Here is a 61485-nt window from a genome sequence, read left to right on the forward strand (position 1 = left end):
TAGAATGAGTCCTCATTTACCATTTCTTGAAGAAAAAAAATACTAGTTTTATTTTTTTATTTTGATTGAAAACCCGTGCCTGGCATTATTCTTTCTTCCCAACAGAGTGAATTGCAATCCCCAAACAGAACAATACTGAAGCAAAAATTGATAGTTATTAAAAACCACCTGGAATATTGCTTCTATTTTAATATATAATTCATTTTAAAATTTTATTACTTTTTTAGTTGTAGATGGACACAATACCTTTACTTTATTCATTATTATGTGGTGCTGGGGATTGAAAGTGGTGTCTCACACATACTAGGCAAGTGTTGTAGTACCACTGAGACACAATCCAAGCTCTATATTTCATTTTCATTAAAAGTACTTTCAAAAAGGTATGGGTCTGGGATTGATTGGTAGAGCACTCGCCTAGCATGCGTGAGGCACTGGGTTCTATCCTCAGCATCACATAAAAATAAATAAATAAAATAAAGGTATAAAAAAATCAAAATATCAAAAAAATTTAAAAAAGATATTGGTGCAATATACAGGCTGGTATGGGAATAACAACAGAGAAGAAGGAGTAGGTATTTGTTTTCTTCTAAATTCATATTCAATAAGATGACATTCCAGGAACATTGGTTAGATCATATCTTTGCAAATACTAAGACACAATCTAAAGTCAAAACTCTAGGTGCCTTTGTGAGATAAAGGTGAATCTACCTTCATGACATGGGTTTGGAGGGAACGGGTCACTCTTATCAATTCAACCATACTGACCTGAGGAAGACATCTGAGGCAAAGCTGTGGGTAGGAATAGGGCTTGTTTCAGGTGCCATTCCTGGTAAAGTTAGGGGCAGTACAGGGGTGGGTGTTGCACCGAATCTGGATAATTCTCTTCCTCTGTTCCTTCAAAACAAGCTATTCTTAAATTGAACACTGAATTTCAGTTTTTCTGTGATTACTATCACCATCCCCATCTTTACATTCACTCCCTCCTGTAAAGCACATGTTTTCCAAATGGATTAGGAAATTCACATATTTCATGGGAAGATGATTTCTAAACAACGGAAGGCTTTCAGATAAGACACTTTGACCACTGGATGTCCCAATTTTTTTCAAAAGTCAGATTCATTTTTGTAGTTTGTTATACAGTTACAGAATTGTTAGCTTTCCTGTACTCATATAAAGTCTCTTTAAAAATTGATTTCAACATTAATAAATGTTACCCATTACATAATACCTAAATTTCAAGTTCAAGTTCTCACTTTATAGGTAAATAAACCATAATAAAAACAAAGAAAACTGATTTGTCCATGCTCAGTCAGGAGAAAGTGTCTCTTAGCTCCTAAATTAGGGTTTATATGATAAATTACACAGCCCCTACAGCTCCCCAGGAACATAATCCTGGAAATTTGTATAAGCAAATGGACCCCAAAGTATGTTCTCACCAGAGAAATTAATTGGATAATTTATCAAGTGTGAAAAGAACATTAGAATAGTCTGCACAAATACCCCTTCAGGCCAAATAAATAAGATTAAAATTCAGCATAATAGTCATACAGAAGTATAAAATTAGCTTAAAGTAAGGACTACAATTCCAGTTACAACACACATATCACAAGTTTTCCCAAAGAATTTAACTTGATTAAAGTTGTTCAATTATTTTAGGACTGAGAATTTTTAAGAGAAACCAAACTTGAAGTCTCATTAAAAGCAATGTTTATTAAATGATAAAGCAAATGTAACAAAATGTCATCGTAGAGTCTAGGTGGTTGATGTTCACTAAGTTTTAAACATTTCTGCATGTTTAAAAAATTTCATAATCGAGTACTGGGAGGAAAAAACTGAAAAAGTAACATCTGTGCTTTACCACCTACGGCTTTCATGACAAACAGGCTACCAAACTGGTTATCTGATCTTCCACCCTTGCTTTCACTGAATGCTATTACATATTTGAGTGTGTGTTAAGTGCCAGGCACTGTGCTAAGTACAGGGGACTCAGCACTGACCAGAACGATGTCCATGTCCTATATATATATATATATATATATATATATATATATATATATATATATATACTTTACCTTCTTCTGGGTACCAGGACAGTGAACTGTGGTTACTGTTGCTTTGGTAATTTTCCTGGGAGGACGGAACTATTTGCAGAGCTGCAAATCTCCAGAGCAGAGAAGCATGCCTGACCTCCTTCCCTGTCTTAAAAGGCAGGCCTAGTGTCCTGCTGAGAAAGCATTTTGATGGGAAAAGGAGCACCACATCTCATTCCACAGAACATCTTCCCCATCAAGAATTATTTTTCAGTTTTATTTTATAATAATCTGAATTTTCAGCAAGTGAAGCCTTAAAACATAAAGAAACAGGTGAAATTTTGTGAAACTAGACATCTTCTTCCAAGTGTCTGTCCTTGACTCAAAGTGAAGGCTGTAAAAGAGTGTTAGAACCTGTTGACATCTAGTCAGTTTGGTTTCAAATGATCACCTTTCTGAATATTAGGAATCTGGAAATGCCAACCCATTCTACACACATGATAGCAACTGTGAAACTAACTGTAGCTTATCATGTGAATCTAAACCTAGGAATTTAAAAAGAATATTTCAAAGGAAATGAGTATTTGTTGTTCCTTTTTTCATTTCTTTAAGGCTTTTAGGGAACTAGGTGTGTGTGTGTGTGTGTGTGTGTGTGTGCGCGCACACACACACACACACACACACACACTCAAATCCAAAAAATACCTGATGGTATAATTAGGAGAATTTAGTTGAGGTAAAGAGCTATATTAGTAACCAAATCAAAGAAAAGTACTTCAAAGTCTTAAGTTAGAAAAATCTCTCAAATAATTAAAAACGTTTTTTGGTCCACTCCTTGGATAAAAGAATGGCAAGCATTTGCTCTGCTCTAAGAATTTTAACTGCATTCATAATTCATGGGAATGTTCTTAGTTTACCTGAAACTTACTGGTAAAAAAACAGTAATGGAAAACATAGTATTATACTAGTCACAAAAAATTAATTGCTAGAGATCATCCTATATCTACTTGTCCAACATTCGGGTAAAAACTACTATTTCACTTTCTTCTATTATTCATCCCCCAAATAAAAGTTGAAGCATATTGTAGGAGAGCCAGAAGCTGTCATTGCTACAATAGCCAAAGGATAGTAATAAACTACTAAACTATCAGTCAGCATCCAGACTTATTTTCTAATAGTAAAATGTTTGACTTGGAGCTAATTTCATCCAACATTGGGCTGGACATCTCTGAACAAAGAGGAAATGACTTTAAAAAAAAATTTAGCAATGACCCAGAATAATGCCAAAAAAATGAATATGTTAAAAGACAATTCACAAAAATATAAATGCACAGCCCAAATGCTTGTAGACCAACTGGATGAAACCAGTGTTTGAGTGGGGTAGGAGATTCATAAATTATAAAGATGAACCCAGTTTTTAAAAATATTATTTTAGTTGTCAATGGACCTTTATTTTATTTATTCATATGTGGTGCTTCGAATTGAACCCAGTGCCTCACACATGCTAGGCAAATGCTGTACCACTGAGCCACAACCCCAGCCCCTGAACCCAGTTTTTTAGGTAAAAGCTGTCATTGATTTGATTCTGAGTTGAGACTTGAGAATTCTAGTTGAATGACAAATTGATGATTATTTCTACTCTGCATTTACAATGAATTACTAGCATAAGTTAACTCGTTTGATATAAAATGCCAAAATGTTCATTTTAATTAAGATATGACTTAGTCGACAGACACTAAATTGAAATACAATATTAATCTCAGCAAAGAAAAAAATTAAAGCAATTTTCTACTGGTATAATCCTTACTTAAGTATTATCAATATTCTGTTGTTTAGAACTTAATTTCTTAAAGACAGAATTTTATGATTGGACCTTAGAAGCATCTAGTTCAACTAATTTTATAGATGGGAAACTTGAAGCTAAGAAAAGTTTAAGTTAGCAAAAAACTTGTTTTTAAGACTCCTGAGAGAAAAAAAAAAAAAAAAAACCATAACCAAGCAGGAAATGACTCTTCTTAGTATTTAATGCACAGACTTGCTTTTAATAGAAATTTGACCAGGAAGCTTTTAAATATCATTTCCTTTTTTAAAAGCGGCGGGGCGGGGGGGTGTGATGCTTTGTGGCAACTTAATTTTCTTCTCTGATAAAAGTACATTCATTTAGAAAATGTAAAAAAAAAAAAAAAAATCTAAGAATGCAGAAAGAAAATAAGCCATCAAAAATGTTTACTTCTTTCAGGTTTTTTCTAAGCAAATACAAAAAATGATTGCTGCTTACTTTAAAAATGGAACTTGATAATTATTTATTCACTGAAAAACAATCACAGGAACACCAGTAGCACTTGTTTTTCAACCTAGAGGTGGTGCTACAAATATTCTCAGAAACTGGTTGGAAAGAGATACAAACCACTTAGGCAATAAACTGGTCACTAGCTATGAGCTTGTGGTACTCACATCATACCGAACAAGGTCTTTACTTGACCTTTATTTTCACTCTATAACAAACTCCACAGAGCAAAAGCTCAAAGATGGGGTGGGGCAGGGAGAGAGGGTTGACAAAAACAAAGGGAAAGATCATAGTGACACTTGCTGTTTTTCTGTGAACTGAAAACCAGACTCCTCTCCACAGACAAGCATTCTGCTTCCTCTTGAAATTAAGGCAGATCTTGAATGCCGGCTGGGGGGGCCTCTGATCTGACCTCTTAGAGACCAATACCCTCTCTCTTTACCAGAAACTTCAATCTTGTATAAAACAAGAGTGGATGAATCTTCTTAGATTCTTATAAGCACTCATTTCAGTTTTAGGATTCCCTGAGAACTAGATTCCACTTCTTATACGTATAATTTTATAACAAATATATAATAGTATAAACATCACCTCTCCCTATTAGTCACTTCAATACATACCATAGGATGCCCCCTCAGAACCTGCAGTGGGCTGTTGGACTTAAGTTAACTTGTGATACTACCATTATGACTTCCAACCTTGGTTTAGTGACTATTCACATACCTCCTATGATCTCGTTTAAAAAAATGTTGCTTTTTTGTAGGAAGTTAATTTCATTCCATTTAATTAAACTAAATCAGAGGGTACTGAAAAGGGCTGAAAATTTCTGGCTCATACAGCTTCTATCACCACCAATCTGAACTGTCATAATGGTTGACTAATTGAATCACTTTTACTTATGCTGGGATTTTGTGTATATAAACCACAGAAGCCTTGTGCAGGGCTTTGCATTCACTCCGCACTAAACAGACTAAAAGAGGTATACAGCTTAATGCTGAGCAGTTGGTGTCCATATGGTTCTCAGCATAAACTCTGGAGAAGCTACCACTTTGTGGTAATAGGAAATATATAAGCAATGCAGAATTAAACACTTCAACAGGTTTTATTCACAGATGACATGTTTATACTAAAAAAGTAAGGTTATATTCAGGGTTAAACTAGTCCCTGAATATTCTTAGTTAACATGAGAACTTAAGCTTTCCAGGGATTATGCTTCAAATCCTCTGAAATCTATAAGAAGTCAAATAAAATGAGAACTTCACTCTAGTGCAACAACTCTTCATACTGGCACTAGCACAAGGTAGTAGTGATTCTCACATTTAATATATTATGTACAATAATATAAAAATAAGCTGAAGTTTTAAAGTAAAGTTCATTATTATTAAAAGGTTTGAACTTCCACACTCAACTCTGGGCTTGGTGACAATAAGACACTGGAGTAAATGCCCATGAAAGTACAACAAAGAGGTATACTCATTGATAAAACAGCTGCTGCATGCCACAGGCACTTTAGATATAACATTTCTGAAAAAGCATGGAAGGTGTAGATCCCTAAAAAAAACTGCCTCCGATATTTGTAACAGGAAAAAGTGAGAAGCAACCTCTCTAACAACATTCACTGGTGGGTATTACATCTTTCCTGCTGCGTTTTTGTTTGCATATTATTGAGAACAAGGCAAGGGAAGGCACTGTTTTTTCCATACAGTTTGCTGTTTTAAACAAATGAGGGGGATGCTACACCCCTGCATCTGTACTTCGTGGCTGAAAACCCTCCTTCCGAAGCCCACCCATGTCAAAGCGGGTAGAGACTTCACAACGCACTAATAACGTATCATCCTTAATGAAGGTTCTCTGTCTTAGGGCTTCCAGGTGCATAAAAGTTACATAGCCAAAACCTTTCGGGTTCCTGGCGATTGTGGGCCGCTGGAAGGCAAGCAGCTCTGGTTTGGCATCCATTATTTCTTCATGGTTTTGCCTTATAGGTGCTTCAGACTGATCCAGAATCGTAAGGCGTATTGTACCTTGGAAGGGCCAAGGCAGGTGGCTATCATACTCTCCTTGCATTGTGTGGACAAAGAGTGAGATGTAGTTTGCACAACGCTGAGCAGTTGGTAATTGAAGATGCAGACGCATACACAATTTATATCCAGGTTTGCCTGTGTAGAATCCAGGACTATGAATGACCACAGGTTTCTCCTCTTCTTGCGATTTCAAGTGCATCCCAAAGTTACCAATCTTCCAAATATAAATCCCATTGCATTGTTGTGCTTCAATTTCAGCAACTTTGTCTTCAAGGGTTCTAATAGTCCGTTTGAGATCGCTTACATACATACTCTGAGTTTCCATTTTAGCAGTCAGCTCCCGGATTTGATGGTCCTGTCTTACAAGGCGACCCTCTAACTGTTGAATGATTTCCTGGAAATTTTCAATTTCTGGGCGATACCCAGAAGGCATCTGGGATGGAGAGGCAGCATCGAAAGCAAGATTTAAACTATGAACAGCCTGGGCCAACATTCTCATGTGTAACTGGGTATTCTCTTGCAGGTGGCGAGCCAAGTGATTCCTTTGCATCTAAAAACCAAACACAAGCCTTAGGTGGGAACAGACACTGTTAAAGACTAGGAAAGGACCTGGCCAAGACAAATAAGAGGCTTTTACATAGTGTCAATATTTCCCTGCATCCTCTACAAAGTTGTAGAGGGAAGTAGAGGATCCTTTGCCTTCACCAGATTCTTAATGAGATGAACGCTGCTCTGAGTGCACTAAAAAACTGAGACTACCTGATGAACACACTTGGCTAAATCTTCATCCCAACTACAAAAATGTCAGTATCCATACCTACCCTCCTCTACTGACTCAAGAGATGACTCTCCTCTTATCCAAGATGAATGTTCCACCTGTGCTCTAATGGACACCCAGCCCTTTTTAACACCTCAGAGATTTTACTAAGTCATCCCCTTTCTCCTTTATCTCCAAATGTTCTCTTCCTCTAACCCCTTCCCTCAGAATATAATTATTAAAATCTTTCCCATTAGGAAAACTAGATGAACCTCGCTATTGATTTTATGTCTTCTTCTAGTTCACAGCATTTTCTCCTCTTTCCTTTAAAATTTAATCATGGCAGTCTACTGTAATGTCCCCAATTCCTTATTTGTAATACGAATCTACTGCCAACTGGAATCTTTGCTGTCTCCATACTATTATTCTAAGATCATTAAAAACATCCTGTTGTATGAAAAACATTTATGATACAAAAATTGTTATTATAAGAAACTGTGTATACCATAGAAAATATAGATTAGAAAGAAAATGTTATATATATCTCCCTAACTTAATATTTTGATGTATTTTCAAGTCCTTTTCTTCATGTACATGAATACAGAACTTTTCCACAAAATATAATCATACCAAATACCATTTTACTTTATCTTTTCAATTATTAAATGTATGTTTATTATAAATAAATAAATAAATAAATAAACAAACATACAGAAAAGCCAAAGTATAATTGCACTCTCCAAAGAATGGCTTTTCATAAACTGTGATTTATGTTAGAAATCCAATATTCCTGATCAATAGTCTCAAAGCTACTCTGGGAGACCATAACAATACTTTCTTCTTGTCTGGTTCACCTATTTCTAGTACTGTTCACTACACTCACTTTTGTTTCTCTTGTCTTCTTGAACAAATTTTTTTTTTTTTAATTCTGTCAAGATTTAGCCCAAACATCACGTTTTTTTCATGTCTGTCTAAATGCTTTAAGCATTGGTAAGTGTGCTTTTGCTTCTGTTCACAGCATCAGTACTTAGCTTTATTATATAATTTATCATGCTGTTTTATAAACATGTACATTCCTGTTGAGACTGTCCACTAGACTACATAACTGAATATTTCTGATTTATATTTAAGAATTCAAAGGAAAAAGAAAACTTACTTTTTCATGGCAACCGAAAGTACTGAAAGAACATGGGATTGGGGCCGTTGGACAGTCTAGATCATAATGATTAGGCATCTGAAAATCAAAACAAAGGCTGAAAACTGTTTTTCCCTGCAGAGGATGTTCTAGCTGAATGAGATTACATTTAAAAAGAAATTTGTTTCACCTAAACAAAACTATGTATTGCCTTTGGGTCATAATGGAAGAGTTAAAATGTTATAGAACCCTGTAGTCCACAAAGATTAAAACAAAAATACTTCAAAAAGTCAGAGAGAAATAAAATATCAACATCTCATAATACAACACACCCTACAAATTCACTAAAATTCACTTCATAAAAGGCATTTTATTCCTATTGTTGGGAATTGGCACCCTCTAGTGGCACTTCCAAGAAAAAACCACCTTCTGACAACTACAACTGCAAACTAAGACTCTATGTGGTCTAGGCCATACTAAGGACCAAGGAACTGCACACATTAAAGTCACTGACTAGACCCGTTAATTCCCTCATGATCACCTTTCATACATTTCTTACATTTTGTTAACCTGGGCATATCCTAGCTATACTGAAGGACTCAGATGTTAGAAAGTAAAAGCACACTGTTAAAAGCTCTAAAGAAAGTCTTAAATTTGGGGACTCAAAAGACATATTCTTTAGAACATGATCCATTACAGAATAATATTTTTAAAAGTAGTGTCAAATTTTCTTTAGAAATTTCAGTTTTGCTATAGTTTAGATAAAAGGGCTAATTAATGACACAGCCAGGATCAAATCCTAGGTTTTCTGATGCTTCTTACTATAAAATATTTTCTTACATTTAATTTTATTTTTGCTGAGTTTTAAATGTGCTACACGGTTTCTTTCAATATTAAAAGAGAGCAAAGAGGAAAACCAGGGAGGTGGGACTTCAAAAGCAAAATGATGTTTAACACCTTTGAACTAGTTTTCTTAAAAAGAAACTAAGGGACTCAATTAACAGACAAATGGAAAAATTTAATCAAGGTCTTGCCTGCTTCTACTTTGTAAGTTAATCAACAATGATCTCTGGGTACACAGATTTCATGGGCAAATATGTTTAGTGACTAATATTAATATTTTGTGGGTAAACTCTCCGAATGTCAGAAAATAGCAATCAGATGGAATTTTCTTTATTAATAATCAAAATATATACTTTTCTATTATAACTGCTAAATCTGATGATACTCCATTAGTGGCCTCATGAACAACTGAACAGAGGGGCCATAAATTCTGAAAATTTAAAAATCTTCCTATATGCTTCGGGGGCTATGAATAAATGTTCTGCTACCAAACAGGATTTGCTTTCTTTTGTTTCATTATTCTCACTTATTCTTTCAGCCAGTCCCTGGATAACTATGATCCTCATTTCAGTGTGTATATATGCATTTCTTTCTTTAAATGTGGACCCTTGCTATTATGTTAACGACCTAGGAATTTTTGGCACTTTAGAAGTACTGAATGTTTTACTCTTTTGGAAGTGTTTATTAATTTGGGGGTGGTGCTAGGGATTGAATCCATCAACTTGCATGTTAGGCAAGCACTCTGTCATTAAGCCATACCCCCTGGCCCAATTACATTAATTCATGTGAAAAATGAAAAATTTCTGCACAATTCTAATACTTCTACAATGCATACTGATTTTGCCTTACTGATTTAAATTATCAATTAAAAAAATAACACTTCTTTAAGCTATTATGGAAATACTAGTTTATGAAACAGAATTATTATACCTGTTCTCTGATGAGCATGGTATTGCAGTATTCACAGATGACATTTGCCAAAGGACAGTTCTGGTCATGTATCTGAATGTTATCAGAGAAATACAAGAAAAGCATGAGAAAATTTGAAAAAATTTTTGTAAAAAGTGATTTTTTTTCCACTATGCACAAATTAAGGACATTAATTTGTATAAAGCAAAAATGTGCAAAACATATATAAAGGATACTTATCCCTTTTACTAGTATAATGAGTTTCATTCATCATTCCAGCTCTTTCAAAGAATATGGTAGTACTTCCTTTTAACCCAAGGCAGACTATCTATAACTAGTTGGATATCATCTACCAATGCTATAAAAGGCAATCTTTCAAGTTTTTAGCAGCAGCATGACCATTTAATTAAAATTCTTGTCAGTGCCGTTAAAGAACAAATGCATTATCAGGGCATGAGGCTCTAGTACCTCAGAAGGGTGAGCCTTGTTTTCTAGAATACAATGATTTTAATTTAGGTGATGTGTTGAAGAATAATTAAAACTTTCAGGTTAACTTCATCTAATTTACTCAGGTTTTGGAAGGAAATGTCAATTCGCTCAAAATATGACTGAGACTTCTACATTTTTAGCAAATTAGCTGACTTTTTTGGGAATATTTCAACTAAGTATAATATACTTGATCTGCTAAGGGAAGTAAGAAAAATTATAACACAAATTTATAAGAACTGAAGTTTAAGGAACTAAGTATTAGTTATAAAAGAACATAAAAGTTATAAGTAGGTTATTTCAATAATATAAAGGATAGGGATCAAGAATTAGGATTTCAGTGTTGATTTTGATATTGACAACATAATATAAAACTATTTAATCTAGTTTCCAAAAGAAAAAAAAAAAAAAACTGCCCTGTTATCATGATGTTGTCAGGCGCAGTGAAATTTCTTTTTAAAAGTGAACTTTTTAATTGAAATAACACACATACTGAAAGTGAATAAAATAACACACTGGGTTATCAGCTATGGAACACACTTGTGAAATTTAATTTATTCTTCATAATAGTTGTAGAATAACTTCTTTTTCTTTTGTAAAATAATTTATATAGTCTTATATAGTAGCCATTCTACTTGTTTGTCTACAATCAGAATGGTCATCAAAATACATAAAAATGAACAGTCAAATAGCATAAGCCTTTTCTAGTGACTTGTCACTTGCAGATCTACAATAGTAGTAACTAGCATAAATAATGTTTTCTAAGAAAGACATGTAAATATAAACTCCATACATATTAATAATGATTTATCTAACTTTCATTTCTTCCTTAAAAATCAATTTTCTAAAAATTGATAGAATAGACCGAGTTGTAATTGTATCCTAGTCTATTGCTACCTCCCTCAGACATACACTTAAAAAATTGTTTTAAGAAGTAGTGGAGTTAATATGTGCAATAGGAACTACCGGTTTGTGTAAATGGATGCTCTGACTATTGGCAACATTCAACAAAATTATTGCTTATTCTCCAAAGAATATTGGGAGTTCTCAATCCTCAAAAACAGGGGGAAGACAACTAAGTACTTGCTCTGTGACTGAGTTTTCTATAAGAATTTAATTAATTAAAGACTGTTTAATTTTGTGATCCTTTTTAATGTTCTTGGTCAAATATACGGATAATCTAGTTTTGGCTATTAAAAACAAAACAAAACAAAAAAAGAAAAAAAGAAGTAGTGGAATTAACAAATCCAAATTAGTACATGCCTCTTTGTCTTCAAATGCCATGGATACAGCACAGTTTACACAAGAAACCTGTCTCCTCGGACAATCCTTAAGGATGTGAATATTAAATTGGCATTTTTGGAAGGCACGCTGGCATTGTGGACAATTCATAAGAGCAAACTCACAATGTGCTTGATGATCCTGTAATATAGGAAAAAAAATAATTGATTACTATTTGCTATTCCTGAAGAATTTTTTTAAAGATAATTTCTTCTAAGAATATACCATTCTCTTTTATATAGCTGGCTACTGAACCTATATAATCCAACATAAACCACAGAAACATTCACAATATGAAGGACTTAATGAGTTTTTTTCAAATGATGGTGTGGGCTGAATGTTTATAAAGGGAATGTGAATTCTCAAGTTCATACATTCAATTAGGGAAAAGAGGATTTCTAGATTAGCAATTTAGTAATTTTAAAAGGGCTACTCCTTCAAAAAGTGCTAAGTAAAAGGGGGCAGGATGCAAATCTGTTTTAAACATTTAACTTCAAACAGAACATTAAGAATAATTTTTGATAAAAATCTGCAAGCTAAGAATTTATTTATTTTATATGAGAAAGATCAGTAAAGCAGAGGTAAGAAACAGAAAGAGGGAAGAAAAAGGGGAAGTACTGAATTAGAACAAATTATATTCCATGCTTGTATAATTATGTCAAAATGAATCCTAATATTATGTGTAGGGCTAGGGTTGTGGCTCAGAGGTAGAGCGCTCGCCTACCATGCGGAAGGAACCAGGTCCGTTCCTCAGCACCACATAAAAATTAAATAAAAAGATATCGAGTCCACCTATAAATAAAAAATAAATATTAAAAAAAATTATGTGTAACTAAATTGAACTAATTTAAAAATAATTGATTTATTTGAATTTAAAAGTAAATTCTTTTATTATCTGATTGCTTCAGTTAATCTGAAACTATAGAAGCATTTCATTTGGTGCAAAATTTAACCAAAAAACTTGCAGTTTTTTTTTTTTTTTTTTAATTACAGAATAAAAAATTTCTGGTTTCTGCTTCAAAGGATTAGTAAGAACTTGGCAAGAATTTAACCAATTATTATATGGTAGGTACTGGCAATACAGATAAACACAACAAAGTTCCTACTCTAGAAACTGACTTGCATACATGCTAACAGCTAGAAAATAAGTTTAATACCTCGAGATGCCTCAGTTCCATTTTGTGCAAACAACCTTCATTTGGACACTTTACCGTAAGAGAAAGAATCTCTCGTTTTGCAAAATTGTCAGGAAAGAGTTGATTTTCCAGCAGTATTTCATTGTCAACTGGACATTTGTGACCTGCATCCCTAAAAGAAACAAGATACATACAACTAGTAGATTTAAACATTCACATTAGAAAAACTAACTTTAATTCCTTTAATTCACTTTTGGCTGTACTGGGGGATTGAACCTAGGGCTTCATGAATGTTAGGCAAGCACTCTACCACTGAGCTATATCCTCAGACTCCTTTACCTAGAGAGAAGGTCTCACTAAACTGCCCAGGCTGGCCTTGAACTTCTGATTTTTCTGTCTCAGGCTTCCACTCAGCTGGGATTACAGGCATAAACTCCCATGCCTGGATTTGAAAAGTTCTCTTATGGACAGCTTATTAACTATTATTTTATAAAATAAGTATTATTATTTTGCAGTACTAGAGATCAAATCCAGGGCCTTGTACATGCTAAGCAAGCACTCTACCATTGACAAACTAGCTATTGATAGGTAATCAAAAGCCAAACTAGCTTCCAAAGTACAGGTAGACTGTGGGACAAATTCCAGCTAAATAATCAGAATAATTAATTGAATAAAAATATTTTAATGGCATAAAATGAAGTCAAGTTAAGAATGCAAATTTTGACAGTTTGGCTGGCCTCTGTTCTGTCAACACCTATAGAGTATACTTGTAAAATGGAATATGCTGTTCACAATACTTAAAACATGTCTTCGGTATACTGCTCAAGTCATAAGCAAAAATATAACCAATTAGCAATATCCTCATGAAGCCTCACTTTAAGGTTTAATCCAAATCAGTCACTATGACATTTGAGCTGAAGGGAACAAAAGATTTCCTTTATTTGTACATACATGGTGCAGTGCAGTAGAGAGTTAAAGAACCTCTATATCCTGCTTCCCAATGTTTTTGTGTTTTGTTTAAGTGTCATTCCCCTTTAACTTTTTGGAATATCTCAATCCTCAATCACAAAATGTGATGGGTCAAGTAGGCCACAGAAGCCTTATCAATCACTCAAACATTTGGTGAATTCCTTTATATGCTCAACAGTGCTAGTTGCTGTACTAGGAAAAAAGTTCTGTTGTCAAGAGACTTTGAATAAAGGTGAAAGACAGCTGAATTTTTGGAGCCTCTCTTGGATTTTACAATGTTATTATTGTACCATTGAATATACTCTGAGAGCATAAGAGGCCACGAATAAATTTACTGAAACACATGCGTCAAACCTAAAGCAACTTATCTAATAAAAAATTAAGATGAACCTTACAAAATAAATTGAAAACCTTTATCCACTATATTAGCAAGGATTCCAAAAGAAAATGAAATTAGACTGAAATGCATTATGATTCCTTCAATGACTATACCCCATGAGGAATTTCAGAGCAGTTCCTTTAAGAATATTGGAGCCAAGTGGCCACTTCTAGTTTAGAGGGAAACAGGGGAGGAGAAAACCTCACATTTCCTTCTGTGGGTTTTACCTTCTTTTAGACCACTGTCTCACTACTTTCATAAATATTCTGCTATTAAAAATCTGCTTAAGATTAGCTACCTTCTTGGGCATGAGTTGCACCTGATAAAATACTGCACATTTCTACCTACAGGAAAATCAACAATTCAAAATATGGTAACATTTTTACCTAAGTACAGTATAAATTTAAAAATCTTAATAAATAGAATAATGGTTGAGTGTTTTTTTTTTTTTTTTTTTTTAATGGTTGAAAGATCTTTATTTTTATTTATTTATTTATTTATTTGTATGTGGCACTGAGAATTGAACCCAGTGCCTCACACATGCCAGGAAAGTACACTACCGCTGAGCCCCAGCCCCAGCCCCTGGTTGGGCCGTTTTAAAGCTGTTATCCTATATACCCCAAGCCAGTGGTCTCAACCAGGGGCTATTTTGCCCACAAGAGACAGTGCATCTCACAGCTGGATAAGAGGGGACACTACTATCCAGTGGATACAGATCAGGCATATAGCTAAATATCCCACATCAAACAGGACCTTCTTCCACAGCAAAAATTGTCTGGCCCAAAATGTCAACAGTGTCAAGACTGAGAAAACCTACTCTAAATAGATTTTATAAATTCAACATTGGACAATACACCACCCTCTAAAATTGAGAAAAGAGACACACTCCCATGTAACTTAAATTGAGCTAAGTACTGAGAATGGATATAGTTACCTTAATTTCAAATTTTATAGAAAAGCTGGTATAGAACTTGAGAAATAAAAATTTATGAGTCTAATAGCCAGAGATGGACTAACCTACTTAGGAAATATAACTAGATGGCTATCTATTGAAGAACACAAATCTCCTCTTCCACCTTTTTTGTCCTGCATTAAAATCCTTAGTCACCTAAAGATATTCTCATTTACCTGTCAACTTTTACTCTCAAGGAGGTTACCTTCAATTGGGCAAGCAGATAACAAATGCTTAAATTATCTGATGTCTTAGATGGTAAAAGTGCTTAGGTAAAAAGAATGAGAAGTATGGCCAAGAAGGAAGACCAGGATTGTTGGAGACAAGTAGGTAGAGGCATGATGTGGCATAAACAGTGTGTCCAGCAAACCTATGAGAGAATGGTATTTCAGGCAAATGGACAGAGTTAAAGAGTTAGCCATAGCAAGAAAGTTCTAAGCAAAGAGAACAGCTAAAGCAACTCACTAAGGAAGAAGCATGCTTGACATGTTCAATGAATGGCAAAGGAGAAATAAATGGAAGGAAAGTGAGCACAGTAAAGAGGAGAAAGAAAATGAATCATGGGCCTATCATACATGGTCTTCTAAGGACTTTGACTTTTACCCTGTATCTGCCGCAATGTTCTGAGCAGAGGTGACATCATCTAACTTATTTTACTAGGTTCATTATGGGTGCTATAATGAGACAGGGAAAAGACAAGAGTAGAAGCAGGAAGACCTGTTAAAGCTGATGGTGATTCAGAAAGGTAGTGTCAGTAAGGCAGTAAGAAGGGATTAGATTATGGACATATTATGAAGGCATAGCCTTCAGTTAATACTTGCTTTAAAAATACTGGTTATGGGCTGGGGATGTGGCTCAAGCAGTAGTGCGCTCACCTGGCTTACATGGGGCACTGGGTTCAATACTCAGCACCATATTAAAAAATAAAATAAAGATGTTGTGTCCACCGAAAACTAAAAAATGAATATTAAAAAATTCTCTCTCTCTCAAAAAAAAATACTGGCTACTTCACAGTTGCTGAGAGAAATCAGGTAAACAAAAATTTAACATGGCTAAAACCAGAATAACCAATCACTTACAGAATCAGCATTCTTTATATGGTTTAGATTATCATACTTAAGCATAATTTACAGTACATCTTAAAAGCATCCAGTCATCCCCTAGTCTACATTAGAATAGTTTTAAGCTATTTACTTTCTTATTTATCTGAAGGTCAGGGGAATGGAAGAAACAGAAATTAACTTTTTGCATCACTGTAGGAGGTGGGATACGAATCTCTCAATTTTCTGTTCATTGCTTTTTTTTTTCCTAAGTAGCCTTTTATGTGTAAGAAGATTCCTAAGTAGCCTTTTATGTGTAAGAAGATTCTTGGGATGGCCTGTGTTCTATGTAATACTGTTCTTTGCTTTTGGTTCTGATATAGGGTACCATTCTTTCTTATGTTCACATACCTTATGGATTTGATGATGCAGGCTTTGCAGAACCTATGGCCACATGGTGTTTGCACTGCTTCCCGTAAGGCCATCAGGCAGATAGGGCATTCATACTTGCTTTCCAGAGGTGGGTCAAACTCTACGTCATATCCCTGGATCTCTTCCATAAAGGAGCTGGAGAGATTTCCTGTGCTGGCACTTCCACTCACACTGTCATCTTTGATTGCAGTGCTACAGGAGTTGGCCATGGCAGCACAACAGTTACTTTCAGACTGGCTGGATCCACAGCTGTTTTCACAATTTAACAGACTCATAGTAACTTGTTAATTGTCCTGCAAAAATAGCAAGGAAAAAAATGCCTTAACATGCATACACACACATCTCATAGCTTCTCTATGCAAGTTCATATACATCAGCTATGTTAATGTTATTTACAAAATAACTCCTAAGGTGCTTTGAGCTTTGCTTCATGACTACTATTTCTAAGTTATCGGATTCTCTCCTTCAAAAAATATATATCATCATCTGTGTAAAGCACTTGTAGTACACAAAGCCTGGGTCCTTTAAGGAGTTCACAACATAGTTGAATGAAAATATCAGGTTAAAAAAAGAAAATCACTTCAATTGTAATACCCCTATATCATATTATCAGCACATGTCTATTTCCTGTGACTAAGAAGTTTAATTTTCATTAGCACAAGCCAATTCATATTAATAGGTGTTCATTAAGCATCTGTTAAAGGCCTTAATCATGTTGAAGTTCCTTCAAGTATCTTAAATTGAAGAGAATAGTGTGGTTAGCAGGACAGTGATTGAACAGCAGTATACAAAGATCAACTATTCATGCACCCCTACTGGATGTGTAATTTAGGGCACGTTTAAACTTATTTAATGTTTGGATCTGGATTTCTTCTTCTAAATCCAAAATTCTATGAAATTTTAAAACTCTATTTCCAAATGCTCGAGTGAGGGGTTTTCTACTATGTAGAAAGAATGGAATTTTTTAGAAAAGTATGTCTATGTCCTCTTACCTTCAGTCAGATCAAGTGACTATGCTTCATTATTAATGACTGGAAAAACAAGTGAGGTTTCTTTGCCAATGGAAAACTTACCACTTTCATGAGCAGCTTTCAAGTTTTAAACTGCTATGGTACTTACATAAGAAGCTAATATCCAAAAGTAATTCACAGCTCATGTAACCAGGTCTATTTTAGGTAGTTACCCTTGAGGGTAATATATGCCAGATAAGCTCTAGAAGCAGAATGCAAGCTCTAGTCAACATAGTAGACAAATATCCCCACGAATATCTCACTTTTATACAAAAATTGTGCCTATCATTTTGCTACACAGAGAGTTAGGACACTAGTCCTCAATCTTTTTACCAGTACCAACACCTTATTTGCCTCTAAGATTTCAAGTACCATATGATGAGAACCTACAAAGGATAAGGCACAATTCTGGCTGAAGAGGAACTCTTTTCTTCCAATCACTTGGTGTACAACTTGGGCAAGTTATATAACTTTTCCATGCTTCAATTTCCTCATTTGTAAAATAGAATTAACAATAGGAACCACCTGAAAGTTATTGCTAAGATTAAACGTGTTATGTGTAAACCACTTAGAACTGTGCCTAGAAATGCATGTGTTATTATTTCATACGGTTTTATGAAGTATTTTATTGCCTCCACTTATCAAGGCGGAAACTATGAAGCTTTAAAACGTTAAGTAATTTGCCCAACATTACCAAATTAGCAAGTAACAGAGTTGGATCATACCCCAAGCCTACCTGACCCTGGAAACTGTGCACTTCGCACTACATCATGTTTATCTGCGTTTTGACAATGAAATAGCATTTAAGATTTATTGCCCTTTTCTTTAATTACACTGAACTGAGGTGTTGACCATAACTATCACACACAAGCTCTCCAGCATTATTACACTGAGTTGATAGTTTCAAAGAACTATCAAAGAAACTTAGCATTTTGTTTTACTTACTTTTGAAATATTTTTTGAAAAATTAAAAATAGTTCTCAAAGCCTTATTATTTCTAATATGTACTCCTAGGGAAGGCTCAGAGTGAAAGAAAGGTAGGACTGCAAGATGCTGGCAAAAGGCAGAACTAATCATGTATGAGTCCTAAGATGGAGTCGAAGGCCGCCTTTGTGCCCATTCGGATTTGAGGACAAATGACAGTTATGCCACACTAGGAGTATATTCTTTGTTATTTCCCTTCTCATATATCTATTGTGTCTAATTACTTTCTTAGGTAAATTTCCTAGAAATTGGGTCAAACGGTATTTAACTTTTGAAGTTTTCTGATAGGTAATGTTGGTTATCTGAAAGATATTGAAGACTCTCTAATTTTTCACTCTTACAAAGTATATATGAGAGCCCATTTTCTATATCTTTTACCCCTCTACCCAAAGGAACTCTGTTCTTCCCTAGCCCCCTTATTGTGAATCAGCATTTGTATATCAGTAAAATTCAGTTTATTGATAAGTCTATATACTACCTTCTTCTTATCCAATTTAAAAGACTCAAAGATCATTAGATTTGAAGAGACCTTTTATATTTTATAGCTAATGCATTCCTTTTATAGCTAATGCAAACCTGTCTAATCAGTCACAATTCCTTAAAAGGAATGCCACTGTGGAAATGCAGACATTAAAGTGCACATTCTTAAAACCTCTGGATGACACCCAATTACTTTCACATTATGTTCCATGCTTTAATAAGCAACAGATTTAAAAGCTTTATATCTTACAAATAAGCTTTTGCCGATAGTTGCCAGCTTAATCTACAGTATATAGTCTCATGTAACTACACTGCAAAGTAAAAATTAGGCTAAAAATGGTATTTTCAGTGCCTTTTGATATTTTTATGTTTATTTCCTCTTTGGCAAGTTAAAATATTTTTTCCTTTAGTTTTTATATTTTGCAATGACCTAAATGAAAACCACTTTTCTAATTTAACTACAATGAATAGCTATTTTTAATTAAAACTATAAAAGTGACTTGAGTCTGCTGTAGAAATGAAGATAATATGCCATATATACAGAAAATATCACACTCCATTAAGATTCCTTTAAATCTCATTCTGTACCACAAGGATCCACTTCTTGAGCTATTATGAAAACAGGCTTGAGATACGCTAACATAAGCATGAATTAACATGCCTTTGTAAAATAAGTATTTTACAGCTCCTTTTCTACTTATTATGTGGTTTTTATGTAAATGATTAGAGGAGGATGAAACAAAGTTTCAAATGTTCCTTAACTTGTATGATAAGAGCTTCCTGACTGCCATTCTCTTTTTGCAGTTGGGAATCTAGTTTGGTTAAGTACTGCTTAATTAAATGCTGTGGAATGTTAACCTTTGCCAACTTATTTCAACTGCAAAATGAATACATATTGAAATTACCCTTTTCATAAATCATGGTTTAAATTCACCTATTAGTATTTGGGCATATACAATCTAAAAAGAATACTATTACATGTTTTGGGGTAAAGGGACAGGGGTGATCCACCAAAACCTGTTCCTCTGAGATGAACAGATGCTAATGGGAGAAATGTGTGTATCTAAATAAATCAACAAGTTATGACCTGAATGAGTCAATTACAAGTCAAATGAAATTCATACATGGCTATGTATTCATAAAGTAAAAACCATGTAAAAGAAAATACTAACAAATTACCTTCAATTTGTTCCTAACTTTAGACACAGGAAATATTTACCAGCTCCTTAAAATTTATTTCTAAAATACAGAGTTGAAATGTGCTGCAATGACCAAAATATGATACAAAAACAATTGCTCTTAAATTTTTAATCCCAATTCAACTTGCATCTCTCCTCTTGGACACTATTTTCCAAGAGGCAAGGATTTGGACAATTTCATTCACAGTCCAAGTTGCCAGAAATTTACCAAGTACCCATGTTACTCTGCTGAAATATTGTCATGAACACAGTCCACTGAGATTGAAAGTCCGATCCTTGTAATCATCACATGGGCAACCAATGCCTTAAACACATTCTTTCCTTGAGTCACAGGCCACAATGTCCTTAACCCATTTGAGATTCTAACTTTTCTAACCTCAAAATTAGAAAAGCCCCCTATCTTCTCTGGTATCAAAGGAGAATGGATAAAATGCCAGCAGTCAAGTTCACAAGGCCACCAGAATTTCTTTATAAGGTTTTTTTTTTTTTTTTTTTTTTTTAGATCTGTGTAGCAAGACAGACAGTAATCTGCTCTTGGAGAAACAAACACTATACATTCAAGCTGCTAGTACTTTAGGTGCTTTCTGTTCACATTCAAGATAGTCCTAACTCTCGCTGGAGTTCCCCTAAAGCCAAATACTAGGAACAGCTTTATCAACCCAGAGCCTGGAACAATCGTACAACTAAGGAGTGCAGGGGCGGGGAGGAAATATTCGTGTCATCTGAATCTTTTTTTTTTTTAACTTGCTTCCTGGGACCTTAATAGAGTTTAACAGGGAATCCAAGACTAGATTTCCCATGATGGTGACACAGGAAGTCGCCGGGAATTTAAAAAAAAAAAAACAAAAAAAACAAAAAAAAAAAACTTTAATATTTTAAGCTGGTAACATCTCTGAAGGACGGGAAAATCCAAGAGGCAATTTCCTTTTCTGGGAAGGGAAAAACGCGAGGTGAGGGGAAGCAGGGCAGAGGAAGTTGGCTTGGGGTTCCCTCCTGGGAGTGGAGCGAGGGCGAGGAGGTGGGGAGGCGCGGGGACGGGAGGCGTCCCGGACCCGTGGGGAGTGAGGGACAGGAGACTGGCGGCCCGGGGGAGGGTTCCCAGAAGGGGACTGGGGACTAGGGGGGCCTGGAGAGAGGCGTCTGCGACCGGTGGGGAGCAAGAGGACGGGAGATTGGGAGAAGAGTCCCCCAAGGGGATGGGGAGCTGGGGGAGAGGCCCCCTGCCCGTGAGGAGCCAGGGGACAGGGGACTGGAGTTAGGCGTCTCCGATCCGTGAGGAACTAGGGGTGTGGGGGGTTTGAGAGATGCGTCCCCGAGCCGTGAGGAGCAAGGGGCCGGGGGCGTCTCCCCGATCTGCGAGAAGTGAGGCCCCGACCGTCAGGAGCGGACATCGGAAACAGACTCACCGCTCGAGCTCTCTGGGCCGTCGAACAGGGAGGGCAGGGCTCCAGCCCCGCCGCCCAACTCCGCTCTGCCTAGGTGCGGAGAGAGGACAGATGCAGCGCTCCGAGGCGGGACGGCCCGCAGGCCAATCTCCAGGGCCGAAGGCCGCCGCGTCCGCGGGCCGCCGGGAGCCCCAGCCCCAGCCTCTGACGCCGCTTTCTTCCGCCTTCTCCGCCGGCTAAGGGCTAAGAGAGTCGTGGAACGCGCGGGTAGACAGAGCGTCGGAGTATCGCGAGCGCGCCCCCTGGCGCCAGTCCTCCACGGCGCGAGCTGCTGCGCAGGCGCGGGGCAACTCCAGCTGTCAATCCGCAGCACTCAGGTTTCGCTTTCCTCTTGCTTGGTTGTCCCTTCTGGAAATTCCTTACATCATATTTCGGAACTGGTGTGTGTGTGTGTGCGCGCGGTGGTTGTGGTGGTGGTGGTGTAAATTATCAGTCTCGGAGTAACTGATTTGTTGAGCAGCACTGAAAGCAATATATCCCAAACTATATTTTCGTAGCCTTCTATCAAAGTCCTTCTCTGGGGCGGGGGGTGGTTTCCAACTCCCAACTGGGTTAGTTCACTTGGCCTTCGGAAATTATTTGATCCCTCCCCAACTCCACCTTCCTTGCCCAGGTAGTATTCCAAATAGGTAGAGCACTCTATTAATCACATGACCTTTCCCCTTGATGTAGTCTAGGGGAGTCAACCCAAGCATGGAACTTTTCTTTGAAATTGCTGCCAACTACACTAGCCTGTTCTCTGTCAAGTCATGGGAAAGCTATTTTGAACTCCCTGTTTAACTGGACGCAAACGACTGTGGAATGTGACTGGAACGTTGCAAGAGGTACGCAAAAGATTTTCAACCATCACTGTAAATTTGGCTCATCCTTCTTCCACCTCTTAGGGGAGGTATTACAGGGTAGTGGTCATGTGTCCATACCCTGAAACTAGAATGCTTGCTCAAATTCAGTTTCTTTTTCCCTTTATAAACTGATTTTAGATTAAGTAACAATTTGCATTTGCTTCAATTTTCTCATCTCATATTAACCCATTTTGTCCCAAATATGGAATGCATATAAAAGCTTATATAATGTAATATATATGTACAACATAATTCTCAATATGTAATATACCTATAAAATAAGAATACAATTATGATAATATTAATATAATATTTATAAGAGCTAGATTATGATCTCCAGCCTATTTCAATGTCCCTGTGTCAATTTCACTGAAATCTTTGTGGAATTGAAAACACAGGATTTAATAGGTTATCCTAAGGATAATATTAAGGCTGTTGTATGGAATAAGTAAATATATGTCAATAAATGATTTCAAATTATCTAGGAAATCCTATGTGCTCAGTAACTATTAGCAATATTGTATTTCCTGGTTTTTGACTGCCAATATTCATTAGAAATTCATATCTTTTCAAGACAACAATCTGTGATTATTTCTCAGACTCAGTTGCCCCCTTTTTTAAAAGAATGTATTTTAAAATATTTGTTATAAAAAATACGAGTTACACAAATTATGTGTTCATCACCCAGTTTGAGAAATGAAACATTGCCAGTAGAATTGCCAGCCCCTGTATGTTTGTCTCCAGTAACTTCCCTTATAAAAATAAATCCCTTAAGGGATATAGAAGAGATCGTTATATGAAATTGGGACATAGAGAAAAGGAAGAGCAAGGGAGTCAAACTTCCCTCTGCTTTTTAGTGTGAGCTCTAGAGCAAATTAAGTAGCCTTCTGAGCTTCAGTTTCCGAAATCATAAAAAGGATGATTATGTCTACAGGATCAACCAAGAAAAATGTATATGAAACAACCCAGTATGAGGCTTTCAAAAAGATGAAATGTTCTGTGTGTATTTCTTTACACTGTTTTCACAAGTGTCCTTGAGGGGCCTTTTCCTACTTCTACAAATCCTATTTATTTTTTCACCATCTTACATGTAAAAAAAAAGTATCTTAGGATTCAGGCATGGCCTGGGCAACAGGAAACTTCAGTTCTCTGTCTGCTTTCAATCAGGCAGGGTCATGAGACAAGTTCTTGCTCTATGAGCAGGCAGTGGAATGAATGTTTGTCATTTATAGGTCAAAACATTTGATTTTCATTGCAATACTCTGTTCCTTGTGTTCAACCACAGAAACCATGGGACAGCAATAATAAGGAAGCAGAAGGGCACTAAATTGCTGCATCGAGGGAGATAGCCTTGGAAGGTCAACCAGTCTGCCTTGAACTAATATGATCAGAAACAAATCTGTGTTGCTTTAAGCCTTGGAGATATTTGGGTTTTCTTTTCTGCAGCATAACCCAACTTATTATGCAGAGTTCCCTCTTGAAGTCTTTTCTCATACTAGGAATCAGAATACCAAAATTGTACTTCTGGTTCTGCTTCTTATTAAAATTGTAATCGGGTCAAGTGTCCTCATCTATAAGGTTGGAATAAAATCTACCTTGCTTTCTTTTCAGAGCTCAAATGAGACCATATGGGAAGATGCTTTCCAAAATAGGAAGTACTGTACGGATGGGAGGAATTGCATATTTTAACTAGGAGAGTTACCTGATATTGGTTTAACAACCACAATGCTCCGGTTTCCTGGAGTGCTGCTAATTTTTAAATATTGGGTTCAAGTGTTCTATGAGTAAATAAAGTAAGTACAAAACACAGCCACAATTTATCATGCTTGGATTGCTGTTTTTCACATTCTGCTTGAAAAATGAAACAGGTCACACATTAAAAGATTTGTGGGGGTAGGGTTGGGAGGGTGAGAGATTTTTTTTCCCATTTGGATAAATGAGATGGCTTTCTAAGAGTTGAATTATAAAATTGACACAGTTCATTAGTTCAAGAGATATTTATAGACCAACCATTATATGTGTGTGGTAGCCAGCCTTGAAGATCATATTTATGCCCACTTATAATCCCCCCTCCACAATGAATAGAGCTGATACATTAATCAACCGACTGTTGTGGAAATGTCATAATGTGACTTCCTAGGTTAAGTTGTAGAAGAGATTGGCTTGTTCTCTCTAAATTATTCACTCTGAGGGTAGCCCTGTGCTGTCCTGAGGATACCTAAATATCCCTTTGGATGAGGAACTGAGCCCTCCTGCCAACAGCCAGAGGATTGCTAAAGCCCTATAAGTGTGCCCTCTTGGAAGGCGATCTTCCAATCAAGCCTTCAAATGACTGCAGCAGCTGCTGATATGGTAACTGCTACCTCATGAGAGATCCTCAGCTAGAATCACCAGCTAAGCTGCTTCTGAATTCCTGACCTACAAAAGGTGCGAGGTACTAATTATTTGTTGTCTTATGCTTTTAAATTCTGGATGATTTATTCTTCTGTCACAGATAATGAATAGAACATATTGCCACACACAGAATGTGTACAGCCCAAGAGATATAGTGCTGGATAAAATAAACCAGACTTGTTCCTCCTGGGACATGGAGAGACAGAACATATGATAAACAAATGAGATAATGTCAAATAGTGAACAAATGCCGTGGAAAGGTCTGGAAGTTCAGAAATCCTGAGACAAAAGTGTGCCTTTTAGAGTATTTAGAGATAGCCTCTTTGGGAAGGAAAGATTTGAACTCAATGATGGTTTCTTCATGCCAACACCCTTAAGCAGAGTGATCAAGGCAGAGGGAACAGCGATTGTGAAGTCCATAAAGCTGAAATGAGCTTACTTTGTCAGGATCTATCAAGTTGGTGCAGCTGAAGTGGAAAGAAGGCGCCAAGGAGACATAGATGCTTTCCAGAAGGAGCTTGTGCCCATTTAGTCTTGAGGAGGTGGTAACACCCAGGGAGACTGTGGGTTCTGAGAAAAGATACAATCAGTTGTACATATCAAAAGCACTTCAGAGCCAGAATCTTACCCATGCCAGAAGCAGGAAGAACAAAGATGTAGTAAATAGGTTAATCTTTGGTAAAATTGCAGACCAAGGAAGAATGCATTCATCAGAAGAGGAATTAGATATGAGGGAACCTATAAAAAGGTCAGAGATCCAGTGAGGCATTTCCCAAGTCCTTTCTGTTTGGAGGAAGAGGTACCCTGGATCAAAATTTCCCCTCTAGCCATCTGTTTTCAAAAGCAGGCGTTTGGGAGTCATCCTGGTGTCATTAATCTTTGAATTGTAAAAGTAATTACATATTGAATGGTTTCATAATTGACAACAGTGGTTAAATGAAGCCAAAGGAGTACATGGAAGGGGAGCTACCCGATAGGATACTATGGTTTTGGAAAACTCCAAGAACAGTAAGTTTCAGGGCAGCTCCTACTATCCTCTCGCTTCTCCACGCCCTCCTCCCTCTCCTCCTCCTCCACCAAAATGAGGCGAAATGCTCAGAGCAGAGGAGGGTGGAAGTGATGAGAATTGAAGGGGTGGGGGGACAAAGAGGGTAGGTAAGAGGCGTGGACACATGGGTGTGTACAGGAAGGCTTCTGGGGAAACTTCAGATAGTAATAACAGGTTTTAGAGCTATGCGTTTGTATCACTCAACCATCCAGACTGAGAGCAGAGTTTTAGCCAAAAGGAGGCAGAAGTTTAGTTTTGGAATGGCCTTGTGCATTAGTCTTTTGTTACTATAACAAAATACCAGAGGTTGGATAACTTTATAAAGGGAAGGGGTTTATTTAGCTCAAAATTCTGATGGTTTTTTTGCTGGTGGAATTCTAAGACAGCACATGGTACTGAATGGCAAAAGACAGGGTGTGTGTTGGGGGGGCGGGAATATTCTGGTCTCCCTCCCTTTTCTTATAAAACCATCAGGATTAAATCATGGGGACTCCATCAGGATCTAGAGAAATCTCCAAGTTGTTCATGGCAATGAGTTGTCTTAGAGTGTACCTTCCTACTCTCATGCCCAAATCCCAAACAAGAACAGGCTTTTTGTGGCCATACTAATTTTCCCTGTTCTTGGATCAAGGAGGGAATTTCTTTGTTTTTCACTTGGGACAGACGGGAAGGTAGGCACATTTCCATTACATTGGGACCAATTTTTTTCCTAGTTTCATCTCTGCTCACCAAGCAATGTTAAGATAATAAATTGACCCAATTAACTCCTTTCTTTGAGGAAAAGAATGTGCCCATCAGAGGAGGTGGGTATGTGATCTACTTGTGAATTATAGTTCTAATGCACATGGATTGCTTTCCTCTGGTTTGCTTATGTGTTTCCTATGAGCTGAGATAGTGTACAGGTACACAGTGTAGATAAAATCAATGTTAGAATCCACAGAGCTAAGGGCCATGTTAATTCACTGTAGAGAACAATGCCTATGAATTTGGTTATATTCCTTTCTAAACACATTTTCAGGAAATCACTGTTAAGAAAAATCAGCCAAAACTTAAAAAATAAAGCAAAAGGGTGTCTACTTGTCCTTTCAATAGCCTCGTTTGTCATGCTTACCTCATTGTTAGTTTATTTTCTATATTGGAGTACGTGCTTATGTAAGTCTCTGCTCTTTATGAACTTTTTAGAGACCAGACATTGAAGATACATGGCAACTTATAAGATTTCTATCTGGGAAAAATATACCCACAGAAGTTAATGGACTGCAAGATACTAACCAGTTTGGTACCTGTTGAGCAGGTGAATTCATTTCAGCATTTCTTTGACATTGAATAAAATCTCCATTTCTTAAATTCTCCTTTGAGCCAGTTTGATCATTTTATTAATTTCTTTGTTCATTGATGAATTGATAAAACCTTCAGATTTGCGTTCACTCTGCATTTGTATCAGTCTTGTGTTTAACTTTTTGAAAATTATGCTTTCCCATCGCAACACTCCTGTTTTACCTTGCATTTGCATATTGAATAAATAGTGCTCCCTCTGATTGTGGCATGTTTGATGTTTGTGACGTGCTGAATCCGAGAATGATGAATCTTTCAAGGCACTGGGATCTTCATAATAAATCTTAATTATATGCTGTAACACAACACTGAAAAACGTGTATTTAAGCTTCTGGTATACCCATGTTTTGAAACAACTGGAGGAGGTTTATCCATGTCTGAGATTACAGCCTGAATTATGGATGTTCCTGGTGACTGCTTAGTATGGAGACTCTCAAAGCAGCAGCAAGAGCTGAGGGAGTCTGAGACAGGGCAGCAGGAAGTTCTTGACCTGGTGGCTTGAACTTGGCCGGAAGAATGAGATGTGTTTCCTGTGTTCCTGTTTAGAATTTATAGAATAATTTCCCCCCAAACACAACAATGATTCATTTCCATGAATTACCCACAACCTACTTGAAATACTTTTGATGCAATAGTATTATTTTCAGTATCTGTTCACTGCAAATGCTATTTCGGATGCAATATGAAAAACATAATTTTTTGGTGGGGTGGACCTGGAAACTAATCCCAAACTTATAACATTGATTTTATAGGAAGTGCCATCTTTTTAAAAGTATTTTTTAGTTGTGGATAGACTTTTATTTTGTTTACTTATTTATATGTAGTGCTGAGAATCAAACCCAGTGCCTTACAGATGCTAGGCAAGCACTCTACTGCTGAGCTATAATTCCAGCCCCATAGGAAGTGCTATTTTGTTTTAAACAACTAAATAGAAATGCTTCTGGGTGGAGGGGATATTCAGTTCTTTTAGAGATTGGGAATGGCCTAAGGTGAAGTTTCTTGCAACGACAAAACTAGGTAAATTACAAACTGCTTCCTTATGTGTGTGTGTGTGTGTGTGTGTGTGTGTGTGTGTGTGTGTTTTGTTGATGCTATCACACCTTTTAGTCTATCACGTAAAGTAGGACACACATTCCAGGTTCTCACCGTCTCTGTGCACACCTGCCTTTTTTACCTGGTGCTGCAGGTAATACCTACGATTGTTATGAACAAAATAAATTCAAACCCAAAGTTAACTTTCACCTTTCATCCACCAAAAATATCATGTTCGTCCCAGCTCCTGCCAGAACAGATTTTTTTTTTCCTGGATTTTTGAGGGAGGACATTGCTTCAATGGACATGGAAGTGTTCACTTCCTTGTAACAAGGTCCTGATCATGTTCTGAGTGATAGGACTGCTGCTATCTTCAAGGAGATTCTGAGGGGATACGAATCATGTTAATTTATAATGTTCTCTGAATATTCGACATGTTCATATTGGAAAATTTCTAAGATGGTTCTTTGAGCACAGTGGTGGTGGTAATGTCTTCTTCTGGCTTTTATTAAGGGTTGTTGACATTTTTGGGGTTTCTGTTCCAGGGAACTAGGGTTATAAAGGGCCAAATTAGAAATCCATGACCAATGGCTAATGTTTAGCCATAACCAGGGAGGTATGTTTTCTGGTAGGACTAGAACTAAAGTGGTGAAGGGACAAAAATCATATTGCAGAGAGGAAACAAATTATTAGAAATTGGATCACAAGAAGTAGAACAGTTCAAGAGCTTTAGCTCCATTGCTCTTAAAAATAGTTTTTACTTGTTCCTTTTAACTCCTTTGTAACTAAAGTGTCACCAAATAACCTTAAAGAGTATATAGTTTCCTATCTGTAAGACTGTACCTCACCTAAAGTAAGTGAGCTATTCCTGTAAGGTTGAACAACAGGTTATTTCTACTAGATTTGATTTTATAATGTGCCAATGAACTTTGGTGCATAAATTTTTCTCCCATGATGTCTTTAAGATGGATTCCTTCAAGGCAAATTGGTAGGTCAAAGGCTATGAATATTTATGACTCCTCTTACAAATGACTTCCCAGAAAGATTGTATCAATTTGTAAGTTACCCAGCTCTTAGTGTGTATCTTTTTTTTTTTAATTAGTTGCTCGTGACAATACAATGATCTTGACATGTCATACATTTGAATCAAATGGGGTATAATTTCTCATTTTTCCAAGTATACAGGTTGCAGAGTCACATTGGTTATAGAGCCACGTATATACATACAGCAATACTAGTGTCTATTTTTTTCTCTGCCCTTCCTATCCTCCCTTCCCCTCCCCTCTCTTAGTGTGTATCTTACTCATTCTCTCTAGGATGCTAATTGAGGATTGCATTAAAACACACACACACACACACACACACACACACACACTCACACACACTCACACACAAACTTTAAAAATAAAATTCACATACAAGATAAGAGAGTCATGTTACCTGAAGTTAAAAAATGAAGACTAATAATTTCCCCTTTACATTTTTGAAAACAGCTTTTCTTTCTGAGAGCAGCCACTAAAGTCACCTCTTCAGCATTGCCTGGAGTGTCCTGCTGATATTCCAGTATGGAAGATGAGATCCAAGGACATTTAGTTGGGACGGGGGGCAGTGGAGGGTTGGACTTTGGAGTCATACATTGATGCACTTGGAAAAGGCTGAAGGTAATGACATTATGCATTTCAAAAAGGCTCCAGTGTCTATCCAGTAAAGCATTAGGCAGATAAAAGAGGTATGACATTTACCTGGGTGAATGAAACATCAATGTAGAGAAGGGATGGCTGTATCTGTCCAGTCAAGTAAGACATTAAAGATCCCTTAATTGAGGTTATTTTTTGTTTTTGTATCTGTGCTAGGATCAAACCCAAGGCCTTGCACATACTAGACAAGGCTCTAGCCCAAGAGATTTTAACTCTTAAAATATGGGACAAAATTCATGCATATTGACTTGTGGAGGATGATTTCCTATCACATCTCTTAAGTATCTTGCTTATTTGCTGGGCACAATGGTGTGTGACTGTAATCCCAGTGGCTCAGGAGGCCGAGGCAGGAGAATTGAGAGGATGGTTCAAAACCATCCTCAGCAATTTAGTGATGCCCTAAGCAACTTAGTGAGACCCTGTCTCCAAATAAAAAATAAAAAGGACTGGGGATGTGGCTCAGTGGTTAAGTGCCCCTGGGTTCAATCACTGATACCCAAAACAAAAACAGAAGATCCACAAATGAAAACAACAACAACAACAACTTGCTTATTTGATTATCCCTCCCTCCTTCTTTTCCTCCCTGTCTTTCTCTTTCTGCCTTTTAATTTCTCAATGATTTGAGAGTAAGGTACACATGTTATTATATGTGATCCTTAAATCTGAGAGTATACCAAGAACAAGAACAGCCTCTTTTTTTTTTTTAATATTTAGTTTTTAGTTTTTGGCGGATACAACATCTCTGTTTGTATGTAGTGCTGAGGATCAAACCCGGGCCACATGCATGCCAGACCAGCGTACTACCGCTTGAGCCATATCCACAGCCCCAAGAACAGCCTCTTTATTACCACATTCATTGTTTCCCTTTTCTCTTTCTCTATCTCCATCTTTTTATCTATCTATGCTAGCTATTTTTGTTCTTAATTGCTTTGTTTAGAAAACTTTGAAATACATTATACATATAGAAGAATACATAAAACTATGTACAGGGCTGGGGCTGTAGCTCAGTGGTAGAGCGCTTGCCTCGCAGATGTGAGGCCCTGGGTTCAATCCTCAGCACCATAAAAATAAATAAATTAAATAAAGATATTGTGTCCATCTACAACTAAAAAGAATTTTAAAAAACCCCAACTATGTATAGTATGAAAGTTCACATAAATGAATATATATTTTATGATTTTATTTGTATTGTATATGAAGTAAATATATTTTTTTAAATGAAAATAAAACAAGTAAAAAAATGAAACCAGAAACCATTTAGAGGAAGTAGTAGTTATCTTAACCATGTTAGAAATCAAAGAAAATCTTTATACCCATTGAGCCTCACTCATGCAAGATGTGTGTATCTTAGTGTGTATCTGTATGACATAGCGCCTAGTACTTGTTTTAAGGTTGCATGTAAAGTATTTTTTTCACAAAACAACTAAAAAAAAAAAAAAAGGAGAAGAAGAAGAAATGCAGTAATCCTAGATGTGCCAGGCTGTTTCCAGTCTGACACAGTATAATGTTTTGCAGTAAAATTTTAGAAGTAGAAGCACACTCTAAAACAACATAATAATGAAAAGTACAGTATAGTAAATACACAAACTGGTAACATAGTCACTTATTATCTATATAAAGTATCATATACTATATATAATCATATTGTATAGTTTGTATAACTGGCATCACAGTAGGCTCACATATACTGCATCACACAGCCACATGAGTAAGGCACTCCACTATGACTTCATGATTTTACATTGTGCTATGACTTTGTGACCGTGGAAATGACATTAGTTAATTGAATTATTTCAATCCCATTATAATCTTACTTATCACATATGAAACCATCATTGACCAAAACTTTGTTATATGGCAGGTGACTCAGTTCCTGTAGTTTGAAGTTTGGGAAGTCCAAGATCAAAGTGCCGGGAGATTCAGTTTCTAGAGAGGGGACTTTTTCTGGTTTGAAGATAGCCACCTTCTTCTTGTAGTCTCATATGCTAGAGAGACTGATCATCTCTCTTGCATCTATTTTTTTCCCCAGAAGAATAATAATCCAGTTCAGGTCAGAACTGCCTTTATGATGTAATCATTCCCCAAAGCTCCAATTCAAAATACTATCACATTACTTACTGGGACTTTAACGTATGAATCTGAGAGGGATACAAACATTCAGTCCATAGTAAACTCCAAAGTTTATTAGGTATCTCAGATATGCCAAGATTTTGCTGGGGGTTTGGATTTGAAGACGCTTCTTCTCAAAGAACATTTCAAAATTAATTGGATGGAAATGAATTCATAATGCTGTCCTCAAGTAGATAATGCATTGGTAATTGCTGACATAAGAGATGAAGAGAAAAAATTGAAAAATGGAATATGTTCTTTTAGTGAAATTGAAGTTCTACCATTGATCCTATCACTTATACTTTAGTGATTATTTGTTGTCCTTGTTTTCAAATACAATTTAAGAAAAATGAAAACAACAACAACAATAAAAACCCCTCTCAAAATCCCAAACCCTGAAAAGATTTATGGAAATTTTTGGATGTGAGGGATGTTTACTATCTTTTCTGTTGAATTTATTTATTTTTTCAAACACATCTTTTTAAATTTTTTAAAATTTATTTGTTATTCTAATTTGTTATATATGACAGCAGAATGCATTTAATTCATAATACACATATAGAGCACAATTTTTCATGTCTCTGACTGTACACAAAGTAGAGTCACACGATTTGTGTCTTCATACATTTACTTAAGGTGATGATGTTCATCTCATTCCACCATCTTTCCTATCCCTTTGCCCCTTCTGTTCCTCTCCCTTGTCTTTTCCCTATCCAAAGTTCCTCCCTTCCTCCCATGCTCCCCACCATCCCCATTATGGGGGTCAGCATCCACATATCAGAGAAAACATTTGGCATTTGGTTTTTTGGGATTGGCTAACTTCACTTAGCATAATATTCTCCAACTCCATCCATTTACCTGCAAATTCCATATTTTTATTCTCTTTTAATGCTGAGTAATATTCCATCGTGTAATATGTTTAGTATCTCGATGGTGGTGATAGTATCACAGTTTATACATCTGCCCAAACTCATCAAAATGTATACATTAAATACGTGTAACTATCAAGCATATTAAATATACCTTAATAATGCTTAAAAAGGAGATATAAAAAACATCAGAAAGTAAAATATCAAGATTATTGTATATAAATTATACTTCCTAATTTTTGTTTTCCATAGGTGATTTTTTTCATGAATGAATATTTTCAAGATTCTTTGTTATTCTTTAAATTTTAATAGCTTAGGCCTTGGAAACAATCTCCGTTTATCATATTAATTAGAATGTGCTGATGAACCCTCTGAAAGTTAAAGCTTTAATTCTATCTTGAATAATGCTTTTATTCAACTCGAGTTGTTTATCTTTGGGGAATACCCGTCATTTCTTGGGTTTCTTTTCATTCACCTTAGAGTATCTAGTATCCCTAGTTTTTTTTTTTTCATCACTTCTTTCACTGCCTTTGTGATCTTAAGATTGTGTTTCACCAGTGATACAGTGTGTCTTCTGTATCACCAATCTGCATACTTGTCTTTTATAATATCCATTGAATTTATTTTACCTTTTCTCCTGGGTATTAGTTTCATTGCACTTTCCTCTTCTCTTGGCTTATCTTCTAATCAAGTCTTTTTCTTGGTCAATAAAAGTGATTCCTCACAGGAACAGAAGTGAGAACATTGTAATTTTTTCCTGTGCTTCAGAAAAAGTCTACTCTATTATTTGGTCATTAAAAATGCTTTTCCTTGTGCTGTAGAATTTCTTTATAGATATCATAGTACCTATTATTCATCGTTGAAAGAGGAGAATTCTATGCAGAGCTGGCATTAAAGAATAGCTGTTGTATATCTATTTTACCCAGCACCCTCTGGGGCACATTTCTGGGCTAGCTGCAGTTTCACCAGCTCCTGGTGGAAGCTCCAGCTTGAGTGTTAAGATGGAATCCCCCTCAGATAGGAAAGACGACGCTAGCTTTCTTTCCAAATGTAGAATTCAAAGGCAAAGAGACTCAAACTGAAACTGTTCTTATTTGACCTTCAACAAGTTCTTGTTTGGAAGAATAAGGAAGTAAACAGGGTAGATCCCTGGCCTACTGTACGTTTTGCAGGCTCTTTTTTTTTTTTTTTTTAGTTTCATACCACTTGTGTTTTTTTAAGATGGCAAAACAAAACAAATCTATGTGTCTTGATCTCAGCATAAACTTTACTTGTTTCTACAGCTGCAGATGCAACGGGGCTCAGTGGAGTTTCTGACTGAGGCTTTTGAGGGGCTCTTTAGCCTTTCCCCTCTGGCTGCTCACAGCTGAAATGGATTTTTATTCCTTCCTTTGGAGTCCGCCTCTCAAATACTTGGGAAACCTGTTTATCCAAGGCAGACTTTTCTATTTAGCTTCATGCTTCAAAGCCTTTTTGCTTTGGGTGACTGTTCGCCTCCCTTTCCATCTCCAAGTTGGAAAGTATCCCTGGATTTGTCCTGTAGCTATTAAGGGGCTCAATCATCAGTGTGCTTCTCCTCCCACCCCTCTCTGTCTCTTCTCATTAGTTTCCTTCTAGTCTGTTTTCTCTGTAAAAAAGAGAGTGGATTGAGGAGTGGATTGGGGCCCTGCAATGGACAAAATTGTGTAACCCCCAATGTGACTATACTTGGAGTAGAGCCTTTAGGAAATAATTAAGATTAAAGGAGATCATAAGGGTGAGGTCCCCCCCTTTTTTTTACTTGCGCATGACAATACAATGATCTTGACATATCATACATTTGAATCAAATGGGGTATAATTTCTCATTTTTCTGAGTGTGGCAGGTTGCAAAATCACATTGGTTATACAGACACGGGTATACATACGGCAATACCAGTGTCTATTTTATTCTGCTGCCTTTCCTATCCCCCCTTCCCCTCCCCTCCCCTCCCATCACTTCTCTCTAAGGGTGAGGCCCTTATCCGATATGACGAATATCCTTATAAGAAGAGAGATAGAGGGATATCAAGGATACACGTGGACAGAAGAAAGACCACATAAGGATAGAGCCAGAAGACTGCCACCTGAAGCCAAGGAGAGGAAACCCAACCTGCCTGACCCCTTGACCTTGGACTTCCAGCCTCCAACGGTGTCAGAAGGGAATGTCTGTTGCTGGAGTCACCCAGTCGGTGGTATTATTACAGTGTCCCTTTCTGACTAATGCAGACTCTTTCTATCTATCATTTTGAGAATCTAGAAACTCTTCTGGAGCCAGTTGTGGGGGTGCACACCTGTAATCCTCACAGGGGACAGACAGATCCCAGTGTGGGAACACAGGTTAAGGGAATGATTCTACAAAATGAGCCCACAGTGCTAACTCCCACCTGTGTTTTATTTTCCAAGAAGCAATTTACCTGCAGCCCTGCTTGGCCTAAATGTATAGGCTATGTCACATTCCTCAGCAGACTACCTGTTATCTGCAGCAGAAATGCAGGCCCGCCTGAAATAATGCCAATAAGAGAAACCCAAGTTACCCTGAAGGGGTAGATTTTTGTGTGCCTTTTCACAGACAAGATCCAGAAACTCGGGCTGGGGTAGACTGCTCGCTTAGCATGTGCAAGGCCCTGAGCTCGATCCTCAGCACCACACAAAAATAAGTAAATGAAATAAATGTATTGTGTCCAACTACAACTAATAAATAAACAAATAAATAAATAAACAAACACATAAATAAATAAATAAGATCCAGAAGCTTAGGTAGAATAATTCCTTCTGTAAGAATTTATAGCTAAGATTCCAATTAGAACCCATCAGCATGGGCCAAGTTAACCAAGAGTTGTCATGGCAGAGGGGACTTGAAAGTCTGATGTCATCCTGCTGTCAGTCAAAAGTCAAGAAGTGGACCTAGGTGGGACTCTCTGGAAACTTCTCTGGGATACCCAATAAAAACTGGAGTGCAGGAGAGGCACACTGTCCCCTTTCTCTCTGAGGGAACCCACTCTCTCCCTTGAGAATGCCCACTTTCCTTTTTCCTATCCCATCAATAAACTCATGCTTGTTACTCTGAGCAACCACGTCTGGAATATTTCTGAATTGATTGCAAGAATCATGTTTGAAGGTGGCGTCTTCATGTTGTCTTAGTTTCCCGGAAGGTCCCAGCTCTGTAACAATCCCAGTCACTGAGGAGGCTTAGGGTGGAGGATTGCACGTTCAAGGCCAGCCTCAGCAACTTAGTGAGACCCTGTCTCAAAAAAATAACTGGATGTTGTTCAGTGGTAGTGCACTCTCCTAGCATGCATGAGGCCCTGGACTTGATCCCCAGCGCTGCAAAAAAAGAAAAAGAAAACCCAAGGAATCTTGGTACATGTCCAATTTTTATCGCTAGCATCTGGTGCTGTTACCATTTTCTTTCCTATCGAATGTTTTAATAAGCATTGTGATGGGACCCTGGGGAAGGAAGGGTCAGCTTGGCTTTCCTTTATTCTCCTCTGAAACTTTACATTTCTTATGGTTTCTATCATATCATTTAGCAGTTATGTCCTATCTTGTTCATTGATAGCAATAGCTTTAATATCACCGTCCAGGTAATTTAGAATTTATATTCGATAATCCCTGTCTAGCGCAGTCCTGATGCTCAAAATGGCTAAATGCTTGGTTGATTGGTTTAAGTTGGGTCCAGGGGCACAGTAACCTCTATGTTTTCTGTTTTCTAGGTTCAGGTATAAATTCAGAGTTCCTGAAGAGTGACGGAAGGGGGACCTGGGGTCTCCTGGCAACAAACATGGGTATTTAGGAGTCCCTATTTCTAGTTTCCACATGACATGGTTACACTGTTGTTTTCCTTGGGGACCCAGCTGCAGATGTAGACCAGCAGCAGGTGAGGAGGAAGAGCCCTGCTGAGCAGGCTGCAGGGCTGTAGAAAAACAGCTGCAGAACTGTAAACAATGGAGCTATATTAAGAAAGGCCTTGCATCTGCAGCCCTGGTTTCAATCCTGCCACCCACTGGTCATTTTCCTGAATTATCAGCTGGTCTGTGATAGGCACAAAATGATTCCTAACAGAAGATCTCATTGACATTGGATTCTTTGGTATTTCACAAGGTCTTATTGTGGCACATGAAATGATTTTGGATGGTACTCAAGGTGATTTTAGGTGAACACACATTAACACTGAATAAATAGATGTTAACACCAAATGGCAAATTTCCAAAACTCTTTCAATCCTTTTGATTTGGGAATGGAGAAAGTGTCCCAGTAGACCTTTGACACTTCCGTTCATATTCTTCTTTTCTAAGAGAGAGCATCTTCCCTCCTACATTGTATTTTGGCTAATATTGATGATATCATGTAAAAGTCCTTCTTCAGGTAAATTAGTTGAACTAAATGAAATGAGAGCTTGGTATCTCCCTGGTCTTCCGAATGCCTGATGGGCCTGATCACAGAGGAGTTCTCTGACCAGCCACCCTGCTGCTGGTCCCCAGAAGGCAACAAGAAGAGCATTGTGAAGGAGACTTTAAGTGTGGCCTCAGTGGCATCAAAAGGTATGGGAAACTGGGGACCTTCAATGGTATCAAGGGAGCACGTGAACTGGCAGGGCTGTGTGGAGATGAAGACATTTAGTGTCATTGTTGAACTTGAAACCTTACATTATTATTATTTTTAAAGTTTTTTTTTTTTTATAGTTGTAGATGGACACAATACCTTTATTGTATTTATTTATTTATTTGTGTGGTGCTGAGGATCAAACCCAGTTCTTCATACGTGTGAGGCAAGTGCTCTGCCACATTCCCAGCCCAAAGCCTTACATTATATTTTTTATTTTTTCCTCTTAATATAATAATTATTGTTACATGTGTTATATACCAATGATGTAGAAAAATAGAGGAAAAAAAAAAAACCTATACAGCTATCCTTCAGTATCTGCAGAGATTGATTTCAGTACCCCTATGTATATCCAATTCCACAGATACTCTAATCCCTTATAGAAATTGGTGTAGGACTTGCATATAACCTATGCACAACCTCCTGAATACTTTAAATCATCTCTAGTTTACTTATAACACCTAATGTTAATGTTATGTAAATAGTTTGCTGTAGCGTAGTTTTAAGAAATAATGACAAGAAATAAGTCTGCACATTCAGTACAGACACAATTCTTTTCCCCCAAACATTTCTGTTCTGTGGTTTGACGAATCCTCAGATGCAGAACCCGTGGAATTAGAGGCCAACTGGAATTAGAAGCCGACTTGACATAAAATTCACAAGCAAAGCACTCACAAATCTTACGTGTGCAAATAAGCGAGTCTTCTTCATTTCTGTAAGCCAGTTGACTCTCCATTAGGAACCCCCATTGCATTTGACAGCAGGAAAATTAATCTAATCACAGTTTTCTCTGTCATTTCAGGTTAAGCTACTTACTCCTGGATTTCCCCTTCCCTCTCTCCTGAAGGCTTGTACACGTCTTTAAATCATGGCCTGGAGATGGCAGGTGGGGACCTGGCTGACACTGGCTCAGGGTCTTGGGTGCCACCTTGATTACACCTTGGGCTTTGAGGGCATCACTCTTCTTCATCACTGGTGATTCGACTCCACGTCTGTGTCCTCTTCCTTACAGAGTCAAGTCCCCTTTCACTCACATCTGTGTCCTTCAGACGTTCCAGCATCTCTCAGCCCTCTAATACCCTGTACCCCACACAGCTGCTGGGCTTCATGCAGGCATGCTATAACGGAACTGTCAGATTTGCTCACTTTTCCAGGCTCTATGCAGGAAGTCAGACCCTCTCTGCCCTCAGATCCCATTGAGAAATGGTTCTGTTGTGGCCTCTTACCCTATTCCCTGCTTGGTCTGAATTGGATTTCTTGGTCCGTTTTGTGCTGCTATAACAAAACACCATAGACTGATTGGTGAGTCAATAAACAACAGAAGTTTATTTCATACAGTTCTGGAGACTGTTAAGTCTAAGGTCAAGGTGTTGACATCTGGTAAGAGCCTTCTTGCTGTGAAATAATGTGATGAAGAGCATCATGTGGTGAGAGAGAGTAAGAGATGGCTAAGCTTGCTTCCATTACAAACCCACACTCAAGATAAGGAACCTGCTCTCAGGACAGTGACAATAATCTATTCAAAGAGCAGAGCCCCCCCTTCTCCACACTGTGTAGTATGGAGTTTTCAGCACATTCAAATCCAGCACTAGGGCTGGGGCACAGGGTCCCTTCTTGATGGCTCTCACCAGCATCTTTCCTGCCTGACCTCTCTGCATTCCTTCATCTTTCCTTCCAAGATCCTTCTCCATCCCCAGAAATATTTAACACAACTGGGGTTGGAATGGACTGATTTTGTCTAAACCTGATATTTATGGAATACACAATTCAGAGGACCCAGGCTAACATGAATCCAAACATTTTTATTTGGGGCTTATTTTTCTAGGTAACGAGTTTCAATAGACCAATTAGAAGCTGCTACAAACATCTGTATATGTTTTGGTGGGGACATAGTTTTCATTTCTCTGAAATAAATGCCCAGGAGTGCAATTCCTGGGTCATATGGTAGTTGCATGTTTAGTATTTTAGAATTTTACAGATTTTTTAAAAGAACAGCTTCAAATTTACAGAGAAACTGAGAACAGTGTACAGAAAATTCTTATATTGCCTACACTTACTTTTTTTTTTAAATCAACCACATGTTATTTTTGTGTGACACATTTACTAGAATTGATAAACCAGTACTTCCTTTAGTTATTATTTTAGATTAAGTACAGTAGGCTACCAGAGTAACACGGCCTAATCCCTTGGCCCTGTGAATGCCTCTTACATGACAGATACTGGGCCGATATAATAAAGTTCAAGATTTTGTGATGGTGAGATTATCCTGGGCCAACCAAATGACCCTAAATGCAATCAAACGTATCCTTGTAAGAGAAGAAGAGAATGATGGTCAACAGAGATGGAAGACACTGTGACATTGGGCAGAGATTGGAGTGAAGTGATCACTCTGAGGGACCACAAGGAGTGTAGCTCTACAGGCTGGAAAAAGTGAGGATCCAATTCCGTCCTGGAACCTTCCAGGATTCAAAAGGTACCAGAAGAGTTTAAGAGTTTCTCTTCATTGGATTTCCTTTTCTGAAAGCAGCCAATGTCACTAGATACTTACACATCTTTCCAGAGATGTTCCGTGAATATGCAAGGAAAAGATATATTTACATATGTCCCTCTCTTTTTACCTAAGTGAGGTCATGAACTTTGTTCTGCATCTTGCTTTCCCCCACTAACAACTCTTACAGATTGTTCCATATAAATGCTTTCCTTTTTTTTTCATGGTTGTATTGTATTTCATGGAAGAGATGTACATAAGATTCTGGTTTATCTGATAACAATCTCAGAAATTTTATATATATATATCTCAGAGATTGAACTCAGGGGCACTTAGCCACTGAGCCACATCCCCAGCTCTTTTTTTGTATTTTATTTAGAGACAGGGTCTCACTGAGTTGCTTAGCACCTCGTTCTTGCTGAGATTGGTTATGAACTTGTGATCCTTCTGCCTTAACCTCCTGAACTGCTGGGATTACAGGCATGTGCCACCACGCCTTGCTTCCATATATATATATATTTTTAATTGCAAATCATGGGAATAATTTTGTACACAGATAATTTTGTTTGCATTTTATCTGAAAAGTCTTGGGGATAAATTACCAGATGTGGAATTTCTAGGTCAAATAGTGATTGCAAGGGCTGAATTGTGTCTCCTCAAAATTCATAGGTTGTAGCTCTGACCTTCCAGAACACTGTATTTGAAGATAGATAAGGTCTTTAAAGAGATAATTAATGTTAAACAAAATCAGAAGGGATGAAGACTCACCCAATAGAGTTGGCGTCTTTATAAGAAAAGGAAGAGACTTCAGGCCAGAGTGTACATGAAGAAAAGACCATGCGAGGACCCAGAACAGAAGGCTGCCATTTGTCAGCAAGGGAGACCGAAACCTCACCCCACTGACACCTTGATCCTGGACTCCTAATCTCTAGAACTGTGAGAAAATAAATTTGTTTAAAATATATTAAAATATACAACTATAAATATTTACTTATTTATAAATATATAAACTCAGCTTACATATTTTGTTAGGGAAGACCCAGAAGACTTATGTACTCTATAAGTACTTTTGATAATTACTGGCAAATTGCTGTTCATAGAAGTTGGTCCACTTCATTCTTTTTCTAGCATCTGTTCTTCTGTTGATGACATTTAGGCTATTTTCAATTGTTTATAGTAAACAGTACTGCAATGAACTTTAATTTTTTTTTTTTGCTTTTCAATTAATAGTCATATATCTGATCAAAAGATGGCCAGATACTTACTTTAATCAGAAACCCACATTTGATCTATCTTTTTTTAATAATTATTTTTTAGTTATAGGTGGACACAATACCTTTATTTTATTTTTGTGTGGTGCTGAGGGTTGAACCCAGTGTCTCACACATGCTAGGCAAACGCCATACCTCTGAGCCACAACCCCAGCCCCTTGGTCCATCTTGATAAAGGAATTTACGTGAAGTGTTAGGAGACATTCTGAAGTTCCAAACATACTTGAGGGTTTAGGTGAACTTTTCCTTATAGTTAAATATTGTCATCAGATTCTTCTACTGCTTATTTCCTTCTCTTGCCTAGTTGACCTTTGGCATCTCCAGGCTTATGAGATCCTTTGGGAGCACAATCTTAGAAGAGAGGGTCCCTTTCTTTCCATGGTTCATATCAAGCCCCCAGAAGCACTCTACCTACTTGGGTCATGTGACCAATCCTGGCCCACACGTTGTGTCTAAGGGATGCGGAAACTGATTGGCTGACCTTGGTTCAGTGAGGGAGGCAGGGCCCAGTGACTTACAGAGATGTCAGATTCACTGTGGAAGGAGGAGAGGCTGTCCTTGTTGGACAGTTGGAAAAGTAATCAATATCAACAACTCTCTCATAGAAAATCAAATTATAATGAGAATGCTGTAACCAAAACAAAAGGATTTAGTTGGATGATTGAAAAGTTTAATGAATTCAAACAAGGATAGCTTGAGGTATTTTCAAGCGGTATACATCTCAGTGATGGGAAAGTGGCAGTTTTAAAGTTGATTGATGACTCTCTTTCTTTAGTGAATGTGGGTATCTATAGGTCTTTCTGACTTTAGTTTTCTAAATTTCCATTAATAGTTACATTGGTTTGTTAGAGCTGCTATAACAAAGCACCATAGACTAGGTAGATTAAGCAAGAAAAATATATTTTTTTTCTTAATTTGGAGGCTAGGAGTCTAAGGTCAAGTACAAATGTGGTTGGTTTCTTCTGAGGCATCTTCTTGGGTTGTAGATGGCCGTCTTTTTTCTTTGTCATTAGTGATTATGTTAATTAGCTTTTCATCCCTGTGACCAAAATACCTGAAGAGATCAACTTAGGGGAGGAAAAAATTGATTTTAGGCTCACAATTTTAGAGGTTCACTCATGGCCAGCTGGTTCCATTGCTCTGTGCCAGAGGTGAGGCAGAGCACCATGGCAGAAGGCCATGGCTCACCTTCAGGCAGCCAGGAAGCAGAGACAGAGAGAGACCAAGGGAGGAGCCAGGGGACAGGATGCCATCTCCAAGGACATGGCCCCAGTGACCTAATTCCTCCAGTCACACCCCACCTGCCCATAGTTACCACTTAATTACTCCATTCAAATTAGGATGAACTCATGAGGTTACAGCTCTTACAATCTAATCATTTTGCTTCTGAATATTATTGTGGTCTTTCTTCTCTGTGTGTTTGTATCCTAATCTCTTCTTGTTGCATGGATACTAGTTATATTGGGTTAGGGTCTAATGTTCTCATTTTAATTGCACTACCTTCTTAAAGGACCTGTCTCAAACTACAGGCACATTCAGATGTACTGGGAGTTAGAAATTCAACATGAATTTTGGAGAAGGAGGTACAATTAAACCCATAATAATGATTAATCATCTCACTTTGGTTAACATATTCTTTTCACATTTTAATATCCCCAAGTTTTGTTTGGCTGGAAACCATTGTATTTTTTTGATGTGACTTTTCATATCTCTGTTCTTATCTGTTATGGGTTGACTTTACAGTATAACTCTCAGGAGAATTGAAACTTAATTTCAATTTTCTTAGCGGGGAGGGCATGTCGCCATTAGCAACATGTAATATTCAGGATTTATTAAATGCCTTCCAATTGTCAGACTCTTGGCCAGTCAGTCTCATTAAATTATTTAATCCTTGTAGGGACTCTGGAAAGTAGGTGTTACCCATTTTTACAGAAGCTTAAACTTAAACAAATACAAACTCAAGAGTGGTTACTTGCCTGGTTCAAGGCAAAAGAGTTGCACAGAGATGGAGCAGAAATCACATTCTTCTTTTCTTGATTCTTGACTCACAATCTCATTTTCTCTCTCTACCTTACAATTACTCCAGGTTTGTTTATTAACTGTGTGTGTGTGTGTGTGTGTGTGTGTGTGTGTGTGTGTGTGAGAGAGAGAGAGAGAGAGAGAGAGAGAGAGAGAGAGAGAGAACATGAATAGATCAGCGGGTGCCCGGATATTTGGCTAAACATTATTTACAAGTGCACCTGTGAAGGCATTTCTGAATGTGATTAACATTTCAGTCAATGGACTGAGTCCAGCAGATGGCCCTATCCAGTGAGGATGGGCATCATCCAAGCAGTTGGGAGCCCACATAGGACCAAAAGATGGAGAGAGAGAGCATTTGCTCTCTCCTTTTTACCTGACTGCTGGAGCTGGGACACTGATCTTTTCTTGCCTTTGGACTGGAACTTCATGTCACCAGTAGGTCTGGTTCTCCAGGCCTTTGGACTGGGGCTGGAACTACATCACAGATTTCCTTTATAGCCTCTAGCTGACAGATCACAGGACTTCTCAGCCTCCAAATTGTGTGAGCCAATTCTTTATGATATCTATTCTACTCTCTACTGGATCTGTGTCTGTGGAGACCGCTGATGGATAATGTGGCGACTTATGTAAAATTTCAGGGGAGGAAATAGCAAGTACAAGCATATCTGGACTTTTTCCAGGGCTGGCAAAGATAAGCAGCAGTTAAGTAGAAGAGATGGAAGAGGTAAGAGATGTCATGGTCTTTGTTGGCCCTTGTGAAGCCTTTGGCTTTTACCCTAACCAAGATGGAAAACCACAGGAGATTTTTATCAGAGAAGTCAAATGATCTGAAGTAACTTTAATGATTAGAATTTGTGTCAACTGATTGGACGTGAGTATTTAGAGAACAATACATTGAAGGGGACTCTAAGAGTATGTCTGGAAGTGTGGTGTTGCTACTAAACAAACTGAAAAAGTCTGAAAGGGACTGCTTTGGAAGAGGATCAGGAGTTCTGGAGGCAGCACTATGTTTGAGAGTGTGCTAAGCCTTCACTTGTCTTAACTCACCTAATAGGCCCAAGAACATTGCCAGCTGAGTATCATTATACCCATTCTCAAATGAAGAAATGGAATCAGAGGGACTAAGAAATATGACCAAGGCCATACAGGTTGCCAAGAACTTAAAGCAGGGTTATGCCACTCCAAACCCTAAGATATTAGCCAATGCCCTATACCAGAGCCCAGCATTATACAGATAATGGCCATGACAGCCATACTTGCTCAGTAAGACTGAGTCTCAAGGAGTAGTCTCAAACTTGACTTCTTTCTCCTCTTACATGGGTGGATGGATAAAGGGAATGCCCAGGATAAGAAACCTGATCCCCACTGGGTTCGTTAGGTTGGGTTGCCATAACAAACACTGTAGACAGGGTGACTCAAATAACGTAAATTTCTGTTCTCAGAGTCTACAGGTTGGATTAAAGTGCTGGTGGGTTTGGCTTCTCTCCTTGGCTTGCAGAAGGCCACCTTCTCACCTGATCTTTTGCCTGTACCTGCAAACCCCTCATATCTCCCTCTTTTTTCTTTTCTTATATGGGACCAAGCAGAATGGATTTGAACCCACCCAAATGATCTTATTTTATCTGACTCGCCCTTGAAGAGGTTTTTGATGGTTAATCTTATGTGTCAACTTGACTGGCCTAAGGCATACCCAGAGAGCTAGTAAAACATTATTTCTGGGCCTGTGAAGGTGTTGGAGTCAGTGAATTGAGTAAAGAAGATCATCCTCACTACTGTGGCTGGGTAGCATCAATGTGTTTAGGACCCAAATAGAACAAAAAGGAGGAGGAAAAATGAATTTTCTCTTTCTAAGTTATGACATCCATCTTCTCCTGTCCTTGGACACTGGCACTCCTGATTCTTAGGATTTGGGGCCTGGACTGAATTATACCATTGGCTTTCCTGCTTTGCCAGCTTGTCAATGGTGGGTTGTGAGACTTCCAGCTCTTTATAATCATGTGAACCAATTCCCATCACCAACCCCCCCCCCCCGCCATAATTCCATTCCTCTGGAAAATTCTGGCTAAAAAAAAGCCCTATCTTCAGACACAGTCACATTCTGAGGTGTTGGATGTGAGGCCTTCAATATAAGACTTTTGAGCAAATACCCACATTTAGGTCAATAGACATAAGCCATAAACTATCTTAACACTATATTATTATTTATTATTTCAAGGAGAAATATATTTGTTAAAGAAAGGAAATTATAAATCCAAGTGGCTAGAAGCCACTGAACTTGGAGTGAACTCCTGCTGTCTTACACATGTTACACAAAGTGTCTAAACAATGGTCATGGCCAATGAGCAACAGAGAAGTGACAAATAAGCTTAGAAGGCCGGAGGACTATTTATGTTGTTTGTCAGATTGCTGTGAACATTTTTTCCTTGGTGTTTTACATGTAATACATCTGTATTTGTCAGTGTTTTGTTGCTATAATGAAATGTCTGAGCCAGGTTACTTTATAAGAAAAGAGGTTTAGTGCAGCTTGTGATTCTAGAGATGCAAGCTCATCTGGTGCTGGGCTTCTGGCTGGCAGACTCCTGAAGTGGTGCAGAGTATCACACTGCAAGAGACAGGGAGCACACAAGTCTGGTGTCTGTATCTGTTTTCTTTTCCTTTTCTTATAAAGCCACCAGGATTCAAACATGGGGGCTCCACCCTGACAACTTCATCTAATCCAAATCACTTGCCAAAGGCCCCACTTCTAAATACCATAGCTGGATTAACGCCTCATGGTGGTATTCAACTTCAAAACATGAAGCCTTGGGGGACACTTGAACTACATCCAGATTATATCCAGACCATAGCAACATGCTAATTAATGATAATAATGTGCGTGCACACACACACACACACACACACACACACACATACACACACACACACATTTTTTTCCTTATGGTTGATGATGGATTTTGAAGCAGGATGGGGGATATTGGAGATATTGAAAAGATTAAGGGAAGCCTGAGAAGAATGAAGGTAAATCCTGTTTGATAACAGGATAAAGAACCGCAAATGTCAACTATAGCTCAACCTAACTAGCCTCCCTCCCCTTATTTGTCACAGACCAAAGTTCCTTTTTGAAACTGACATATAGTCAGGAATCCAAATGGGTCATTGTGAAACTTAAATAATGGAATAAAATATTATAGGTGAATGCACCTTATTCAAAATGCTCGGGATGTTTTCAGGTTTTGGAATATTTGCATATACACGCAGGATGTCTTGGGGATGGGACCTCAGTAGAAACACAAAATTTATTTCTTTCATATACACCTTATATATGTTGCCTGAAGGTAATTTTATATAATATTTTTAGTAATTTTGTTCAGGAAACAAAATTTTGTGATATGGAATTTTTCACTTGTCCCATTATGTCAACACTCAAAAATTTTTGGATTTTAAATCATTTTGGATTTCTGATTTTTTTGGATTAGGGATCCTTAAATGATATTACTATTAGCTATATCCAGTGTGGAAATAGACAGTTTTCTCTTTTCTATCATAGTGAAGGTAAAGGGGGTGTGTTAGCTTTCTGTTGCTGTGACGAAATACCTTAGAAAATCAACTTAAAGGAGAAAAGGCTTATTTTGGGTCATGGGTTCAGAGGTTTTGTGTATGGTCATTTGTCCCTGTCACTTTGGACATCATGGCAAGGAGCATGTGGTAGAGTGAAGCTGCTCACTTTACAGCAGTCAGGAAGCAGAGAGGAGAGGGGTCAGAGCACAAATTTGATCACCTAAGGTCCTTCTACTAGGTCCCTCCTCCTAAAGGGGTCCATTAGTTCCCAGTTGTGCCATAAGCTGGGGACCAAGATTTTAACACCTGAGTCTTTGTGGGACACTTGGGATTCACAGCCTAACAGTGGGATTTCTCTGCATTTGGAAATTGCACTTTTTGAGTAAGGGATAATATTCCAGGAAAATTTCATTATAAGATAAACATTTAGATCACATAGCAAATTTAAACTGTTTTCAACATAAAATGTTACTGACAATTCAATGGCAGATTTTACTTTTCCAACCTCTCCAAAATGAATGCTCACAAATTGAAAGTGAATGTAGAGTTTAGTTAAAAATTCCTAAAAACTTGGTCATTGTTCTCATTTATAGGAAGTGAAGCCTTATAATAACTGTAGATAAAATATAGTTAAACTAAATTATAGATAAAGCCACTTTGTGTCAAAAAACTGTGAATGTGAATCTTCCACTGTATAAGGCTTGAAGAAGATGTCCAGTTTGGCTTTTGGTAGAAACATCCATTAACATCCTACGATTAGGCAATTCAGGGCATAATGTTTCCATGTGATAGGCTTAGTCCCCAAACCTGAAAACTGGCCCTGAGAAATTTAGATCAAATTCACTGGACATGGAGGCTTGAACTCATTCTTAGACCCCATCCGTGCAGCTCAACAGAATGAGGAGGCAAAGAAATACCCTTCTCTTTGGGGGTTTGGAATGGAACAAATGCCTGTTAGAAATCCCGAGGTGCCACAAGAAATCAAACACAAGCTCAGGAGTCGGTGGGCAAGGCAACGTGACCTCTGCAGGAAGGTGTGCTACTGAACCTGGCCAGCAACTGCCTCTCAGGTGGACTGTCTACCTGCCTTTATCCCCAGCACAGTGCTGCCCCTTATGCTTATAGGAGGAGCTCAGGGGTGCAATCTGCGCGATTGGCTAATTTTAAAATTGGGGTGGGCAGAGGGAAGGGCTATACTTAAAAAGGCTACAATTGGATCTTATGTCTCAGGTAAGGCTAAATAAATACTGTATTCTGAAAACGGACCACCACACTTTCTATTTGTCTGTCACATGCCTCCCAATTAGAATTTGTCCCATCAGCCTTATATTCTGGATATCATCACTTCCAGTTCCCCAGATTCCTCATGAAGACAGGAAGGAGAAGACATTCATCACACATTTTCTGGACCGGTCAGCCTGGGGCAACACAGGGAGGCTGGATTTGGCGTTGGACCTTACCTTTAGTGGAAGACTGGAGTGAACTAGGTGTGAGTTTTGGGGTGCATTATCTACTTGGACCTTTGTAGCTTTTGGTGTTGTTTCCAATTCTATAGAAATCATGGGATTCCTACAGAGGCCTACGATGACAGAGAGGTTCGAGATTGAGATAAGAAGAGGAGAGAAAGAAGCAAATGCACAATTTCTTCTTACCCTGTTCATGAACTCCATCACTTCTGGAGAGTTTTTCTGATGGCTGTTTCTGAGGCTGCAAGGATGTGGGCATTTTCTGCCCACAGGGTGGCACTAGCTGTTTAGAAAACAGCCTGGCCAACTTCAGGAAGGCCTCTGCGGCAGTTCTGAATGTGCTGGGAACGAGCTGGAGACGACGGTTAGAGTAATTAATAACGCATTAGAAAATTTACAAACAGGGATAATCCACATTGAGTTAATTAGAAGGCAATTTTAAGGCTGGAGAAGTGGGAGAGAAATGAGCGAGTGGGAGATTCTGTCTCTCCAACTTTGCAGAATCACCCAAGGCTCTGATCTAGCCCTGACTTCAGGCTGAGCCCTGTTGCCCACTCAAGTTCCTCCCAAGACAAATGAGGCAAGACAGCACTGAGCGAGAGAGAGAGATAGAGCATGTTCTCTTTTCAGGGAAAGAATCTTGTCTCGGGACCCCAGGGACCCTGTTTGAAATGCTCTTTCTGCTACTAATTCCCTCCTGTGACATTGAATGGGACAATTTATCCTCCAGCGGCAGTTTCTCGCCTACAAAATGCATCCACTGGGCCAGATAACCTCTAAGTTCCCTCCTAGCTCTGGCTTTCGATTTGGTGATGCTAGAAGACAAGAGTTTTGCTGGTTGGAGATGTATAGATACATGTTTATATGTGTAATCACAATGCTGCCAACAGCATCTGCTGGATTATGATAAGAGCACAAAAATGCAGTGTTCACACACTCAGACCAGGGCTGCAGGGGTAGGTTTTGATCGATATCAGCAACTGGAGCTCGTTGCTGTCTGGGAAGAAATTGAATTTGTAAAGTTCTTTTAAAATGGACTGTGGGGGAGTCATGGAAGAATAAGTGTAGGCAACTTGCTAAGAAGGGTTCGGGGCTTGGATGGAGGGACAGGTGAAAGGAGGAGCAGCAGAGAGCGGTGCGTGGAGGAGCCCAGCTCTGGAAGGGCCTGTGGGTACTTCCAGGACTAACTGCACCTAACTACTGACTGAAGGGCCCTGCCAAAGGTGGGAACCAGGCATCGAATTGTCCAGCCTCTAGTTGGCCCTTTTCATTTTTTGCCTCCTGCAAAATTTGGTCCACATCTGTTGGCAGTGTTTTATTTTGAATTCACTCAGAACAACATGGAATCCTAGGCATTTTAGTCTTTGCTATTTTACGATAAAATTCAAGGATTACTCCAGGTTGCATGGAAAATATTTGAAAAGAGAGTGGGTGGAATTTTAGTATCCAGGCAAAGAGACCAAGGTTCATTCTTCAGCCTCTTTTCCCAGGGGATCTGAAGGAGGTCTTAGTTCTCAGCAGAGAACAAGTAAGAGTGATTCAGTTTTGTTTAATCTCTAAGTGAGCCTGATACCCAGTCTTCAGAAGCTTGGACTTACTGCTTTGTTCTGGTTCTTGGAGATATTGTTTCTCTGGGTGAGGCATCAACATCTGGACCTTTCTTTTTCTCTCTGTGAGTCTAGTGGGGATGCAGGGTTTTGAAGAGTGGGAGTTTGAATAGGAAGGACACTTTCTTCCACATAAGTCACATTATGAGTCCTCTTAACCTGGCCCCACTGTACAAGGAGGACATCAAGGCCATGAAGCCTGCTTCCTGGGATCCCTGTTGAACATGAACATTATCTTCAGGAAATCCTCCACTCTCACCTGCCCAGTCTCACAGTCTATTTTCAAGTATAGACTTCACGTGATGTTCCATGCCTTTGGCATGAACATGCTGAAGTTTCTTAAGGCCAACTCCCCTTTATCCCACTATTACTATAGTGCTATAGTGGTTTCTGGCACATCTCTAATATAGAGAGCAGAAACTCTGTCCCTAGGACTATTGTGGAGAGGCTGGACAGGTTCCAAGGCACAAGAGTAAGGATGTAAGAGTAGCAGCGGAGTCTAACGAGGGCGGTATAGAACAAGGGAATCCTTGCACCTGCCTCTTGACAGTTTTGCTGAGGTTCCAACAAACAAAGCAGTCTCTCAGATACTGGTTGAGCCCAGAGGTACTTTGGGCATAAAGCTGGTATAAGAATTATTAAGGTGATTTGAAACAGAGACCGTGCTAGGCACACACCTATTCATTCTTGAGTCATCCTCAGGCTGTTACCATAAGTGATTTTCCTTCATGTCCTTTTACAGTAGAGTGGAGCCATTAAGAACATGAGCTTGGCAGTCCCATCCCACCTTCCCTGTTTAGTGGCTGTGTGACTACGGAAAAATTCCTCTATCGCTCAGAACGTTTATGCTTCTTTTTTTTTTTAGAGGACAATAATAACAAGTGCATATGATTGTTGTGATGATCAAATGCTGTGTCAAGTACTTGCATGACTGGCCCATTGTTCTCAATAATATAAGCTCAAAAGAAGCAAAGGACGGAGTCAAGATTTAAATCCAGGTCTGTTGTCTTCGAGACTCTAGTCATGTTTAAACTTGTTTAGTTTTAAGGAATATTAACCTTCTTGGTAGAATGGTTCTGGGACTGTTTCATACCATTTCAAAATAAAAGCAAAAATTCATAGCATTGTTAGTATTTCATAGGCATTTCATAGGAATCATGTACTGTTCCAAGTATTATCCTATGATAACTCTCATTATATGACCACATTGACCCTGTGAGGTCTATGCTTAAGGTATTTCCATTTTACAGATACAGAAATTGAGGCACAGAACTATAGAACCCAGGCAGAAGTTGGTTTATATTGGCAAAACCATTTCTAACTGGGAGATTCTTGGGGAGTGAAATGGCATGGTTGTACACTCAAGTCCCCCAGCTAAGCTTCCTGAAGACCCAGGTGCCAGCTGGAGCTGGGGGGGGGCTCCTGGCCTGTGATTGGCTGTCATCATTTGTGGTTAGCTCTCTGTGGTGGGGGAGACTGGGAAGGACAGTGGAAGCCGATAAATAATGCAGCAGCATGTGCCCGGGGGACAAAAGAGCAAAGAGGGAGCAGAGGACACATTTGCCTTCTCTTTGGTATCGAATAATATCAGCTGAATTGCAGACATCACAAATACTTTGGCCAGACAGCCTGCTGAGCAAGGTAACACTTGTACTTTTCATGCCCCGAGTCAAAATATTTATTACAATTTTATGTTTCCAATCAGAAGTGCTTGAGCTTTTTTTCCCTTTCAGGCAATGAGGGGAGGGCATGAGGAGAGCTGACATCAATTTTGTTTTTCTTTCTAATGAATGAAAATAGAAAAGGCACAAGAGGCCAGGTTTAGAGAAACTAAAGGCTCCTAGGAAAGATGCAACATATCTAAATTACTAGAAATAAATGCTGTTGGCAAAAGAAAGGTTCTAAGGAGAGTTTCTTGAATGAATGTGTAAATGAATCAGCAGAGGGAACAAGGTGAGACTCTTGGGAAGACATATCCAGGCAAGAAAAATAATCAGAAGCAAAGAAATCCGGGGGTGGGAGGAAATGTGTGTTTTCCCAGGTATTGCCAGGTGTTTTGTGAGCTTGGTCACACTAAGTAGGAGACCTGTGTTTCTCCAAATGTGACCCTTGCATGTGAGCCCCTCACATCAGGGTCACTGGAATGGTTGTTTAAAAACTGAACATTCTGGGCTCCATCCCAGACAACCCATGAGATTCTCTGGAGCCTGATGATCTGCCTGTTTTGGAAAGCAATCTCTCTGGTGAGTCTGATTGATATTAAGTTTGAGAGGTGCCATGGAGAGACCCTGCTTTGAGGTTATAGTCTTGGGCTGGGATTTCTGACCAGGTGTTGTGACTTTTCTGAAATGGTTTAGGAAGCAGTTGCTTAGAGGAATGGCAAGTATCTTCAGGTCGTTTTCGTGGATGTCTGAGGCTTATGAAAAGGACTTTGATGTTAACAATGTCCTGTGCCCCAGGAGTGAATGAACAAATGAGTAAGATGGTTGTGACACTAAGGTATGACACTTGGGCATGCATGGTCACTCGGAAATTGTGGCATTGAAGATGTTAAGAGAGGAAATAATGGGCCAAGTAGTAGGAGGTATGTGTTATAGGTGGCGGCTGGTATGGAAATGGGCAGTGGCACTACTATTGTGGTCTTGCCCCTTAGAGTAACTAATGATAATAGTCACCATGAACTACAACTTTTATCTAGTTCACGCCACCCCAGATTGGTTTGTTAACATAGATCTATGCTCAGTGGAGGGAGGGAAGATGATCACTATGCTGAGATGACAGTGAACCAGATCCAGCCCCTCAGCCTTTTAGATTTGAAGTTGAGCTACTGCAGGGACCTTGCGTTTTAAGAGAGGAGGTCAAGCATTTGCAAGGTTCCAAATGTCAGAACATGAATGCAAGATATGTCTTGCATAATCCTAACTTCACAGGACTTGTGTGTCTGTAGGTTCATATTTTCGTCCCCTTTCTTCATTTTTTATAGAAAAAAAAATAGCCTAAGAGTAATGTTCAGATTGCTGTTCTAGGGAAATTTAAAAAGGAAAAAAGGAAAAGTGACTATGGCTGTATTTAAGTCAGGTCTTTGAAATGATTTTATTCAAAATGAGATCGCTACAAAAATTTTAAAATAGTGTGTTGAGAAAAATTAAATGAAACAAAAATTAATAAATTAAAAAAAATTTAAAGCCCTTTTACCAGTGCTAACCTTATTTTCCAGAAATTAAGCACTGGAATTCCTATACTTTCATGTACATACAAATATAAACATATATGCATAAATAGTCCTTGCTGTTCTTTTGTGTTTTTACACGTGAGCATTTTTAAAAAAATTTTTTTTAGTTGTTGATGGACCTTTATTTTATTTAATTTATATGTGGTACTGAGAATTGAACCCAATGCCTCATACATGCTAGGCAAGTGCTCTACCACTGAGTCACAACCCCAGCCCAATGTGAGCATTTTGCTGTTTTTTCTTTCTCTCCCATCCCCACCTGCTCCACTCCTCCTCCTTTTTTAAAAAAATCTTAATTTTATTTATTTTCTATTTATTTATTTATTTATTTATGTGTGTGTGTGATATTGGGAATTGATCCCATTGGTACTTTACCAATGAGCACATTCCCATTCCCAAACCCTTCTAAAAGTCATAAAATTTTAAAACAGGGTCTTGCTAAGTTGCAGAGCTTGACCTCAAACTTGCAATGCTCTTGCCTTAGCCTCCCAAGTTGCTGGGATTATAGACATGGGCCACTGCAGCTGGCTCCTGTGGCATTTTTCTATGTCAATGATGCATATAGCAATTGTAGATATGCACCAATGCATTTAATTTTCTGTGTAGTTTTCTATTGTATGTCCGGACCACAGTTTAGTTAATAATAGTTTTTTGGTGGTTGTTTATATTATTTCCTGTTTATCAAAGCAATGAACAACTGTTCAAACAAATCTTTGTCTTCATAAAAATATCACTGTGTACTGTGAGAATACTTCTATAGAGTAACTACAGAATAACTTCCCAATCTGAGATAAGTTGTATTAAAAATAACATATTTTAATTTTTAAAAGATATTGCCAAACTTTCTACTACACATTTTAGACCAAGTTACACTTCTCCTAATAATGTATGTAGTTATCTGAAATTTTCCATGTTCTTATTAATGCTGAGTAAAATCAATAGTTGGCTAATTTGATATCTGGGGAAAAAAATCTCCCTAAATCTGGTTCTTTAAAGTTCCATTTTCTTTCAAAATAATCTATCTATGTTTTTTCTAAAGTGTGAAACTTGTAAGTAAGAATAAAAAATATATAACACATAGGTTTTATAGATAACACATAGATTTTTACAGATAGCATCTTGGTATAAATTTCCCTAAAAACAACACATTCGACCCTTTTTGCTTCTAGTTTAGATTAACTTTTAGCAATTGAGTTGGAAAACAGTGTAATAAATACATTTGATTTGTATGTCAATTACTAATAACTACTTGGTGATGGCACTCTTTCCTCAAAAGTGTTTAAATACATGAGTTTTGGTGAATTTTGCTTAATATTTCAGGCCAGTAGGAGTCAGGAGAGGGATATGTAAGGAGAAGAGATAGTTCTAGGGGTCCTGCCCTGGAGGTTGACTTAACCATTGTGCAAGGACAGTATTTAACTTGAGAAATTCCAGATATGGCCAATCACTCTTCTCTTTTTCTTTTTAAAAATCAATTACTAAAATCTATTATCCTGGAATGCCAAAGACAAGAATTTTAGAAAAAGGCTGGAAAGTGAAATGCTAAGGAATGAAAAATGCATTTGAAGTAGAGTTCAAGTCCAGGAGGCAGAGGAGACAGGGAATGGCCTGCCACTGGAGAGAGAGCTAAGGAACATAATTAATCTATAAGAAGCTTTGAGGTATTTGTTGGGTTGCACTTGAAATACCTTTGGGGTTCCTGAGACCTTTGAAATGGCTTGAAATTGTTTAACTCTCACATCACCCTGCTTAAAGAACAATCTACAGGATTTCTCTTTTGACTAAGACTTAGAAATTTGCCTTTAATTTTTATGAAAAACACCAATGTCTAAAGCATAATGAATGCAAAATGGGAAAAACTTGGCAGTTTAAAGGGAAGACTAAAACGGAACGCTGATGGCAGCCGTCAAGATTAGACCTGGCACCGGTAATACCTCCTGGCCCCCAAGTCCCACCCCTGGGTAAAGTGTATTCGTCTAAGGATTTGTCTCCATGATGGCATGGCTATTAAAAAAGAGTCACCGATTTGGTTAACTAATTGAGGGGAAAAAAGTGTTGCTTGATATAATTGGTGGGTCTAAAGAGTTAACCAAAGCAAATTTGGAAGATGTGGATGGGAAGATATGTTGAAAATACAGTTGCTGCCTTTCCAATTGTATACCAAAGAATTTTGGGAAAATGCTGGGCATGATGGTGCAACCCTGTAACCCCAGCTACTCAGGAGGCTGAGGGAGGAGAATCACAAATTCATGAGCCAGGCTGAGTCACTTAGTGAGACTCTATATCAAAATAAAGTAAAAAGGACTAGGGGGGTGCAGCTCTATGGTAGAACACTTGCCTATCAGGTTCCACCCCTTTGAGTGTCAGTTTGCAAGTCACTGAGCGTAAAAATAAAGAATTCTGGGAAGATTGATCAAATTGGGTCTAGAGGGTACTCAGATGGCACTGACGGACTTCAATACACCCCTTCTGGTGCCTACACTACAACCCAGATCTGGTGGGGTTTTCTGGCATATATACCTTTTTTTACTGGAAGAAAATCATTCCTTCCATCTGTTCTTATTACAGTCTGTAGCACTAATGACCATTGACCAGCAATGACTTTCAGAATGACCTGTGTGAGTTTTATCTGAAACCACGTGAAATTCTCATTTTCAAAGTCCTTCAGCCTCTTAATATGTGCACACTGTTGTTTGTTGAGGTTTAAAGAGCTCTGTGGTTTTTTTTTGTTTCGAATGTAGACACAGCCTTATAATTTACAGCAGCATTCACTAATTAAAACTGTAAGCATAATTACTATCCATGATACTTATTATTAGTTTGCATCCATAAAGCTCAAAATTCACTTCATCCTTTCAAGTAGTGAATAATTAGTTTCTTTGGGTTTGTAGCTTTATCATCCCTTTATGACCTGTTTGGAAGAAATAAACAACCAATCTCCCGGAAGACTGCTTTAAAAAGCTAGAAATATATTGTCCAGCTAGTGCAATGAGGCTAATACAATGTAGAAAATATTGCTTTTCTTTGGTTTTAGTAGCCAGTTTATCTTTGCATTTATTCACAAATAAATGTTGAGTACCTAATGTGTACCAGGAACCTTGGGGAGACAAAGATGAATCACTCACCAATTCTATCTAGAAAGACACAGAAAGACATATGTTTTTGTGGAAAGGAAATTAAATTTTAGTTGTATACACAGTATTTAAAACCACACACACACACACACACACACACACACACACACACACACATGCACATGGTTTAAATGTCCCTGAGCACTGTCAGAACAGGGAATGACTAGTATTTGCTGTATGACTAGCACCAAACATAATATATTAAAATATGAGAATTAATAAATAACTTGGAAACACAGAACAAATGAATCTTTTTTAAGCATATGAATCAACATTATTTATTCAATTTCTTTTTTTCTCTTTCCATATGTTTTATTGGAACATTGTAGTTGCACATAGTTATGGAATTTGTTGTTACATTTTTGTTCTTGCACAAAACATAACAATATAACTTGGCTAATATCACTCCCCAGCACTTCCCCCTTCCTCTCTTTCTCCCATCCTCATCCCTTTCCTCTACTCAGATGGTCTCCCTTTATTTTCATGAGAATATCTCCCCATTTTTATTTTCCTTTTTCTTCTTCAGTTTCCCCATATGAGAGAAAACATACCAACTTTGACCTTCTGAGTTCGGCTTATTTCACTTAACATAATGGTCTCTAGTTACATCCATTTTCCTACAAATAATATAATTTTAGTTTTCTTTATGTCTGAATAAAACTCCACTGTGTGTATATACCACATTTTCTTCATTCATTGATATACTGGTTGGTTATAGGCTGGTTCCATAGTTTGGCAATTGTGAATGGTGCTGGTATAAACATGGGTGTGCATGCATCACTGAAGTAAGATGACTTTAATTCTTTTGGATAAATACCAAGGAGTGGTATAGTTGAGTCATATGATTGCTCTATGCCTGGTCTCTGTACTGATTTTTATGGTGGTTGCACTAATTTACAATCCCACCAACAGTGTAAAAATGTTCCTTTCCCCCCCACATCCTCTCCAGCACTTATTATTTTTATGCTTAATGACTTGTCTTTCTGACTGGTGTGAGATGAAATCTCAGTGTAATTTTGATTTGCATTTCCCAAGTTTTTAATGATGTTGAAAATTTTTTCATGTATTTCTTGTCCATTGGTATTTCTTCTTTTGAAAGTGTCTGTTTAATTCTTTTGCTCATTTATTAATTGGGTTATTTGGGTTTTTTTTTTGGTGTTAAGTTTTCTTTTTTAGTTTTTATATATTCTAGATATTAATCCTCTGTCAGAAGAGTACTAGCAGAGATTTTCTCCCATTCTGTGGGTTCTTTCTTCCCATTCCTAATTATTCCCATTGCTATGCAGAAGCTGGTTAATTTGATGTCATCCCATTTATTCAGTCTTTGCATTGTTCCCTGAGCTTTAGGGGTCCTATTGAGAAAGTCGGTGCCTTCGACACTCATACGTTGGAGTGTTGACCCTATGTTTTCTACTAGGATTTGCATAGTTTCTGGTCTAATTTATATTTTTTTGATTGATTTTGAGTTAATTTTTATGCAGGGTAAGAGATAAGGGTGTAGTCTCATTCCATGTATATATAACCAGTTTTCCCAGGAGCACTTGTTAAAAGACTGTCTTTATTCCAATGTGTGTTTTTGGCACCTTTATCAAGGATCTCTCTCAGAGCTGTAAGCATGTGGGTTTGTCTCTGTGTCTTCCATTCTGTACTGTTGTCTGTGTATCTGTTTTCACGTCAGTACATACATTTTTTGCTATATCAGGTAGGGTGATGCCGATGAGTCCTTGAGTGCATCAATTTCTATTATTTCCAAGACATATCAATGGAATATTGACTTTTTTTTTCTTTTTTCTGATCTCACTTGTCTTTTGCTGTCCCCAGGTACCTTAGCCAAGCATGGCTGTCTCCTTGCCGCCCACCTTGGGAATCAGTTCTGCACCCGATGAAATTCAACACCCACATATGAAGTTTTCAGAGTGGAAATTTAAACTATTCAGGGTGAGATCCTTTGAAAAGACAACTGATGAAACTCAAAAGGATAAAAAGGATTCCTTGGAGGGAAAACCTTCTCTGGAGCAATCCCCAGCAGTCCTGGACAAGTCTGGTGGCCCAAAGCCAGTCCTGGCTCAACCAGCTCTGAAGGGCCATCCTAAGTTTTCAAAGAAATCCCACGACAGTGGGAAAGCAAGAGACAAAGCAGTTCACCAAGCCAACCTTCGACACTTCTGCCGCATCTGTGGGAATTCTTTTAAAACCAATAAGCACGACAGGAGATACCCAGTCCATGGGCCTGTGGATGCTAAAACCCAAATCCTCTTACGAAAGAAGGAAAAGAGAGTCACTTCCTGGCCAGACCTCATCGCCAGGGTTTTCCGAATCGACGTGAAGGCAGATGTTGACTCCATCCATCCCACCCAGTTCTGCCAGAACTGCTGGGGCATTATGCACAGGAAGTTTAGCAGCGCCCCACGTGAGGTTTACTTCCCAAGGAATGAGACCATGGAGTGGCATCCCCACACACCATCCTGCGACATTTGCCACACTGCCCGCCGGGGCCTCAAGAGGAAGAGCCATCAGCCAAACCTGCAGCTCAGCAAAAAACTCAAAACTGTGCTTGACCGAGCGAGACAAGCCCGTCAGCGCAAGAGAAGAGCTCAGGCAAGGATCAGTAGCAAAGAGGTCATGAAGAAGATCACCAACTGCAATCAGATCCATCTGAGTACCAAGCTCCTGGCCGTGGACTTCCCAGCACACTTTGTGAATTCCATCTCCTGCCAGATTTGTGAACACATTCTGGCCGACCCTGTGGAGACCAGCTGTAAGCATGTGTTTTGCAGGATCTGCATTCTCAGATGCCTCAAAGTCATGGGCAGCTATTGTCCCTCTTGTCGATATCCGTGCTTCCCCACCGACCTGGAGAGTCCAGTGAAGTCCTTCCTGAGCATCTTGAATTCCCTGGTGGTGAAGTGCCCAGCAGAAGAGTGCAATGAGGAGATCAGCTTGGAAAAATATAATCACCATGTCTCAAGCCACAAGGAATCCAAGGAGACTTTTGTGCATATTAATAAAGGAGGCAGACCCCGTCAACATCTTCTGTCACTCACCCGAAGAGCTCAGAAGCACCGGCTGAGGGAGCTGAAGATGCAAGTCAAGGCTTTCGCTGACAAAGAAGAAGGTGGAGATGTGAGGTCTGTGTGCCTGACTTTGTTCCTGCTGGCCCTGAGGGCAAGAAATGAGCACAGACAAGCCGATGAGCTGGAGGCCATCATGCAGGGACGGGGCTCTGATCTGCCGCCTGCTGTTTGCTTGGCCATTCGTGTCAACACCTTCCTCAGCTGCAGTCAGTACCACAAGATGTACAGGACTGTGAAAGCCATCACAGGGAGGCAGATTTTTCAGCCTCTGCATGCCCTTCGCAATGCAGAGAAGATCCTTCTGCCAGGCTACCACCCCTTTGAGTGGCAGCCACCTCTGAAGAATGTGTCTTCAAACACGGATGTTGGCATTATTGATGGGCTGTCTGGACTTTCCTCCTCGGTGGATGATTACCCCGTAGACACCATTGCAAAGAGGTTCCGCTACGATGCAGCTCTGGTGTCTGCCTTGATGGACATGGAGGAAGACATCTTGGAAGGCTTGAGATCCCAAGACCTTGATGACTACCTGAACGGTCCCTTCACCGTCGTGGTGAAGGAGTCTTGTGATGGCATGGGAGACGTGAGCGAAAAGCATGGGAGCGGGCCAGCAGTTCCAGAAAAGGCAGTTCGCTTTTCATTCACCGTCATGAAAATTTCAATAGCACATGGCGCCCAGAATGTGAAGGTGTTTGAGGAGGCCAAACCTAACTCTGAACTGTGTTGCAAGCCACTGTGCCTTATGCTGGCAGATGAGTCTGACCACGAGACCCTGACTGCCATTCTGAGCCCTCTGATTGCCGAGAGGGAAGCCATGAAGAGCAGCGAACTGATGCTGGAGATGGGAGGCATCCTCAGGACCTTCAAGTTCATCTTCAGGGGAACTGGATACGATGAAAAACTTGTCCGGGAAGTGGAAGGCCTCGAGGCGTCTGGCTCAGTCTACATTTGTACACTTTGTGATGCCACCCGCTTGGAAGCCTCTCAAAATCTTGTCTTCCACTCCATAACGAGAAGCCATGCCGAGAATCTGGAGCGCTACGAGGTCTGGCGCTCCAACCCGTACCACGAGTCTGTGGAAGAACTGCGGGATCGAGTGAAAGGGGTCTCTGCCAAGCCTTTTATTGAGACAGTCCCTTCCATAGATGCCCTCCATTGTGACATCGGCAATGCGGCTGAGTTCTACAAGATTTTCCAGCTGGAGATAGGAGAGGTATATAAAAATCCCAATGCCTCCAAAGAGGAAAGGAAAAGATGGCAGGCCACCCTGGACAAGCATCTCCGGAAGAAGATGAACCTCAAGCCAATCATGAGGATGAATGGCAACTTTGCCAGGAAGCTCATGACCAAAGAGACTGTGGAGGCAGTGTGTGAATTAATTCCTTCTGCAGAGAGGCACGAAGCTCTCAGGGAGCTGATGGACCTTTACCTGAAGATGAAACCCGTGTGGCGCTCCTCATGCCCTGCTAAAGAGTGCCCAGAGTCCCTCTGCCAGTACAGTTTCAACTCACAGCGTTTTGCTGAGCTCCTCTCTACCAAGTTCAAGTATAGATACGAGGGCAAAATCACCAACTATTTTCACAAAACCTTGGCGCATGTGCCTGAAATTATCGAGAGGGATGGCTCTATCGGGGCCTGGGCAAGTGAGGGAAATGAGTCTGGCAATAAACTCTTTAGGCGCTTCCGGAAAATGAATGCCAGGCAGTCTAAGTGCTATGAAATGGAAGATGTCCTGAAGCACCACTGGCTGTATACTTCCAAATACCTCCAGAAGTTTATGAACGCTCATAATGCATTAAAAAGCTCTGGGTTTACCATGAACTCAAAGGCAAACTTAGGGGACCCATTAGGCATAGAGGACTCTCTGGAAAGCCAAGATTCAATGGAGTTTTAAGGGCAACCACTTATGA

General features: G+C 38.6%; 2 protein-coding genes and 1 long non-coding RNA gene across 3 annotated transcripts; 2 read left to right on the plus strand and 1 right to left on the minus strand.

Moving 5' to 3' along the window:
- Positions 1 to 1222: 1222 nt before the first annotated feature.
- Traf6 (TNF receptor associated factor 6) lies at positions 1223 to 21945 on the minus strand. The gene is made up of 7 exons (XM_076847063.2): positions 21737 to 21945; positions 16637 to 16950; positions 12907 to 13057; positions 11732 to 11890; positions 10004 to 10075; positions 8252 to 8329; positions 1223 to 6888 (listed from the first exon to the last, which is right to left on the minus strand). The coding sequence occupies exons 2-7, from the start codon at positions 16930 to 16932 to the stop codon at positions 6052 to 6054; spliced, it is 1593 nt and encodes a 530-aa protein (XP_076703178.1). The 5' UTR covers positions 16933 to 16950; positions 21737 to 21945; the 3' UTR covers positions 1223 to 6051.
- Positions 21946 to 22055: 110 nt separating this feature from the next.
- Positions 22056 to 24426, plus strand: LOC143391595 (uncharacterized). The gene is made up of 3 exons (XR_013090287.2): positions 22056 to 22155; positions 22448 to 22599; positions 24229 to 24426. It is a non-coding gene; the product is annotated as an uncharacterized LOC143391595 (long non-coding RNA).
- A 33911-nt stretch (positions 24427 to 58337) lies between these two features.
- Rag1 (recombination activating 1) lies at positions 58338 to 61469 on the plus strand. Its single transcript, XM_076844347.1, has one exon. It carries the CDS (start codon positions 58338 to 58340, stop codon positions 61467 to 61469), a length of 3132 nt encoding a protein of 1043 aa, XP_076700462.1.
- The last annotated feature ends 16 nt before the right edge of the window (positions 61470 to 61485 follow it).

This window comes from Callospermophilus lateralis, chromosome 2, assembly GCF_048772815.1.
Source record: "Callospermophilus lateralis isolate mCalLat2 chromosome 2, mCalLat2.hap1, whole genome shotgun sequence".
In the NCBI taxonomy this organism is placed as follows: domain Eukaryota; kingdom Metazoa; phylum Chordata; class Mammalia; order Rodentia; family Sciuridae; genus Callospermophilus; species Callospermophilus lateralis.

Bases quoted from the DNA above. Each gene is read 5' to 3' on its own strand.
- Traf6 (XM_076847063.2), bottom strand. From the start codon at position 16,932: ATGAGTCTGTTAAATTGTGAAAACAGCTGTGGATCCAGCCAGTCTGAA. The intron at 11,891-12,906 runs GTATTAAACTTA...CCTATATTACAG, and splicing joins TGGAACTGAGGCATCTCGAG to GATCATCAAGCACATTGTGA. The intron at 6,889-8,251 runs GTAAGTTTTCTT...TTTGGTTTTTAG, and splicing joins CTTTCGGTTGCCATGAAAAA to ATGCAAAGGAATCACTTGGC.
- Rag1 (XM_076844347.1), top strand. From the start codon at position 58,338: ATGGCTGTCTCCTTGCCGCCCACCTTGGGAATCAGTTCTGCACCCGAT.